The sequence below is a fragment of the Rosa rugosa genome, chromosome 4 (assembly GCF_958449725.1).
Source record: "Rosa rugosa chromosome 4, drRosRugo1.1, whole genome shotgun sequence".
NCBI classification, from domain to species: Eukaryota; Viridiplantae; Streptophyta; class Magnoliopsida; order Rosales; family Rosaceae; genus Rosa; species Rosa rugosa.
In genome coordinates this window covers 6,205,050-6,261,269 of record NC_084823.1, presented here as the reverse complement: position 1 = coordinate 6,261,269, position 56,220 = coordinate 6,205,050, and the positions used below count along the sequence as shown (strand labels likewise).

General features: G+C 39.2%; 1 protein-coding gene and 2 long non-coding RNA genes across 3 annotated transcripts; all 3 read right to left on the bottom strand.

Annotated features, from left to right (window-relative positions):
- Positions 1 to 11,654: 11,654 nt before the first annotated feature.
- Positions 11,655 to 14,213, bottom strand: LOC133742492 (uncharacterized). Its single transcript, XR_009862603.1, has 3 exons — positions 13,593 to 14,213; positions 13,018 to 13,099; positions 11,655 to 11,724 (listed from the first exon to the last, which is right to left on the bottom strand). It is a non-coding gene; the product is annotated as an uncharacterized LOC133742492 (long non-coding RNA).
- A 2,810-nt stretch (positions 14,214 to 17,023) lies between these two features.
- On the bottom strand, positions 17,024 to 19,552 carry LOC133742520 (uncharacterized). The gene is made up of 3 exons (XR_009862610.1): positions 18,962 to 19,552; positions 18,387 to 18,468; positions 17,024 to 17,093 (listed from the first exon to the last, which is right to left on the bottom strand). It is a non-coding gene; the product is annotated as an uncharacterized LOC133742520 (long non-coding RNA).
- A 4,461-nt stretch (positions 19,553 to 24,013) lies between these two features.
- Positions 24,014 to 26,304, bottom strand: LOC133706900 (uncharacterized). The gene is made up of 2 exons (XM_062132444.1): positions 25,913 to 26,304; positions 24,014 to 25,363 (listed from the first exon to the last, which is right to left on the bottom strand). The coding sequence occupies exon 2, from the start codon at positions 25,329 to 25,331 to the stop codon at positions 24,246 to 24,248; it is 1,086 nt and encodes a 361-aa protein (XP_061988428.1). The 5' UTR covers positions 25,332 to 25,363; positions 25,913 to 26,304; the 3' UTR covers positions 24,014 to 24,245.
- Between the last annotated feature and the right edge of the window lie 29,916 nt (positions 26,305 to 56,220).

Here is a 56,220-nt window from a genome sequence, read left to right as displayed (position 1 = left end):
CAATCCCAGCCATCCACTTCAAACCCTTGATCAATCGCATCCGTCCATTCAGTCGTCAGCCCAAACTTTTCAAACCCACAACCCGTCAAAAAAGGTATTAGGAAAACCCTCAGAAGCTCCCTTGAACTATCATGGAAATTAAGTAATATTTGTGACTCTAACTCTCTCTTCTCCTCGATCTATCTATATATATACCACACAAACAAACCCACATTTTGAACGCAGATTGCCCCAAATGGAAAATCTCAGAATCCGATCGAAGAAAATCCGACCCGACAGTGGTTTGTGCAAGAAGCACCCGAAACACCAGCAACCACCGGGCGTTTGCTCCATTTGTTTGAAAGAGAAACTTACGAAGCTCTCAAACAGTTCCGGCAGCTCACGTAGAACCTCTAAAACAATGGGGTCGGCCACTCCTTCCACGACGTCTTCGTTATCGTCGTACTATTCTTCTACAGACGCTTCATCTTGCTCGTCTCCTCCGGCGGAGGCACGTAATTTCCGGTTTGCTGATCATGAAAGGGAGAAGGGTAGTTCGGTTGCGAATTGGTTGCTGGGCGAAGGTGGGGAGAGTGATTATGTGCTTAAGAAGAGCAGGTCGCTGGCGAATTATTTTCCGAGAAGACAGAGAAGTACTAAAGAGACTGGGGAAGAGAAGAAGAGTCGTCGGTTTTGGTCAAGGTTACTTCGTCCGATAAGTAAGAGGAAGGAAGATACGGCAACTTTGGTGCATTCTAGGACTGTTAGAGAGGTCAGGGTGCCTAATAGGGTGCTCTGAACTTTGAAGGAAGCAAGATATTAATTTCTTAACTGGCTTCTTTCATTTTTCACTTTGTTCTTGATAGAATGTATATTAGAATGAATTAGACTTCTGATCACAATTTACATCAGAAAATGGAAAGCAAACAGGGAAAAGAAAATTGTAATTTTTGTGTATACATATTCATGTCTTTACCTTTGATGTACTACACACGGAATGGTGGGGATTTTAAGCAAGATCTAGTAATATAAGTTCAGCTGTTCAGACAACCATTTTTCCAGATTTAGTACATGTATCCAATATATGTCAAAGTCAATCAAATGAAAAGTAATTTAATCATTTGATTATTCTCATTACCAGCCTTTCAGTTTTCGATGATAATCTAATTGGTTTCCTACTTAATCATCGAAAACTGATAATAAGTAGGAAACCAATTATATAATCTAATTAGTTTTCTATGCCTTCCAGTTTTTGATTACTTTTCAGGCATTCTAAAACATTTGTAGGGAAATTAGAGGAAAATTTATTTTTTCATGCTCATGAAAAAGATCAAAAAACCCGTCAGCGAAAGGGGGAGGATTCAGTGCACCGACGTGCACTTGCACCGACATAAATGGATGGTTAGATTATATTAAATACACTTTTAGATTATTAATTATAAATATCAAGGGTTGAGATCATCTTATAAGTGTTGGGTCATTTGCACCGTCGGTGCATAGAATAATTTTCAACCAAATAAGGCCTAAAAGTGAAGATCTAAAATGTTGGCTGGGTATCACCTCACTCTCGATCCAAACTCTCACTAGCTAGTCTATATATGCTGCTGCCATTAGCTAGTGTTTTAGAAAATTTAGAAAATAGGGCTCATTTCAGATTTGATTCCCCATAATAATTTGTTGTTATGCAGTTCATATCGAAGTTGGTGACCCTATTGTCTCTGCATAGTGATAAGACAAAAGTTCTATATACAACACCAAAGAACCAAACTGGCATGACTTGGTTGTTAGTATGCACAGAATCACAATCTTTGCTAGCTTATGACCCTAGCTAGTTAATTATTCTCCATCCAAGAAAGTTCCTTGAGGTTACAAATTCAATAGGATTAGCCCACAGTCTTTACTCTATCTTTATGGTTGATTTCCATATTAGATTAAATCACAGTGGAAAAAGCTAGCAAAGTTCTATTGTGACAGGTAGTAAAATATGGCACGCGCGCGAGAACAAGTTCTGGGCAAGTTCCATATTCCAATGGGTTGTAAAGTTCAAACTGTTAAGCTGGCGATAGGAGAATATTAAAACTTGTATTCAATGGGTTTTGATGACTCTTACCAACTTCCCCAAGGGTTTCAAAGTGCACTACTAATTGCATATTAAAATTGAGACGTGTGTACCAGTAAAGAAGAGCCGTGATGATAAAGGTTCAAATGCCAGACAAATATTCTATGGAATTTGCGTAATGTTCCGCTTGCAGTACGTTCAAATGCAACACAACTTTAGTAATAATAATACGAAGGTTCATATCAGGCGATTATTTATAATCAAACTTAACAATACAAAGTAATAGTAAAATGCTTGAAATTTCATATTAGTTTACCAAATTTATTTCCCAAAATACAAAATATAATCACTCATTATTCAATTCATTTCAAATGGTCAGTTGATTCTTTATTCATTATTCAATAATGCTCAATTTCTCTTGAAATACTAAATATAATCACTTATTTTTCAATTCATTCAAGTAGTCAGTTGATTCTTTATTTAATAATGCTCAATTTCTGGATTTACATTTATGATGAAAAATAATGATCCAGTTGGATGTGTTAAATATGGGCCTGTTTGGGCCTAAAAAACTTTTGGATTAATAAAAGAATTTCATGAAATCTAACTGTCTAGGAGGCTCAAGGAACTTAATTTCTCTTCTTAAAAAAAAAAAAAAGGAACTTAATTTCTCAACGCCATACCTCAACAAAACATACTCGACTAAATTGCAAGCAGTCTCCAAACCCATTCCAATACCGATTACATTTTTGTCTACTGAGTGTATGTTTGTAATTTTTTAGTAGTGATTTTAAGTTTGTTTAAATTTTTTTTTTTTTAATCAATTAGTTAAAAGAGTTTATCAATGTACTGAAAGGTCTGAGGAAGTGAGGAGCTGTCAACCTACTTCGCTTTGGGCTCTTGATTTTTCAATACTAGCCCTACCACCATCAATTATGACAAGTTGCAGACATCCACCACCATTTTGAATGGTGACAATCCATATAAATATACGACTGTTGAACGGAATTAATTTATCACATAGTTTCGGCAACAAGTGATGACGGGTAATTGTTTTTTTGTCGAGATTTGGTTGAAATGCATATGGTGTCAAATTCTGAAATTTTATGTGGGTGACTAAATCTGATGTGCATATGCGACTAAATTTGAATGTCGAAACAAAGTTACTACATGTCACATGAAGATACTACAAATTTATCTGTCACCTGCTCATTCGCTCAACATGTCTGGCAATGGTTGGCAAGTTGTTTAGCTGCTCATTGCCGACTCATGTTACAATTGGTGATTTTTGGAATTAAATGTATAGTACATACGCTGTTCTCACTTCAATTGAAGAATCTTTGACTGGCTAGTTGTCTTTTTGCTCTCATGGCGATTTGGAAAACACGTAACAAGCTTCACTTTGATAATAAGCCTCTTTCCTTGATGCGTGTCTTCCGCTCTATCAAGACTTGGCTCCGATTTGCTGCCCCGCATATACCAGGTCACTCCATTGGCTTATTGGATTCCCAACTGCTTGTGATTTTAGGTATTCAACTGGTTACTCGTAGATACATTGCTCCACGTTTGGTTCTTTGGCATCCTCCAATTTCTCCATGAATTCAACTTAATACAGATAGTTTGTCTAAGGGCAACCCCAGAGGCCCAGACCTGCTGCTTGTGGAGCAGTGTTTCGGGATGAGCGTGGTCGCTATATTGGTGGGCGTTGTCAAGGGTTGGGTCATCATATGGCCTGGCTTTCTTCGCGGAAATAACACCCTCAAGTTCGGGAATTGAATTCGCATTTCAACTTGGATGGAATAATATTTGGCTTGAGAGTTACTCCACTAGTATTCTTGCTTGGATTGGTTATTCTTCTTTTGTTATACCGTGGCCTCTAAAGGATTGTTTGGTTAACTTGTTTAATGCGTATTCGCTCAATGACGTTTCATTGCTCTCATATTCTACGTGAGGGGAATACGGTTGCCGATACGTTGGCAAACCTGGGCTTGGCATCGTCTTCCTTGGTTTGGTATACCTTTCCTCCATCTGCTATCTCTCTATTTTTGCATATGGACAACATGGGGTTTCCTTATCAACGTGAGCATTAATTGATGATGTGCTACTATTTTAGTTAGCTGGTCTTAGTTGATATATATTTATAAGGAGGCTTTTCTATGAGTCTATTGTTGCTGCATCATGCAAATTTACACCACTTTATAAGCTGCGTCATGCATAATTTGCACCTTTTTACACGTTGCTGCTGTAACAGAGAAATAGCGGTCTTAGGATTGCTTTATTCTCTTTTGTATGGTTCTTTAATTACAATTTTTTGGGATGGGAGCTTAGTCTTTCCATCTTCTTTTTCCTCCTTTGTATTTTGGCGAAGGCTTTTACCAACTCAACCACTACACCAGTACTTACCAGATATTTAATCGACTGTTTTGACAAGAAGAAAGTGAAAGGACGCAAGGTTTTTTAACCAACGCATAGAATATGCATGAATCAAGAGACTTAAACCTAAGAGAACCAAATTTAAAGCTACAATCAACTCATATGTGTTGGAAGGGAAATTCTAGTGTATTTGTGGGTATCTCATACCCACATTTACAAAAGTGACAACAAATTTGTTGTCAGAGTGGTAATGTTGAGTCCTATTTTGTGTAATTTTAGTTCTAATAATAGTAATTACACCTCTTACGACATTGTTACAAGCTTTTGAACAAATTCGTTGTCAATGTTGTAATTTTTGTTTAACTATATGTAAATTGTGTAAATGAATATGATAACTTTTGTTCTCAATGTTGTAATTTTGGTTCAAATAATTGTAATTTTTTGTTCAAATAGTTGTAAATGAGTGTATGAGATACCCACAAGTACCATAGCTTGTCTCGTGTTGGAAACGTGAAAAACTCCCATATTATGCATGCGCCATTTAAATTTGCATCTCATGCATGCACCTAATTAAGGAACTTAACTCCAAAAAATTTAAGAATACAGCTATCGATCGGATTCCCCGCCAATGCTCCCTAAGTTCGCAACTAATTTGCATTAGAAGGGAGGAAAGAGGAAAACAAATCACAAAGTTCGAGAGAAAGCAAAACAAAATATGAGAGAACCAAACCAAGATGCAGTAGTTTCCGGCCGCAAAATTGGACCAATCATTGATGTTTGCAAGGTGGAAGGAATTAAAATTCCAGTCCCAACCAGAACTAGGGACTTCCCAGAGATTAGTAAGAAGATCAATGATAAGCTTACTTATAGCCTGTTGGAACTTCATTTGCTGCCTGCTCGTATTTCAACTGTTGACGAGGCCTTCGCCACTTTCATGCAAATTATGACGCTGACCAAAGAATCGCTCAGAAAAATTCTTGTGAGAGGGGAATTTGATGAGTTCCTAGATGATGAGATGCATGGCACTGGAAAGCTGGCTGAGATGCTCAAGCAGTTCTCGGATGAGCTTGACCAATTTCATCACGATTATGGTCTTCCTGACCTCAAAAATAACTTCTTAGAGACCGATCGAGATCAACTATATCCTTAATACTCGGGATGCTGTCAAACAAGATCATGTAGATGATGCAGGGAAGAACAAAGAGGAGCAATGCAGCCTTATGAACACGAGGTTTGTGAACATGGTCTGGACTTACATTGAGCAAGTGATGTTGGATGTGTTAATGAAACAAATAGGGAGATATACTCATCTTCATTTGGAGGTCAGCTCTCTTTCCTATATTCTTTTAGGCAGAATGAGGCACATGACGCAGCAGTGGATAAATGAGAGTATGGAAATGAAGGAAACGTTAGTGAAAGATAGGGGTTATAGGCCGGATTTTTTGTCTGAGCATAATAGTCTCATATCTAAATGCAGGGAATTCATATATGGAGTTCTTGATGATAAGAAAAAGCCCTCCACAATAGTTGTGGAGGGCATTGGGGAGATTGAAGTTGAGGGTCTGAGGAAGTACTCACGAGATGTATTATCCCGAGCCTTTTGTGTCAAAATGAATGAGATTGCACATTGGAAAATGTTCGCAAGAATATTTGTTGAACGTTTGGCTTCACATTTGAAGTTAAGTGTTGCAAACCTTGTGGACACATACATGGATGTGGAGATCTCTGATATGCAGATGTTGAAGGGGCCAGAATATGGTTTCGGATTAAAGGAGATGCTGGAGAAATATCCTTTGGCGCGCAAGGATCTTCAAAAAAGAATCGAAATGCTCAAGAAAGCCAAGGACATTTGTGATGGCATCCATCATGGGTGCTTTTAATGTGCAATGCTAGCTCTCTTTCTAGTTTTTTTTTATTTATTTATTTTTGGTATTTTATTTATCATGCATGCTTCAATGCGTGAGTTCAATCTTCTTCTTCTTCTTTTCGTTTTTTTACCTTAGCTATATTTATGTAAGGATGTTAATGGTGTTTGGATAAATTATGATCTGTTTCTAACTAAATTAATTAGGCATTCAATTTGTTAGCTTATCTAAAATAAATTTATCAGTATATATGCTACTGGCTAATAGGCTAAGTTCTAGCTAAATCTGGCCATTAATTTTTAGGATTAAATACTTGTTACTCCTCAAACTTTTGCCTGAAAAACAGTTTAGTCCCTCGCATTTCAAATTAAACTGGATAGTCCTTATTCTTTCTAATTCTCACACAACAGGTCTAAAATGACTATTCTACCCCCAATTTTCTATTATTATTTTTTTTTCTCTATTATTTTTAATTTTTTTTCCACTTTTTTATACTCTCTCTCTCTCCCTCCCCCCCTCCCTCTCTCCCTCTCTCCTAGCCGCACGATCTCTCTCTCTCCCTCGACCTCTCTTCTTCTTCTCTTCCTCTGCCATCACCGGAGACCACCACTTCCGGATTCGGATTCAGATCTGGTGTTGGGGTCCACGGACCGGTTGGGACCCGACCCGGAGACGGTGCAAAAGCAGATCAAGGTTGCAGAGTTCAAGGTGAGGGATGTGATCTACGATGGATCGGGGGCTCATTATGCTTCTCCGCCTCCGAGCTCCATTCCGTTGTCGGCTTTTTTGGCTAAGAACGGAGCAGCGACCAGCGATCTGCGAAGCCTGCTGCGTCTCGATTTGGTGTGAACACGTGGCCCTCCGACGATGATCGGAAGGCTGATCCTAGCTGAGTGTTTGATCAGACAGTGGAGACGCAGTGTGTGGATCCGAGCCGTGCGTCCGGCTGCTGGCGGAGACCGGAGCCGACCTCGATCACAGGGACAACGTCGGCGGGTTAGCTGCCCTGCACATGGCGGCCAGGTACGTGAGGCCAGGTGTCGTGAAGCTATTGGTGGAGCTGGGGGCGGACCTGGAGGTGGAGGACGACAGAGGACGGAAGCCGTTAGATTTGGCCAAAGAGGTACTGAGCACGACTCCCAAGGGGAACCCGGTTCAGTTTGCGAGGAGGTTGGGGTAGGAGAGCATGATTAGGGAGCTGGAGGGGGCGGTGTTCGAGTACGCGGAGGTGCACCAGTTGTTGGAGAAGAGAGGGAAGGGGGATGCCATCGAATATTTGGTCAAGTGGAAGGACGGTGGAGATAACGAGTGGGTCAACGCGCGGTTTATTGGGGAGGACTTGGTGAGGGACTTTGAGGCAGGGAGAGGTCGAGGGAGAGAGAGAGACCGTGCGGCCAAGAGAGAGGGAGAGAGGGAGGGAGGGAGAGGGGGAGAGAGAGAGAGAGAGAGTATAAAAAAAGGGGAGAAAAATTAAAAAAAATAGAGAAAAAAATAAAAATAATAATAAAAATAGAAAATGAGGGGCATAATAGTCATTTAGGATCATTTTGGACTTGTTATATGAGAATTAGAGAGAATAAGGACTATCCAGTTTAATTTGAAAGGCGAGGGACTAAACTGTTTTTCAGGCAAAAGTTTGAGGAGTAACAAATATTTAATCCTAATTTTGATTACTTATCTAAATCGATCTCATATAAAATGTATAGCTCATTCATTGTTTCTGGCATTATCACTGCTGATCAAAAAGGTCATGGTAATCCAACTTCACCTTCTCTTTTCGTGTTGGATGTTACGTACTGATCATAGAGTATTCCTGAAAGATAATACAAGTAACAGCAACTATTTTGAATGAGAGCTTCAACACCTCAATTGGTGACTGCGGTTGTTGTTAGATTATGATAGCTTCTAATAACAAATTGTTTGGAGTTTAAAGTCAATCTTAACCTCAGTTTTATGGCATGCATGTTCTGGTTGTATGATAGTTAATACATACATACATACAAATGGTATAGCACATGACATGGGATATATGCCTTGGTGGAAGTTGGGTTATACGTACATGCGCTTCATAGATTTAAAACTTTTATACATGCACATTTACTTGCTCTTATAGACACGTGAGATGCGTATCAAATATGTACTGCATATGTGTTGATAGAAGTAGTGATCTCAAACTAACTAGTTAGCTAGCTTCGTATTATAAAGTTGACAAAACTTTTACTTTTTTAGCTTCATCTAATGAAGTATACATGTGTGTGTCGTATAAACAAGAAAAATGTTGAAGACTATTCTATGATTTTAATCAAGCTAGCACTATTTCAATCCGAATGTTCTAACTTCCATCATGGCTAAACAATTGAATTGAACATGAGGCCCTCATTCGATTACTCAATTTGACGCAGTCGAAAGTAACCTGGGTTTACAAGCAATAAACCCTAAAAAGAAAAAAAAGAAAAAACTCTCATTTTATTAAATTTGATATCATAAACTGATCTTAATACATAATGCTATGTTGGTTATATAGGCATCCAAGTCATAATCGTAATCTAACAAGGAATCCTAATGAATTTAAATTAAAAAGGAAACTAAAAACCTAATAACAAAAGAATCCTAAAACAATTTCAAAACTAGCTTAAAATTATTAAATTCCGAATCGGATAATTAAATCGATATATTTTGGCCTAAATCTGTTAGAGCCGTCTTGAAGATCTCGTCGTTCCCATTTTGGAAATGTATCATGCGTCTCAAACGGACATTCTTGCCAAAATTTACTCCAATATGATTCACAATCAAAACTTGACTTTTCGCACGAGAAACCCGAAAAATCCAAAACCAAATCTACTTCAATATTCCAGCGGCTAGTAACCTCATTACGCATGAGTTACCTATTTTCCAATCACTCTTCTTGATTTTATGCCGCTTCTTTATTTTTCTAGTTTTCTGGCTCAACCATGCCCATTCTCGTCTTACATCATTCTCCTCCACTATGAAAGAACTCGCCCTCAAGTTCCTCTTGAATAAAAGATAAGAATAGGTAGACAAGAAACCCAATAAAAAAATTAGACACTTGAACTTGTGAGTCAATGACCTGATCTTTTGCAAATTCTGATGGCACAATCATGAAGCCAACGCCATAGATGAGTCTGTCATATGCACTTTGGCTGTCATAGGCAACCTTAGTAGATTCTTCTTGGCTCTTAAAGTTGCATTCTTGAATGACATCTGGTTCTAAATGGTTTATTTCAGGCTCCAAGACTTCTTCATTATTAATAACAATGTCTACATAAGTAATTTCATCTTTAAACTCTTCTTGGTCATCATGGATGATTTCTTGTGGAGCTTGTTCCATTAGAAATTCTTCTAGCTTTTCTTTAGATAAACTATTAATCTCAACTAGCAAAGAAAACTCTTTGGACTTTAACTTCTTCTCAAAAACCTTAAGAGGGTAATTCTTAGGCAGAAATTTTTCTCTAAGAAGACATTTCATCTTGCACCATGTCCGAACACGCTCTTTTCCTTGTCTCTGACGAGACCTCTGCAATTGATCCCACCAATAAGCAGCATCTTTCTTCAGCTTCCAAGAAACCATCTTATCGTGCTTGTGTTCTGGAACATTTATGATCTCAAAGAATCTATCTACTTCAACCTGCCAATCCAGAAAATCCTCCATGCTCATGTGACCAGAAAAGTAAGGAATATCAACCTTGGTTATGAGATCCTCGGAATCATAATTAATATCACCTCCACCACTACGTGAAACTCTAGCACGTTGTCCTTCCCAGCTTCTGTTACAGTTGTTGTTGTTGTTCCTTCCTTCCAACAACCCACGAAATTCCGCCATCTGAGCGTTCATGGCTGCCATCTGGTGGTAACAGCAGCTGAAGGTTTTGCAGTCTTGGAAGCTTTGACTCTTGCTTCCTCTCTCAATTTTTCATCAGTTTTAATTATATCTGGCAATCTCAATCTCATCTCTATGCTTTCGGGTCCTTCTGTAACAATATATTGGTTAGTTCATGTTAAGCCAAATAGCTACCCTCAAGTGCAAGAGGTACAAGTTATAGAATAGAAGATTAAGTAAGGATGTCGAACCCACGAGGATTGGTAAATCCTTTCCTAGCTAGGGAGAAACCTAAAGGAAAACTAGAAGAATATACAAATGTACAATCACAAACAAAGGCTCACAAGTGAGTACAAGTTCATGGTGAGTATGTGCAAGATGGTGTGTAGAGATTTGATTTGATGTTGGGAATGGTTTCGATTCAAATTCAAACAACATGAGCAAGAAAAGTAAACTAAGCTAATTAAACAAGTTGTTGTCAAATGGATGAGAGTTAGAGCTTAGATTGTCCACCAAAGCCTCCCTTGTATGCATTGATGCTTAAACTACAAGTGATGCAATCCCAAATACCCAATTACCCTCTTTGCATCCGGATAAGATTACAAAGGCTTAAACTCTTTTAATGTTATCAATTCTAACCGGATAAGTCTAGAATTAACTACCTAAGAACAATTCCTATTACCGGATAAGTCTCAATTCATTGTTCCTAGATGCATAAAGCTTTGAGTTTAGATAATCATGCAAGCAAACCAATCCTAGATCTAGGTGATTTTAACTCACAACCTTCATATGCACACATGGTGTGCTTTCATGCTCTTAATGTCTAGAGGTGACTAATCTCAAAACACTAATCATGAGATGACAAATGCATTATACTTGAACTAGTCAAATTCCAATATAAGCATTCACTTCTTGAATTAGCATGTGAAGGTGGTAATGGAAAATTGCATAAAACATAGGATTCACATCAATATCATACAAGATTGGCTAGGGCTTTCAACCCTAGCCCCAACAAATTCACTACTCACTCATAACTAGATAAACAAACTTCAACATTCTAAGATACATCAAGAATAAAGAGTTAAAGAGTAAAGAGTGATTATTGATGATGCCAAAAGTGGTGGTGGAGATGGGTCTCCAAGCTCATGAGGTGGTGGATGTCTCCTTCTCCTTGCTCCAAGCTCTTGATGATGTGGGAACGGTGAAAGTAAGAGTAGCTAGTGATGATTTGTGGTGATGGAGGGTTATGAATGTCACGCCCCTGATTTTTAACACAGTTAAAAATCGATATATAACCCCATAATTATACATGCGTGAACGTTCAGCCATCAATACCAAATACCTGGAAAACTTTTTCCCTTTATACAACATACATATTGATGCCCTGAACCCACTATGTCAATATTGACCCGCCCACAGAGTCATATATTACATAAGCTTACGAATTAAATTGTCCACAACAAGATAAGACGCAAAAGCTCCTCAGAGTATACTACATAGCGGAAGTCATAACATTGGCAAGGCCAATCAATTTTTGCTTCCTACCTGTTCTGTTGCCAACAAGCTACCTCGGCTTCAGCCCCGATTATCCTACCCTGCAGGATTAACCCCTACACCGTTGGAATGGTGCACCGGGTTGTCACACAACAAACCCGGTAAGCTTTTGCAAGCCCGTATGAGTAACTCGAAACAACTCACACCAAATCACAACCACAACCACACTTAAAAAAATCAAATTAAGTAAAATCAATAATCCCTGCATTGAAACTTAGTTCAGGAGATCACATCAAAACAACAATCCAAAAAGCAGTAATCCCTGCATATAACTTAGTTCAGGAGATTACATTAAAACAATTGATTCAAAAAGCAATAATCCCTGCATATAACTTAGTTCAGGAGATTACATTAAAACAATTGATAAAATCATAGTAATCCCTGCATATAACTTAGTTCAGGAGATTACATTAAAACAAACAATCTCAGTTTAAACATTATTCTCAAAACAACTCACACTTGAATTCTATCAAAATAACATAGAAAGCAACTCACACCTTGATTTCTATCAATCGTACCATGACGTACCATAGAAAGCAACTCACACTTGAATTCTATCAAAAATAACATAGAAAGCAACTCACACCTTGATTTCTATCAATCGTACCATAACGTACCATAGAAAGCAACTCACACTTGAATTCTATCAAAATAACATAGAAAGCAACTCACACCTTGATTTCTATCAATCGTACCATAACGTACCAAAACGTACCAATTCGTACCAAGTCGTTAATAAGGAAAACAACTTACACCTTGTCCCCTTAAAAACCGTTAATAAGGAAGCAACTCACACTTTAATCCCTAAAAACACGTAATGTCATGAGTTATCAATAACCAATTCCCGTTACCCCATGAATTACCTAGATGGCAGACAGACTAGAGCTCTAACTGAACGTAACCACTCGTCCGGCCAAAGACGTGATTACCTGATATTCTGCCCAAGGTCATAGACCTTCGATCCTCGGGCCGCACTGTCCCTTGGAGCAAATCATTAAAACAGTCGCACAAGACTCAAAAGCATTACACATATCTTACACTTTTCAAAACAATCGAAATCGACATTTCCAAAATCATTGTTTTCCGAAAAGCCACAAAACAATAAAAAGCATCATTTCATGCATATTGTTTTCATACACAAATCTCAACGCTTTTCAAAACAAATCGAATCAACAATTCCAAGTCATCTGTTTTCCAAAAGCCACAACCCAAAACAATAAAACGCATCATTCATGCCTATTGTTTTCATAAATCCACAACCCACTAAAACATATAATTTGCAGTTAAATCAATAACTCACAAAACGATAAGTTGTTCCGTTCCAAAATGAACCTTGTGAGATTACTCACCTCGAAACTCCCGCTGCGTCTTCTATACAGAACCGAACCAAAACTATCACCAACAACTCGTCCAATTCACCTTTAGAAGCACCTAATCACCAATGACCTCAAATCAGTAACGATTCACAAACGATTTAAGTCCGAAACCTCTGTTTTGAACTAAAATCCCCAAAGTGGTGCCAATCGAGGCAAAACAACATCCGAGACCTCCCAAGGTCACCGGAACACTTCCATGATCGATGTGTCCAAACCACAAGTCGATCGGATACTCAAATCCTCACGGATCGAATAAATTTATCGATATGAAACGATAAAAATCATAACAAATTCATTCGAACTCCAAAACTTGCATATTATATATCGAAACGCTCGTATCAACGAGTAGAAGACATATAATACCAGAAACTGTCTCATACATGGCCGGAACACCGCCGGAACGCCGCCACAGACGGAGGCGCACCGCCGCCGACCAAAACTCAATATTTCACAAAACTCCCAACATCAAAAAGCTTCATCTAAGCATGCTTGTGCCAACACATAACTAGCTCGAAGTCAGAAAACAACCATAAGGGATCGAAAACTACCTCACAAGCCGTGAACAGTAAACCCAACTGAGTTGATCGAAGTTTCACGTGAATCGATCCAAACAAACACCAAGGATCGATCGGCGAGGCTGCTCTGAGCTCAACCAAGAAAACTCGAAGCCTTTCCGACGTCGGAATAGGGATTTCCGGTCGGGTCCGAAAACTCCAATCTGCACCGCCTTCTATCGCCGTCACCACCGAGAATCGGCGCTAGAGAACACCACAGGGAGGAGCGCACGGAGGAGGCGAACTGATCTGGAAAGTCTCGTCGCCGGAGATGGCCGGAGCTCGCCGGAAAAGTCGGGTCGGATCGACCGGGTCCGGGTCGGGTCAGTCGAAGATTTTCGTTTCTGAAGGCGCGGACGAGAGAGAAGAGAGAGAGGAAAATTATTTCCGGAAATGGAAATGAGGAAAATGAAATAAAATTCTGATTTTCCATATTTATACTAAAACGGAAACTTCTTCCGATAGCCATAACTTCCTCATACGAACTCCGATTGACGCGTTCCACATGTCCACGAACTCGTATCGACGCGCTCTACAACTTTCGTGAAGGAAGTTTTCGGAGAATCCCAACGTATCAAAAGTCAACCTTAGCAACCCCCCCTAAAGTCATACTTTTCGAATAATTATTCGCCCGAAACACTTCCGCTCCATCCACGAGCCACGAAACCGTCCAATAACCACAATCTAAATTCCGGAAAATCCTCGAAAAATAAATACGAATTTCCGGGGCATCACATTCCACCCCCCTTAAAGAAATTTCGTCCCGAAATTTAAACGTACAAAACCAACAAGTACGAATAACTCATTCCAAGCCTCCATAGGGTATTGAACTAGTCAATTATCCCCGATCAAAGTTCACGAAACCGTCCATACAAAAACAATCCAAACACTAACCATGATCTCCACATCTTTTGTTTCAACAACACTACGATCAACCACACTGGACTCATCGTAAACTTCATCATCGGCATAAACAAAATAAAATATGCCGCACCACATAACATCTTGGAGATAAAGCTGACCTAAACATCGACTCTCCACACCCCAAGGTACAACATGCATCTCGCTCAACAATCGATATAGGTACCTTACCTAATATCGCAATTCAAATGCACCATACCATCCCACTTGGAGATAATCCAAACATCTCACCTGTTTCAATCACAAACCAATGCAACAACAATTCTGCACAACTACAGCACTATGCACAACCACCTAAGAGTCCAAAGTCCTGTCCTCACAATATCTGCATCGATATATCATCTATTGCAACACTCTCATTGCTAAATTTAAAATGACATTTCATTTCAAATCAATCGATAAACTCTAGGTCTTGCCATAGTCAACTATTTGCGAAATCACAATAAGCATTCCAACCATCTCCAAACACAACAAAATGAGATTCAGCCTCAGCCGAACTACTCATCAATTGTCACATAGTATTGCACATACAAACAAAGTTGTAAAAGACTTCTCTATTACAACAATGAAAAATGCATCATGCAACCTACCACATAAAACAGTACTTTACAAAAGGAAGCCACACACAAAAGTCTAACTATAGACATCAGGCAAAGCCTGTCACAGCACACAAAGGAATTAGGTTCTCCACTATCACACTTCGCCTTAGCAAGAAAAGTCTTAAGGCCGATAAGACACCTCCATTCCCTACACTTTGCTAAAATTAGCATCCAAAGGCTACTGTCCCCGCTAATTTCCCTGTCTCCTACCCTGCTGCTGGGTACAATCCCTTGAGAAATGCCCTGTCTGGCCACAAGTAAAACATGCCAAGTTCTTCGGTTTCGTACAAACCCTAGCAGTATGGCCAACCTCCTTACAGTTGTAACATCTCAGAGGTGCTTCTTGCCCAACAGGTGCAGCCGCTTCCCTAACAGGTGCAGCCCTAGCAGGTACAGCCCTAGCAGGTGCAGCCGCTTCCCTAGCTGGCGCCTGCTGATGAGTCCTGCGTCTCTTCCAGAACCCACCCTGAGCATCTGTCCCTTCACTGCCCTCAGCGGTTGCCTTTCCCTTCCTTCGGGAGTCCCTCTCAGCTGACTCCTGCTCCTGGAAAATCAGGTTTTCCTGCTCAATGGCCATAGCCTTAGCGAAAATGAGCTCCATCGTCTTCAGTTCCAAAACAGCGACATCACGCCGGATCGAAGCATTCAGTCCCCACTGAAACTTCATGGCTAAGCTCTCAGCATCCATTTGCCTCACAAAGCGATACAACCTTGAGAACTCAGCCTCATAATCCCTCACACTCTTAGTCCCTTGGACTAACGAGACAAATTCCCTTTCCAACTGCTCCCTCACTGAAGGCGGAAAGTACTTCTTCCTGAACAGTTCCACAAACTCATTCCAGGTCATGGTGGACACATCCATAACCCTCTGTGTGCCGCTCCACCACACCCGTGCATCGCCTTGGAGCATAAATGTGGCAATCTTCCTCTTCTCAACGTCGTCACAGACGACCATCTCGAAGTAGGTCCTCATGTTCTCGATCCATTGATCTGCCAACATGTGATCCGTTCCTCCCTGGAATGGAACTCCTCCCAACCTCGAAATCTCCTTTGCCAACTTCGACAAACGAGTGGGATCAGCAGCATTCACAACCTCCACAACAGGTGGAACAGGCAGCTCAACATTCGATGCCTCAATATCATTCTCAAACATCTCCTCAACAGGAGGAGGAATCCTGCCTCTACCTCGGGCTCTACCCCTGCCTCTGGGTCTACCTCGACCCCTAGCTCTGCCTCCTTGTGAATCCATCACCTAAAGAGCATAGCAACACGTCGTTAACACCTATATAACTCTCAACACAAGCACAAGTCAATGCTAAAAAAAAGCAACCACGACATGACGTCAGAGGATACAATTTTCACTCCCTACGTCAATCCCGAGTTAAATCTAAAGGTGCTCATTCCTCAAAAGACTATAACTCCTAGAAGCTACCTTAAGCTCCTACACTTACTCACTGAGCCAACACTACCCTGAAGACTCACATTCCAACGCCAACTGCATACCCAATGACTATATCAATACCGAAGAGCATCGGATGGGGATCCGCTGCAGACGGGCCATCACTCGAGAAGTATTGATTGTCACCAAATATGCACCTTACGCTCTGATACCAATCTGTCACGCCCCTGATTTTTAACACAGTTAAAAATCGATATATAACCCCATAATTATACATGCGTGAACGTTCAGCCATCAATACCAAATACCTGGAAAACTTTTTCCCTTTATACAACATACATATTGATGCCCTGAACCCACTATGTCAATATTGACCCGCCCACAGAGTCATATATTACATAAGCTTACGAATTAAATTGTCCACAACAAGATAAGACGCAAAAGCTCCTCAGAGTATACTACATAGCGGAAGTCATAACATTGGCAAGGCCAATCAATTTTTGCTTCCTACCTGTTCTGTTGCCAACAAGCTACCTCGGCTTCAGCCCCGATTATCCTACCCTGCAGGATTAACCCCTACACCGTTGGAATGGTGCACCGGGTTGTCACACAACAAACCCGGTAAGCTTTTGCAAGCCCGTATGAGTAACTCGAAACAACTCACACCAAATCACAACCACAACCACACTTAAAAAAATCAAATTAAGTAAAATCAATAATCCCTGCATTGAAACTTAGTTCAGGAGATCACATCAAAACAACAATCCAAAAAGCAGTAATCCCTGCATATAACTTAGTTCAGGAGATTACATTAAAACAATTGATTCAAAAAGCAATAATCCCTGCATATAACTTAGTTCAGGAGATTACATTAAAACAATTGATAAAATCATAGTAATCCCTGCATATAACTTAGTTCAGGAGATTACATTAAAACAAACAATCTCAGTTTAAACATTATTCTCAAAACAACTCACACTTGAATTCTATCAAAATAACATAGAAAGCAACTCACACCTTGATTTCTATCAATCGTACCATGACGTACCATAGAAAGCAACTCACACTTGAATTCTATCAAAAATAACATAGAAAGCAACTCACACCTTGATTTCTATCAATCGTACCATAACGTACCATAGAAAGCAACTCACACTTGAATTCTATCAAAATAACATAGAAAGCAACTCACACCTTGATTTCTATCAATCGTACCATAACGTACCAAAACGTACCAATTCGTACCAAGTCGTTAATAAGGAAAACAACTTACACCTTGTCCCCTTAAAAACCGTTAATAAGGAAGCAACTCACACTTTAATCCCTAAAAACACGTAATGTCATGAGTTATCAATAACCAATTCCCGTTACCCCATGAATTACCTAGATGGCAGACAGACTAGAGCTCTAACTGAACGTAACCACTCGTCCGGCCAAAGACGTGATTACCTGATATTCTGCCCAAGGTCATAGACCTTCGATCCTCGGGCCGCACTGTCCCTTGGAGCAAATCATTAAAACAGTCGCACAAGACTCAAAAGCATTACACATATCTTACACTTTTCAAAACAATCGAAATCGACATTTCCAAAATCATTGTTTTCCGAAAAGCCACAAAACAATAAAAAGCATCATTTCATGCATATTGTTTTCATACACAAATCTCAACGCTTTTCAAAACAAATCGAATCAACAATTCCAAGTCATCTGTTTTCCAAAAGCCACAACCCAAAACAATAAAACGCATCATTCATGCCTATTGTTTTCATAAATCCACAACCCACTAAAACATATAATTTGCAGTTAAATCAATAACTCACAAAACGATAAGTTGTTCCGTTCCAAAATGAACCTTGTGAGATTACTCACCTCGAAACTCCCGCTGCGTCTTCTATACAGAACCGAACCAAAACTATCACCAACAACTCGTCCAATTCACCTTTAGAAGCACCTAATCACCAATGACCTCAAATCAGTAACGATTCACAAACGATTTAAGTCCGAAACCTCTGTTTTGAACTAAAATCCCCAAAGTGGTGCCAATCGAGGCAAAACAACATCCGAGACCTCCCAAGGTCACCGGAACACTTCCATGATCGATGTGTCCAAACCACAAGTCGATCGGATACTCAAATCCTCACGGATCGAATAAATTTATCGATATGAAACGATAAAAATCATAACAAATTCATTCGAACTCCAAAACTTGCATATTATATATCGAAACGCTCGTATCAACGAGTAGAAGACATATAATACCAGAAACTGTCTCATACATGGCCGGAACACCGCCGGAACGCCGCCACAGACGGAGGCGCACCGCCGCCGACCAAAACTCAATATTTCACAAAACTCCCAACATCAAAAAGCTTCATCTAAGCATGCTTGTGCCAACACATAACTAGCTCGAAGTCAGAAAACAACCATAAGGGATCGAAAACTACCTCACAAGCCGTGAACAGTAAACCCAACTGAGTTGATCGAAGTTTCACGTGAATCGATCCAAACAAACACCAAGGATCGATCGGCGAGGCTGCTCTGAGCTCAACCAAGAAAACTCGAAGCCTTTCCGACGTCGGAATAGGGATTTCCGGTCGGGTCCGAAAACTCCAATCTGCACCGCCTTCTATCGCCGTCACCACCGAGAATCGGCGCTAGAGAACACCACAGGGAGGAGCGCACGGAGGAGGCGAACTGATCTGGAAAGTCTCGTCGCCGGAGATGGCCGGAGCTCGCCGGAAAAGTCGGGTCGGATCGACCGGGTCCGGGTCGGGTCAGTCGAAGATTTTCGTTTCTGAAGGCGCGGACGAGAGAGAAGAGAGAGAGGAAAATTATTTCCGGAAATGGAAATGAGGAAAATGAAATAAAATTCTGATTTTCCATATTTATACTAAAACGGAAACTTCTTCCGATAGCCATAACTTCCTCATACGAACTCCGATTGACGCGTTCCACATGTCCACGAACTCGTATCGACGCGCTCTACAACTTTCGTGAAGGAAGTTTTCGGAGAATCCCAACGTATCAAAAGTCAACCTTAGCAACCCCCCCTAAAGTCATACTTTTCGAATAATTATTCGCCCGAAACACTTCCGCTCCATCCACGAGCCACGAAACCGTCCAATAACCACAATCTAAATTCCGGAAAATCCTCGAAAAATAAATACTAATTTCCGGGGCATCACAATGAAAGTGTTGAGAAGATGAGTGTCGTGGTGGAAAAATGGAGGTTTTCTCCTGCTGCCAAAAATGGTGGCCTTCCTTGAGAGATAATGAGAGAGAGAATCCAGATTCCTTCCAGCCCCCTTCCGTGAGTGAGAGAGAGAGATTGCAGCTGGATGGAGTTGAGTGAGTGGACTCCCTCAATTCAGCCATCCATGTTCCCCTTGGTGTCAAAGTGTGCAAAAGTTGTCTACCACCTTGTCTCCCCACAAAGCTCCAAAGTGTGCAAGAGACAAAAGCACAATGTGTAGGGAAAATATCTGAATTTCAAGTGAGAGATTCACGCAACTATGCTCCTCCATTGCTGGAGAAATGATCCTCCATGAGTGGCGGCTCGAGGAAAAGTTCACCGGAAAAGTCGCCGGAAATGCCGATTTGTAATTTTCTTCCAATCTCCGTGTCTTCTTTTCCTTGCTTCAAATCTCCGCATTTCAAGCCTCAAATAGTCATTTTATTATTAAAGCATGGATTCCTACAAATAAAAGGAAATGGATTAAAAAAGAGTAAAATAGCCTGCAAGACAAATCAATTTCTAAGTTATGGGGCACAATTGCATAAGTAATTTATGACTCAACAAATACCCCCAAACTTAAACATTGCTTGTCCTCAAGTAAACTAACCCAAATCCGACACTACAACAACTACCTAATCCTTCCAACAATTTCCTCAAAGAACACAACATAGATAGGGCATGGAAATCAAGTTAAGTCTTGAAGCTTCATGGATCATGGATCAAATGCTTGCGTTTTGAAATGTGTAGCATGTCTTCAATTTGTCATTTCAACATACCGAAATTGAGAATGCATGTCAAACCATGTTAACCATAAACTCACAAGATATTCACTCTGTTTTTCACACAAGTGTTTATGAGTTATCTATTCTACACTCAAAACAATCTCATGCAATACCGCCATATGCTTGCTCTTTAATCTTATCTCCACTTATCAACAAAATCACACCTTGGATGAAAAAGGACTTTTATTGGATGTAATGAGGCTTAGGGGTGAGGGGTTAAAGAAATGAAATGGATTGGAATAACAATTTTCAAGCAACTTAATAAGCAACAATCCTTTTGAGATTAAGAACTTAAAAATTAAAGATGCTCAATTTTCACTTTCTCACCACTCCCCCAAACTTGAACAAAAACTAATTATTGAATTGAAATAACATTCTTTTGAGATTTTCTTTTGTTTCACTTCTTTTTTTTTTTTTTTTTTTTTTTTAACTAATAAAAAGTAAAATTGCAAAACAAAGAACACCCCCAAACTTATTCTTTTCCGAGTACCCCCAAACTTGTTTCTTTTAGCATCATAACACAAACAATCTCGTATTGCTCATTAAGAAAACTTGAAAGGGTAAGGCAAGTGTTTAAGTTAAGGGTAAACATTTATGGTGTGAAGAATTGAAAGGCTAATTACACAAAGGCTCAAAATGGCAATCTAAGGATATTCAATCTTTTGGGACATACTCATTTGGCCATGGTGGATTCCTAGTTGCCTAAATCATTTCCAAGATGTAACATTGAGACAAAGAGTTTCGAAAGATATGAAGCAAGTTCTAGAGATGCAAAGCAAATGAGATGTTCACTCATGAAGAAATCAGTGCTTATAAGGCATGTATGCACTCCAATTAAGCTCAAATCTCACTATATGGCATGTAATGGCTCCCACAAGTCTCACTATGCTTCTCTAGCTCAATATATTGACATGACAAATATGGATATAAATGAAAGCAAACACTTGATCCATAATGATTTATTTTGAAAAATAAAGCTCATAAGACCCAAACATGCTTTCTAGCCCACATTTATATTAAGCTCAAGTTCATCATTGGTGTTGGAAGGAACCTAAAAGAAACACACACAAAACTAGAAAAGAAAAGACTTTTTTTTTTTTAATTAATTTTTTTTTTTTAATTAATTTTTTTTTTAATTAATTTTTTTTTTTAATTAATTTTTTTTTTTTTTTATTTTTTATTTTTTATCTTAAGCTGACGCAATGTTTCTGCCTCTATTCCTGTACTATACGTATGCATACCGTACATACCGAAGCATATACAAAACCAAAAACTTTGTAGGAGGCAAGATTCGAACTCCAGACCCCAAACACAAGGGTTTTGCTTCCAACCACTGAAGCAAGAGCTGCTCTCATTAATATATGTACACATGTTATATTTATTATCTCATAAGCGAACATAATAAAAATAAACGAGAGGCAAGGTTCGAACCTCTGACCTCTTGTACAAGAGCCTTGCTCTTCAACCACTAGAGCACCAGCTGCTCTCATTACTATCCATGCAACTCCTTTTATTTATTCTATCATAAGCGATAGAATAAAAACAAACTGTCTGTACACTCCACGTGCCACGACACGTCTCTTCCGTGATTTACGGAAGTCAAATTTACTTTCGGCTAAAGCTGTCTGCCACAGCGCCTCGAGATTCTCTCAGTCCCCTCACACGCTCTCCACGCGCCAACAGCTTTTCCGTGTTTTCAGGCGACTTTAATCCAACGCGTAGAATGAATCTCAGAGATCGTCCATCCAACGGTGGAGATCTGCTCACCTTGTTCTATAAATAGGTGCATCCTGGAGAAAAACTGTTCACACCAAAGAAAAGAAATTTTCCCCAGCCATTCTCTCTCAAACTCTTCAGCCTTCCTCTCGAAACTCAAATCCTTTCTTCATCAATTTCAATCCTTCTCCTCCCGATCTTCTCTTCCATCTGGTAGCTTCAATCTCTTCTTTTCTCTGAACTTTCAGATCTCCAACACCCCTTCATCGACCTTAATCCTTCTAAGGTCAATCTCCCACAAACACTCAACAACTTTGTTCTTAAATTTACACTTCCTCTCAACTCATCACCATGGAACCACGAACTCTGCAACTAATGGAGCTACCAACCCAGCAACAAATCGAGGATGTAGGAAACAACCAAGCAGCCGGGAGTAGTGCCAACACGGATTTCTGGCGAAGCCGTACTAGGTGGATTCCTACTCCAGATCAAATAAGAATCCTCAAGGATCTTTACTACGACAAGGGAGTTAAGTGCCCAACTACAGAGCACATTCACGAGATCTGTCTCCAGCTGAACCAGTATGGACAGGTTGAGGGCAAGAACATTTATTTTTGGTTCCAGAACGTCAGGGCTCGAGAGAAGCAGATGAAGAGGTGTAATCAGGCTGCTCAAGTGCCCATGGGAACTAGTTCTCCTGGTACTGGTGGATCCATTGATCTCAATTTTGGGTCCACTGGTTCTACTGGTGCTGGTGGATCCATCGACATCAATTTTGGGCCAGCTGGTGGATCCATTGACATCAATTTTTTGTCCACTAGTTCTACTGGTGCTGGTGGATCCATTGATCTCTATTTTGGGCCAGGCAGTGTTGACCCGTATTTCTCCTCACCCTTCACTACTAGTACTAGTACTACTTTCTTTGGCAGGAATGAAGAACAAACTTCCATGGAACAACGAGGAGAAGATCACCAGGAGATTGAAACTCTTCCTTTGTTCCCAGTGCACGGTGAGGACGTCCTTGGAGACCCGAAGACTACTTCCGAGGGAGGTAGCGCATATGGCTACTATTCCAGTGGCTCGGGCGGTTACAACGGTGGCTCTCACGTTTCTCTTGAGCTCAGCCTCAATCCTTCCGGAGCTGCTGACTTGGCTTAGTATAGCGTAGTCCCTTTTTTTTTTTTTTTTTTTTTTTTTTTTTTTGTAAAATAACTGAATCAATAAGACTGTATGTAAGTAGTCTCTCTTTTTTTTTTTCTTTTTTTTTTTTTTTGTAAAACTGAATGAATGTTTTTTTTTTTTTAATTTATTTATTTAATCATAAAACAATAACACACAATTTTTTTTTTTTTTGTAAAACTGAATGAATGTTTTTTTTTTTAATTAATTTATTTAATCATAAAACAATAACACACAATCCCCCCACACTTGAACTTAACATTGTCCTCAATGTTACAAAGTATTTTCTTGAAAGCAATTTCAATGAAAAGTCCAAGTATGAAAGAAAAACACAAGTTATTTATAAAACAAAAAGAAACAAGTAAATAATCACAAATTGAAATTAGAGACAAGAGTAAATAATGACAAGAGTAAGTTAGAGATTTCTCCCCCTTGAAGTCCATGAATTCCAAGCAAGACACCAACATATAACCAACAAGGCAAGGGCCTTGCAGTCCAACTCCAATAGTGCCAAACATCGTCATTGAGCAAGAAATTCTCCATCAAAAATCAACATCAAACCCAACATTAGTCAAACAACAAAGTGAAGAAGAAAACAAAAGTACCAACATGCTTCAAGAATATGATCGTGAATGAACAAATGCTTAGCCATAAAATGTTGCAAAAATGGCTAAAAGCAATATGAAGCTATAACTAAAATGAAGTCCCCCCCCTAAAACATTAGGGGTTACAAAATAAAACAGAGAAATAAAAAGTGTACTAAACACAACTAACAATCAATGACTAAAAGAACTAAACAAACAACAAACAAAGTCTTCAAGCATCCTCCCCATCATCGTCATTGCCATTCTCATCATCATCAACATCCATGTCGCCAGAAGGTGGTACAAAGGAGGGACCCATAGGAGCCGGTGGAGCTCCCATCAAATCAAGCCGAGCCATGATAGTACCAATTCCTCTCATTATTTCCTCATTTTGACGGATTTGAAGGCGTGCCAATAATCTAGCATCCCGACCTTTCAAAGTTGAAATGTCAAAGGAACTCAAAGAAAAGCTAGTGGGAATGCTAGATGGAGTGGGAATGGAGGAAGAAGATGGGGTACCATGTCTAGCATTGGTAATTTGGGCCTCACTCCTAAGAATGGCTTCATCATCTAATAGAGAATAAGCCTTGAGCCACTTATCATCACGTGACATTTGTGGAACCTTTTTGGTCTTACAAATGCGTGAGATGAGACAAGGAAAGACTAATTGGCTCCTAGGCGAACCATAAGCACACGAAATGATGGCCTCATAGATAATAAGGGCAAATGGGATAGGAATCTCATTCGCTACCATAAGAACAAGAATGTTGCCACCAACCGTAGGGATCTCGGACTTTTGGGTGTGAGGACTAATATTTCTCCTAACAAATTGCCAAAAGGTTCGATAAGGTTGAGGAAAATCACCTTGATGAACTTTTTGGCCAACTCTACTCTTATATGCATCTTTACTCTCTAGCACATGCTCCGCAAGATAAGGTAGTGTTAACTCATTGTATTTGTCCTCAAATTTTTCTATTGCATCCTCCGAAATATGTGGCAAATCAAGAAAATCTTGAATGAATGCCGGACTGAGTGTGATTTGCTTCTTTCGAATCTTAACCACAACTTCCTTAATAGTAGGCTTAGCCGGAGGAAAACCCCTATAGAAGTCTCTAACACAACTTTCATCAAATGCATCATTTTTGGAAGCTAAGTTGGTCAACCCTCTAGATGAAAAATAAGCCCTAAGAGTGACAAGAGGAGGATAGGAGGTGGCTCTAACCAAGTCAACATTCCGTTCAGAATGAATTTTCCTCACGGGGCCGGAAGAGGATTCTTCCCTAGGCCTCTTGCTCGCTTCGGTTTGACGTCTTGACATCTTGGCTAGATGAGCGATGATGAGTATGATACCTAAAAACAAGAACAATTACACACAAACATTTTTAGAAAGCAACCTTCGAACAAGAGAACAACTCAAGTAACTATGACTATTGCTAACACAAAATTCACTATGGGTTACCAAATTCCTAACCACCACCATCAAATTCATCATGAAATTAAAGCAAATTGAGGTAAGAATCCAACAATCACATAAACAAATGGCAAGGAAACAATGGTAAAGTTAGGATTTAAAGAATCATGGCAATCATCACAATATCAAAATTCTTGAAGCTCATTGACTAGATTCCATTAACCCATAACTAAACAATCAAGAAACAAGAAACTAAAAGCAAAAACAACAACAATCAAAGCAAAAGAAAATCTGGAAATCTAGGATTCTAGAAAATCTGGAAATTTAGCTATGGTGCCCAACATCTAAATCATCAAGATTCAACAAAAGAACACCAAATTCCATCAATCCATAACTCTAACAACCTAGAATTAACCTACAATATGAACAAAATCGGAATGTACACCTTCAACACACAAGAAGTTCAAAGTTAAGAGATAGAGTTTTACCTCTTGGAGAAAGCTCAAAAGCTTCACCAAAGACTCAAGAACACCTAGAAATCTAGAGAGAAACCCGAAAATCCCACAAAAACCCAAGTTTTTGGCTTGAAGTTGAGTGAAAGATGAAGGAGAGTGGAGGAGGAAGATGATGAACAGTAAATCGTAAAGAGAGGGTCGAACTGGTTAGAAAGAAATAAGAAAGAAAGCAGGAAGAAAGAGAGAAGAAGAGAAGATGGTCCGAATTTTTTTTTTTTTTTTTTTTTTTTTTTAAGGTGAAGGCTTGAGATCGATCGTTCCAATTGGACGATCGATCGTTTTGAAATTGTGAACTCTCTGCCTCTTTCAGCGATCGATCGCACCAAATGGTGAGATCGATCGTTTATTCAATTTTTTTTTTTTTTTTTTTTAGAAACACTCACCAAATTTAAATTTTTAACACAATAAACAACTAAATAGACATGAAAATGAAATATGCAAGTAAAGGATTAAGAGAAACTCCCCCTTGAAGACCACGGTTTCCATTATAAACACCTCCAATCACCAAGCAAACAATACCGAAGTCTTGCCACCAAGCTTGTCATCTTTGGTGTTATTCCAAGAGTTTTCTTTCTCCTTCGTCTTGCATCAAGAGCATGGCTACCTCCAAGTAGGGCTTTGCTTTAAGGACATCTTGCCGGTCCGTTGACTCTCCAAATCAATGAAGAGGAACAAGAGGAGCATCCATGAAGTACATGACCTCCTCTTCAACTCCCAAGCTACCAAGCAAGTAAGGCTTCAATCGGTGGCCATTAACCTTGAATGTGCTCTCATTACTTGGGTTCTTGATCTCAATGGCACCATGGGGAAAGACTTTCACAACTTCAAAAGGGTCATACCACCTTGATCTAAGTTTTCCGGGAAAGAGTTTGAGCCTTGAGTTATAGAGAAGAACAAGTTGCCCTTCCTCAAATGTCTTCTTGATCAACTTCTTGTCATGATAGGCCTTGGTTCTCTCCTTGTATAGCTTGGCATTCTCATATGCCTCCATTCTAATTTCGTCAAGCTCACATAGATCAAGTTTCCTCTTCTCTCCCGCCTTAGCAAGATCAAAATTGAACTTCTTGATAGCCCAATATGCTTTATGCTCCAATTCCACAGGCAAATGACATGCTTTTCCATAAACTAACCGATAAGGTGACATGCCAAGTGGAGTCTTGTAGGCGGTCCGATATGCCCAAAGAGCATCTCCAAGTTTGGTGCTCCAATCTTTCCTTGTGATCCCCACAATCTTCTCTAGAATGCTCTTGATTTCTCGGTTTGAGATTTCAACTTGACCACTTGTTTGGGGATGGTAGGGAGTGCCAACCTTGTGCTTGATGTCATACTTCTTGCATAGAGCTTCAAAATGCTTGTTGAGAAAGTGGGATCCTCCGTCACTTATGATGGCTCTTGGAGTGCCATACCTTTGAAAAATGTTCTCTTTGAGGAACTTGAGCACAACATTGTGATCATTCTTGGCACTTGCAATTGCTTCTACCCACTTAGAAACATAGTCAACTCCAACAAGGATGAATTGGTTGCCATAAGAGCTTGGGAATGGTCCCATGAAGTCAATACCCCAACAATCAAAAATTTCTACTTCCATGATGTTGGTGAGGGGCATTTGATTCCTTGAAGCAATGTTACCACTTCTTTGGCATCTATCACAAGCACTAACATAGGCATGTGCATCTTTGAAAAGAGTAGGCCAATAAAAACCGCAACTTAGTACCTTGAATGCCGTCTTCTTCCCTCCAAAATGACCTCCACAAGCAAGTGTATGGCAATGAGAAAGGATACTAGGAACCTCCTCTTGAGCTATGCATCTTCTCAACATTTGATCCTTGCCAAACTTGAACAAATATGGGTCATCCCACAAATAATGGCGTGCTTCCTTGAGGAATCGCTTCCTTCCTTGATAATCAAGCTCACTTGGAATGTACTTCCCTTCACTTGCATGGTAGTTCACCAAATTAGCAAACCATGGGAGCTCTTTGACATTGATATTGAACAATTGCTCATCCGGAAAAGTGTCCTTCAAAGGAATGGAGGAGTCATCACCTCCTTCAACCAATCTTGACAAATGATCCGCCACTTGGTTTTCTTTTCCCGGTTTGTCTTTGATCTCAATATCAAACTCTTGCAACAACAAAATCCATCTTATCAATCTTGGCTTAGCCTCTTTTTTTTGACAAAAGATACTTCAAGGCACTATGATCCGTGTGCACAACAACTTTGGTACCAAGCAAATAGCTTCTAAACTTTTCAAGAGCAAAGATAATTGCAAGAAGTTCTTTCTCCGTTGTGGTGTAGTTAATTTGTGCATCATTCAAGGTACGACTAGCATAGTAAATAGCACGAAGTACCTTTTCCTTCTTTTGAGCCAAAACCGCTCCCATAGCATAATCCGAAGCATCACACATTAACTCAAAAGGAAGAGACCAATCCGGTGCAATCATGATAGGAGCTTGAGTGAGCATCACCTTGATTGTCTCAAATGCTTTCAAACAATGTTCATCAAACACAAAAGGAGCTTCTTTGGCTAGCAAATCACAAAGGGCTTAGAGATCTTGGAGAAATCCTTCATGTACCTTCTATAGAAACCGGCATGTCCAAGAAAACTTCTAATTGCTTTGACATTATGTGGAGGTGGTAACTTAGAAATGAGCTCCACCTTGGCCTTGTCAACTTCCATTCCTCTTGCACTCACCACATGCCCAAGAACAATCCCCTCATTCACCATGAAGTGGCACTTCTCCCAATTCAAGACTAAGTTGCAATCTTCACATCTTTGAAGCACAAGTGCCAAATGGTGTAGGCATTGATCAAATGAATCCCCAAAGACACTAAAGTCATCCATGAACACTTCAATGAATCTCTCCACCATATCACTAAAAATGGAAATCATGCACCTTTGAAAAGTTGCCGGTGCATTGCACAAACCGAATGGCATTCTTCTATAGGCAAAGGTACCATATGGACAAGTGAAGGTAGTGTTGTCTTGGTCTTCTGGAGCAATGGGGATTTGATTGTAGCCACTATACCCATCAAGAAAGCAATAATACTCATGGCCGGCAAGTCTTTCTAGCATTTGATCAATGAATGGCAATGGAAAGTGATCCTTTCTTGTGGCATTATTGAGCTTTCGGTAGTCTATGCACACTCTCCACCCATTTGCCACTCTTTGAGGGACAAGCTCTCCTTTATCATTGGCCACAACCGTTATGCCACTCTTCTTAGGAACCACTTGAACCGGTGACACCCACTTTGAATCGGAAATGGGGTAGATGACACCAACATCAAGTAGCTTCATTACTTCCTTCCTCACTACTTCTTGCATTGGGGGATTGAGCCTCCTTTGTGGATCCCTCCTAGGCTTCATATCATCTTCAAGGAGGATCTTATGCATGCACATACTTGGACTTATGCCTTTGATATCAACAATAGTCCAACCAATGGCCTCCTTGTGTTCATCCAACATTCTAAGTAGCTTTTGTTCTTGCAAAGCACTCAAACATGAAGAGATAATTACGGGCAACTTGTGGTTTTCACCAATAAAAGCATACTTTAAATGAGAAGGAAGTGGTTTCATGTCAAGAGTAGGAGGATATTTAATTGATGGAAGTAAAGGAGTAGAGTTAGCAAGAGGTACCTCAACCTTTGGTTGCAAATGTGGAGTGCAAGGCCTTAAGGCTTCAAGTGTAAGCTCGGCTTCTCTGGTTGCCTCCTCAATGAACTCTATGCCATTATGATGCAAACATGTCTCCAATGGATCTTGAGATGCATTTTCAATAAAAGTTTTCTCCACCATCTTGTCAATACCATCCAAAACGTCAATCCGGAAACAATCATAGGCATTTGATGGCTTACTCATTGCATCAAAGATTCTAAAAGCAATGGTAGTATCATGAACGGTCATGGTCATCAACCCCTCCTTGACATCAATCTTAGTACCGGCGGTTGCCATAAATGCTCTCCCAAGGATGATAGGCAACTCCTTCTCATGGAGAGGAGCCTCTTCCATGCCTAAAATGATGAAATCGGCCGGTAGGATCAAGTCTTGTACCTTCACAAGAACATTTTCCACAACCCCTCTTGGGTAAACAACACTCCTATCCGCCATTTGAAAAGAGATAGCAATGGGCCGGATTTCACCAATTCCAAGAGACTCATAGATACTATAAGGCATTAAGTTGATACTAGCACCCAAAACCATCAAAGCTTTATCAAAGAAAGTTTTACCTATCTTGCATGGAACGGTGAATGAACCCGGATCTTTCAACTTTGGTGGAAGCTTCCTTTGCAAAACCGCACTAACTTCTTCACTTAGACACACTTTCTCATCCTTCTCAAACTTCCTCTTGTGGGTACATAGCTCCTTGAGAAACTTGGCATATGTAGGAATGGTTTTGATTGCATTCAAAAGAGGGATGTTAATCTCCACCTTCCTAAATAAATCAAGGAACTCTTTCTTCACCTTCTCATTCTTTTGCTTCAATACCTCTTTCCTTTGAAATTGAGGATAAGGAAGGGAAATTTCTTTCTCTTGAACTATCTTCATAGGAGGATTGAAGGTGATACCTCTTTTGAATGACCTTTCTGTTGGAGTAGATGTAGAGCCTTCTTTGTCATGAGTTCCGACCTTGACATTAAATTCGTTCTTCAAGGCTTCCTCTTGCATTTCTTCTTCTAAGGCTACTCTCAAACCCAAAGGCTTGTCAAAGGCATTCATCTTGTCATTCAAAGCTTCTTCTTCACCATCATTAAACCCCAAGATGACTTCTCCATGTGACAATTCTCTTGCCTTACCCTTTTCTCTCTTTTCAAAACCAGGTGGCTCCCTTGGAGTTACAACTTCCTCATTTTTAGGCATGTACACATTGTTCTCAACTTGCCTCCCACTTCTCAAAGTAGTAATGGCTTTGGCTTCATGCCTTGGGTTGTTCTCCACTTGGCTTGGGAACACACCTTGCTTGCTTTGGCTTAACTCTTGGGCTAGTTGTCCCATTTGTATCTCAAGCTTGCTCATGCTTTGGTGAAGGACATTAATCTTCTCATCTTGTTTTGCTTGAGTACCCTTGTTCTCCACAAAGAAATTCATCAACATGTCTTCAACACTAGGCTTCTTCAATGACTCTTGAGGTGGTACTATAGGTTGTGGTTGAGGTGGAGGTTGATAAGGTGCCTTTGGAATTGATTGTTGGCTCCTTGATTGTTGTAGTTGGAGGAGCTTGCACCTTGATAGCCACCACTAGACCTTTGAAAACCTTGGCCTTGCTCACGATTGCCAAACCCTTGATCTCGGTTTTGGTTGCCTCCCCACCCAAAGTTGGGGTGGTTTCTCCATCCGGGATTGTAGGTGTTACTATATGGAACATTTCTTGGCCTTGGTTGGAAACCAACTTGGTTGCATTGCTCCATATCAACTTGAAGTGCACCTCCTCTTGGACAAAGCATTGTCTCATGTTGATCACTCTCACAAATTAAGCACACTTGCTCAACCATCTTGCTCGACATAGGTTGGAGTTGCTCCCGGTTTCCTTGAGCATTAAGAATCAAGTCTAGCTTCTTATTCATGTTGGCCTCAATCCTCTTCAACTCAATTTGCATTTGAGTATTTGGTGAATCCATCTCATACATACCTCCTCTTCTGTGTTGATCCTTCAAAATGACATTGGCTTCTTTCACCGGTCTTCTATCACTTTGATTATCATAGAGTTGGGATGACTCGGCTAACGAGTCAAGAACACTTTCCGCTTCGATCTCATTCTTCTCCATGAAGCTCCCTTGACAAGCATTGTCAATTCTTCTCTTGGTATCTTGGCTTGACCCATTGTAGAAAGTGCTCAATAACAACCATTTCTTGACACCATGATTAGGGCAATTTTGCTCCATGTCTTTGAATCTCTCCCAAGACTCGTGAAACAATTCAGATGGAAACTCTTGGAAAGTCATGAGTAAGTTCCTTAATGCATTGCTCTTTGATGGTGGAAAGTACTTCTTGAGGAATGCGGCTTTCATGTTATCCCATGAATTGATACTTGCCGCCGGAATCTTGTACAACCAATCTTTGGCCTTGTCCTTCAATGAGAAAGGAAAAAGCCTTAGCCTAAGGTTGTCTTCATCAATACCATTGAGTTGGACCGTTGAGCAAACTTCATTGAATAGCTTGATGTGCCTAAATGGATCACCGGTGAAGCCACCATCAAAAGCCGGTAGAAGTTGCAAGGTACTTGGCATAATAGAAAAGGCATGAGCACATGGTGGCAAGACAATGAAACTTGGATGATTTGTGAAAGTAGGAACGGTGTAGTCCTTCAATGGCCTTGGTTCATCACCCATTTTTAGTTTAGGACACTCCTCCCTTAGTTCCCTTAACAACTCCTGTGCTCTTTGATCAATGTATTGAAATAGAGTGGGTGGACCGATGGGACAAGGTTCTTCTTCACCACTATTCTCTTGAATGATATAGTCTTGATCGTCACTTGGTGTGCTTGGAGGAGATGGATGCTCTTCACTTGATTGAGCAATAAGATTCATGCACACCTATAAGAATTCAAAGCAAAGGTAAGTACACAAGTTGCAACACAAAAGAAAACAAAAAAAAATGCTGAAACAGGGTAAACGATCGATCGTTTATACCCTGAGATCGATCGTTTTCTTAAAAAAATTGGAACGTCCAGTTGAGATCGATCGTTTTTTTCCAAACGATCGATCGTTTTTGGTATTTTTCCTCTCTGACACTTGAAAAGATCGATCGTTTCAAAGCTGAGATCGATCGTTTTCTGGGAAATTTCAACAACAACAAAAATTCAAAGAAAAAGTAAAGTTTCTAGCTTCCCCGAAGGCAAACCGAGCTAGGAATCGGATTTCACTCCAATCCCCGGCAACGGCGCCAAAAACTTGTTAAGCCAAATAGCTACCCTCAAGTGCAAGAGGTACAAGTTATAGAATAGAGGATTAAGTAAGGATGTCGAACCCACGAGGATTGGTAAATCCTTTCCTAGCTAGGGAGAAACCTAAAGGAAAACTAGAAGAATATACAAATGTACAATCACAAACAAAGGCTCACAAGTGAGTACAAGTTCATGGTGAGTATGTGCAAGATGGTGTGTAGAGATTTGATTTGATGTTGGGAATGGTTTCGATTCAAATTCAAACAACATGAGCAAGAAAAGTAAACTAAGCTAATTAAACAAGTTGTTGTCAAATGGATGAGAGTTAGAGCTTAGATTGTCCACCAAAGCCTCCCTTGTATGCATTGATGCTTAAACTACAAGTGATGCAATCCCAAATACCCAATTACCCTCTTTGCATCCGGATAAGATTACAAAGGCTTAAACTCTTTTAATGTTATCAATTCTAACCGGATAAGTCTAGAATTAACTACCTAAGAACAATTCCTATTACCGGATAAGTCTCAATTCATTGTTCCTAGATGCATAAAGCTTTGAGTTTAGATAATCATGCAAGCAAACCAATCCTAGATCTAGGTGATTTTAACTCACAACCTTCATATGCACACATGGTGTGCTTTCATGCTCTTAATGTCTAGAGGTGACTAATCTCAAAACACTAATCATGAGATGACAAATGCATTATACTTGAACTAGTCAAATTCCAATATAAGCATTCACTTCTTGAATTAGCATGTGAAGGTGGTAATGGAAAATTGCATAAAACATAGGATTCACATCAATATCATACAAGATTGGCTAGGGCTTTCAATCCTAGCCCCAACAAATTCACTACTCACTCATAACTAGATAAACAAACTTCAACATTCTAAGATACATCAAGAATAAAGAGTTAAGGAGTAAAGAGTGATTATTGATGATGCCAAAAGTGGTGGTGGAGATGGGTCTCCAAGCTCATGAGGTGGTGGATGTCTCCTTCTCCTTGCTCCAAGCTCTTGATGATGTGGGAACGGTGAAAGTAAGAGTAGCTAGTGATGATTTGTGGTGATGGAGGGTTATGAAAGTGTTGAGAAGATGAGTGTCGTGGTGGAAAAATGGAGGTTTTCTCCTGCTGCCAAAAATGGTGGCCTTCCTTGAGAGATAATGAGAGAGAGAATCCAGATTCCTTCCAACCCCCTTCCGTGAGTGAGAGAGAGAGATTGCAGCTGGATGGAGTTGAGTGAGTGGACTCCCTCAATTCAGCCATCCATGTTCCCCTTGGTGTCAAAGTGTGCAAAAGTTGTCTACCACCTTGTCTCCCCACAAAGCTCCAAAGTGTGCAAGAGACAAAAGCACAATGTGTAGGGAAAATATCTGAATTTCAAGTGAGAGATTCACGCAACTATGCTCCTCCATTGCTGGAGAAATGATCCTCCATGAGTGGCGGCTCGAGGAAAAGTTCACCGGAAAAGTCGCCGGAAATGCCGATTTGTAATTTTCTTCCAATCTCCGTGTCTTCTTTTCCTTGCTTCAAATCTCCGCATTTCAAGCCTCAAATAGTCATTTTATTATTAAAGCATGGATTCCTACAAATAGAAGGAAATGGATTAAAAAAGAGTAAAATAGCCTGCAAGACAAATCAATTTCTAAGTTATGGGGCACAATTGCATAAGTAATTTATGACTCAACAGTTCATCATTTAGTTCGGGCCATTTTGGTTTTTTCTCGTTATTTTGTTTCTGTTAGCTGGACTTGGTCCAGTAGAAGAGCAAATTCAGCAGCTCATTGTGTTGCCACTCTTGCTCATAGGAAGGTGTGTCCTCCAGATTGGGTTGTCAATCCTTCTCTTGTCTTGTCTCATATTTTGTTGTATGATGCTGCTCCTATTCCCCCTTAAGGTCTGTGTGTTTAGGATGGTTCTGGCCTTTGGCCCTTGTGCTCTCTAATTTGGTTTAATAGATTGCTCATTTGCCCAAAAAAAAAATTTTAACTTTTTGGTAAAGTATATGTAAGGTCCTCATTAGTAAATTAATTTCTTGTTGGAGTGACCGATTGAGATGTCATATAATAATTGTATGTATTATAAAACTATCACTATAGAACTCCACCACAAATGTGTGTTAATCAGAGTAGTTAGAAAAACATCTCCAAAATAGTAGAGGTTGCATCATCATAGCCACCGAGAACAAGTCGTTGAATCACCCGAAGTAGCCTCTGATTAACAAATCTCATATCCACTAGGTTCACCATTGCTTTCACTATGGTACTCAATAAACATAAACCCCAACGAGAACCACCAAAAAAGACAAGGAGACGAGATCTATGTGTTGGCTCCACCCAAAAATCACGAGAATTAACAGACCATCGAAAACCATGATGGAAGTTGTCGTCTATGCTTGCGATACTAAGGCTTAGTTTGAGATTGTGTGCTGTAAGCGGAAGCACTTTTAAAGTTGCTGTGAGAGGAAGCACTTCTGATTTTGCTGTGACAAGAAGCAGCTGAGTGTTTGGTAAACTGTTTTTGAAAGTGTTGTGAGAACGAAAAGCAATTTCAGAGTGTTTGGTAAACTGTGAGTAAAAAGTGCTGTGACGGTTTATAATTACTAAAAAGGACATAAATGTTGAAAATACCAAAATAAATAATACTAAATAAAAAAAATTATGTTCATCTAATTCTTCTTATATTTTCTATTGATTTTTCCTTTTGTTTTTTTTTGAATGCATTTCTCATTAAGGGACCAGCCCAAAGAAACAACGAATGAATTACCAAAAAAAAAAAAAAAAAACAACAACAACAAATAAGCTTAGAAATAAGACCCGAACAGTAAAACAAGACCATTCCCATCCTAATCCACAATGATTAGGGCAAAAGGAAGAAAAGCCAAATAGCCAATTTCATCTTCATCTTGTTGATTTTTCCTCCTGATCTACCTTTTTCTTCACATTTCCACTCCGTTTCTCGCTCAATTTCATTTACCCACATTCGTTTCCCCTCTTTTTTTCACACACACTCTCTCTCTCTCTTCACTCTCATGAATTCTGGATCTATGCTTTGTTTTGGGTTCTAAAATTTAACCATGGTGAGATGCTGTGATGATTATGTTGAGTTTGTTCCCTGATGGGAAGGGGATTTTGAGTAGGCTTTTAATCTTGCAAGTGTCATTCTGAGTTTCTTTTCTGGGAATTTTGAGATGGTTTTTCTGGGTTTCAATTCGATGCTGATGAGCTCTTGAGATATGGAGATGGGTCTGAGTCTACTTTGCTGATTGATTTTGAGAGTTTGGGATTATGGGTCAGATGTTTTACCTCTTCAAAATTGTTGGATGTTGCTCTCTTGAATTTTAGTGAAGAGGAAGAGGAAGAGGCGGAGGTGTTGTAGATGAGGCTGTCGAGATCTTCGTAGAGGGAAGAGTGCAAGAGAGAAGAATGTAAAATTGAGAAAAGCATGAGGACAATTCGGATATTCATCAAAATTTCATTTAATCTTTCGCGTCCAGTGTTGATTCCCGCAGAAGCTGAAATTAAAAGCTACAAATTGTAGCTTCTTCAATTCGGTGGTTGAGGGAAGCGCTTCGGTTCAGAAGCTGAATATTCTCCATGGTTTACCAAACACCACCAAACAATTTCAAAAGTAATTTGAAGTCAAAAGCAGTCCCAAACTGGGCCTAACAAAGTAAGGGAGAGAGTAGTCACTTATAAAAAATACTTCGTAGTTGTAATTGGCTCAACGACTGGCAAACAGTAATTGGATTCTTTGATTAGTCTTCTAGAAAATTACTCTTAAGTGTCATTTTAAAACTCTAATTATCTATAAAGCCACATAGTATTTCATGTTCTCATAAAACCACTTGCATCCTCAATTTGTTTCACCCCTGACGATTTTGCCCTTCCACCTAAGAAAACCAATTGCTTAGATTAATCTCTCTCTCTAAATCCTATACCAGAATCTGACCTTGCACAACCATCGTCACCTTTGATTTCCAATTCGGCTTCAATTTTCACTGAAGCCATCCCCAATTTCAACGTGGAAGCACCCCTCCCTATTTCTCTGCTGCTCCAATTTGAGCACCACCACCTCCACGTCTTGGTCTCCACCTCCGATTCCAGCGACCACTGGCACGGCGCAATCGAACCTTGCACCACCATCTTCACCTTCAATTTCCAATTCGGCTTCAATTTTCACCGAAGCCCTCCCCAATTTCAACGTGAAAGCTCCTCTCCATGTTTCTCTGTTGCTCTAATTTGAGCAAAACAGCCTCCACATCTTTATCTTCCCCTCTGATTTCGGCGACCACCAGCATGGCGTTGGTTGTTGTGAGGTGGGGGACGAGGTATAGGAAGCAGTACGCGGGAGAGAGCAAAGGCATCACTGAAGAGATGAGAAAACTTGCATGGCTACGGTGATAGTGAGAAGAAGACCCTGCAGCCTAGTACGGAGGAGTTTCTCAAGTACTTGGAGTTGGTGGACAGTAAGCTCGTGTTTGAAACCGTGAGAAGGTGAAATCTGTTTATCTGAGGCCATGGCCTCTTTTTTTTACTAGTGAGAGTGAGAGTAAATGGAGGAAAAGTTATGCAATTTTGTTTGTTTTTTGGGGTAGAGAAAAAGAATGAGAAAGAGAGTAAGTGAAACAGCTTTCAGTGTTAGTGAGAATTGTTTTTATTGTTGGTCATAGTAGCTTTTGGTGAGAGCAGTTTTTGGTGTTTGTGAGAGTAGTTTTTGTTGTTGGTGAAAGTCGCTTTAGTTGTTGTTCAGAGTAGTTTTTGGCGTTGATGATAGTAACTTTTGTTGTTGGTGAAAAGTATCTTTTATTATTAATCAAAGTAGCATTTGGTGTTAGTCAGAGTAACTTTTGTGATATTGCCATACAAAATATATTGTTTTGTTATGGGCCTGCAGGTTTGGTGTTTCTTGGCCCAAAATATCGTATTGGTGTGGCCTGTTCTTGTTTTGGACTTCTACCTAAAAATGCTAAAAACATTTGGAAGTGATTTTGAAGTGTCGGTGAAAAATACAACCAACGTATCGTTATCGAATGTGTCCATCATTTCATAGACAATTGCAAGAAATGATAAGGATGTGATTTCGCTGCAAAACATCACTTAAATTGAGACTAGTTCTAGCTAGCTGCCTAATTATATATTCTAGAATGAATGATGTGTGAAAGCTCGGCAACACCAATTTCAATTATTCTCAAGTGGTTTGGCTGTCACTTGCGGTCATTAAGCTTGTGCTGAGTGTGTTCATGTTTATTTCAATGCTTGGATCTACACAGGTTATTTTAAATGAATTATACAGGTTAAGGGTTATTATGCGGATTTAGAGTGGATGTCATCAAATGTAAAAATTATTAACGGTTCTGATTATTGAGTTACATGATTAATAGACTAATGTCAACCTGGTAAGCTTATCTCATGACTGTTTAGTGGTAGGTGAGCTTAACTTACGGGTTCTACCACTCAGAAACAGCCAGTGATGATTCCAAAGAAAACCCAGACGTTTTGTCGCAATATCACATTGGTATTGGTTTGTACATTTGTCATGATAAACTTGTTTAATGCATCAGTTCGCCACTTCTAACTGGACTCATTACCTTGTTGTTATTCTTAATACTCTTCCTCAAATTTCAATAGTAGCTGAAGATTCATTTCTGAGAGGACCATCATGCAGCTCCAACAATTTATTGGAAAACCTTAATAAATAATAATATCACTAGTCACCCTGCTCTCATATCCTCGCGAAATTTTATCTTAACATAGTTAATTAATTATTAAAAGGGGCCTCAGTGCTCGATCATGTAAGTTATATGCATGAATTAATTAAAAATAGTGTGTTACCATGCTTAGATTGCAAATGGGCATGGATTGTAGCATTGTTGGAGTGGAAGGTCTAATTTGACCGTATCAGATCATCGTATACGTTTAATATATTTTCAATTTAGTATCTTAGACGAGTTAAGTTTTTTTTCTCATTCTTCGAGAGTAAATGTTTATTTTCCTTTCAGAAGAATATAAATGTCTCTTTGAACTCCTTTTGAAGTGAGAGGATATCGAAGAATGGGATAAACATTAGTTTCACGCTTACATAATTTCTATATATAAATCGCAAAAGCATCGATAAGATCTAATAAGATTTTTTTTTCCGACTAGGTGTCACACCCCCAAACTTGAGACCAATATTGTACTGAAATATGGTACCCGAATTTGGGATGTGAGCCAAACTAAATAAAACTTCCTTTTTGAAAGAAAGTAAAAGACTATATATAGATATACCTGAATTGTACTTTTATTAGAAAACGAAATTGTTAAAATATTTACGTAACCAAAGTTAAGCAAAATTCAAATCAGTACAGGTATTCACTTGAAATATATAGTAGTAGAAAAATATTCTTTTATCTAGTAGGTTCTTCCCTTTTTCCCCATGCATCTACTCGTTACCTGAAAACATGAAGGTGTAGCATCATGAGTAACACAGACCCAGTAAGTACATCTTACATTCTTATATTAATGTGTCTTATAAGAAATCAAAACTGAACAACCAAGTAAAAATGTACCGAGAACCATTTATATGTTCACACCAAATCTTAAGTATGTATTTGTATACACACAACAGACACATATATCAATATTTGTAAAACTCATAATAATATCACATAGTCACATCTCTTTTATCGAATCAACAAATACTGCAGCAATAATAGGTGCAAATAACCTCAAAACAATGCATGCTCGATTCTCTTTTCACTTAACACCATAACATATTAACAATATATCACATATAGATATTTGATCAAAACAATATAAGTACACTTTTCATTTTAGTGAATTCTCGGATTAACTGGTAACAAATCATAAATCCACGTGTTAGGGTCCATAATACCAAAACACGGGAAAGCCAGATTGACTGGTAACAATTCATAAATCCACGTGCTAGGGTCCATAATACCAAAGCACGGGAAACCACATGCTAGGGTCCATAATACCAAAGCATGGGTAAGCCGCAGCATACCAGGGTCCAACGTACTATACCCAAGTATGTATACTCAAAGTAAGCAACCTTCCTAAGAGTATAATAGTGCACTATCTGAAGGGACTAGGGCCCAGGCTTAACGTCTCATAACACCAAAACACATTTACCAGTAATTCACTTAAGCACGGGGATGTAGATAACACCCGGCTTCACAATTGTACTTCTCAGACATAATCAAATTCACAAAATACAATCTTTATAAATTATAGATCATAATATATGTATATGTACACACACATATAGAGACATACATATATTCAGGAATAACCTCATATGAAAACATATGTAGCATAATTATATAACACAAATAAGTAAATTCACTAGCAAACAACATAATTAAAAATAAGCTAATTAAAAATAAGCTTATACATAACTGAAATCAAGTAAAATATGTAATAATAAAGTACAAGCATATAAACAAGCTTACATAAGTAAATATAACTGAAATTGTGTGGACAAATTAATATACATACATATATATATCTATAATTAAACTTGAAAGTAATTGTGCAATAAAGGTACTGCAAATTAAACTTGAAAGTAAATGTGCAATAAAATAAAGGTACTACAAATTAAACTTGAAAGTAAATGTGCAATAAAATAAAGGTACTGCAAATTAAACTTGAAAGTAAATGTGCAATAAAATAAAGGTACTGTAAATTAGAAGTAGTAAAAGAATATTAGTTAGTAGTCAAAGAGTTAGTAGTCCTCTTTTCATAGTATTAGAAATCTTAGTCCGAAGTGTCCATTCGTCAATCAAAATAATAGTACCAAGTACTGTCAACTTTCTGTTTTTATAACTTGTTCAATTCATGTCCGAAATAGTCAAGTGAAGACACCAAGTCATAGGATTTTTCATAAGGAATTCAATGGAATAAGTCATGTAGTCCAGATCAGAGTGATATAGTCCATAAATGGTAAAAGAACCATAACAGTGCTGAAACCGATATTTTTGAAACTGACCTTTGATGTTTAAGTCTTTAAGTACTGTGTATTTTACCATTACTTCTCAAACTTTTCAGAATAAAAGTAGAGGTCCTAAGCTTCAAATTGATATAAAGTTTGTAGAAAATGGATAAGAAATGAGGGAGATATGAATTTTTGAAGTTGTAATGGCGGTATGAGATTTCCAGCGAGTTTAAAAGTTGAAAACTTTGATTAGCCATAACTTCTTCATTTCTTAACCTTTTTTAGTGATTCAAAAGCCTAAACTGAAGGATTTTTCATGAAGAAACTGAAAATATAATTATTTTTGACAAGATTAACTTTTATCAAACACGAAAATATATGACTGCAGCAAAACAGATTCTTTTCCATTTTATCATCGGTTATGCACTTTGATAAATCTTAAAGGCAAAAGAATATAGGAATGTAATCATGTACTTACTTAAGAAACTCAGAAGTGAAGTGAAGATTTTGGTCTTGGATCCAAGCTTGGACTTCTTTGAGAAAAACAAAGGGAGTTTCTTGAAAGAAAAGGATGAAGGATTTGTGAGGTGAGTTTTCTCTACAACTAAGACTTCCAAATCAGTTTTGCACTTGATCTTAAGGCTTGAAGGAAAAATGATTCAGCTTCATGTTTATAAAGACTAGAAAGATGCATTAAAAATTAATCTTTAGCATCTTACTTGTAAGTCAAAAGTGAGTTGAAAGTCTACAAAGCATTTACAAGGAAATTTCCAAGAAATTTCCAAGGAATGTTATGGTTGTTAGAAAGAAAAATCAGATTAGTTCTTCTAGATGTATTGGCATTTGAATCATGTATACATATATACACATAGATATACACATAGATACACATTTTCTCAAACTAATACGAAGATTGATATGTCATTTCGTAATATTCAAAATATGTGTTAGCAATAACTAGTACTAAAATGACATGCATCACAAAAATAATATAGGTAATAGTATTGGGCTCAATAACAAATATCGAGTATACACAAGAAATACGAACTAAGGTATTTTAGTAAGTTCCTAGAACTCTATTATAACTTGTAAGTATAGCATGTGGTATCATCGGTTTCTAATCGAGAAAATAAATGCTTAGAAGATACTTGGATTATTTCTAAGTTTAAGGTATCTTAGAGTGCTCTACAGTGATACTAAGTTTCGGGTTATTACACTAGGTATGATCTAATACGTACGATTGCTAATTGATCGATGAACAACTAATTGAATATATGGATTTAAACAGCGGGGCCGGATGGTTCTCTAATCCGAGTAAGTACCTCGTATGCATAATGTTAGAAAACCAATAACAGAATAACTCAAAAAATTTAGTTCGGAAGGCGCTTTCTATTATACAGTAATTGTTTCATCCTTTTCACTTCGTCGTCGATCTTGATTTGTGGTTTTTGTTTTTATAGGACATGATGATTGTGATGGAAATGAACTCGATCGAATTGACAACCATGAACTTAAGTTGATGACTTGTGGAGACTTAAGAGTTCCAAGTCTTGTTGACACAAAGCGGGTTCGGGACCCATAATTCATGGTCTTTGTAAGAAAGGAAACATAAATATTTCAAAAAAAAAAAAAAAGGAAACATAAAACCGTAGAAAAAGACTACGAAAGTAAATGGAGAGACAAGACTACGAAAGTAAATGGAGAGACTCTTGCATCCTATACGTTAGACCACGTAAGTGGTGACATAAACACGTACAAATGCATGCAGCTCTTATATGAAACAACATATTTTTCTCTCAATATGATCTTGTGTTACATTTAATACTTTTAAGTTTACACCTATAATTAAAGTGTATAAACTGTACATTAATCTTGTGTGTATCCATTAAACCATGTCATGACAGACATAAACCAGATACACAAAACTGTATTAATATCATGCGTACATGCTTTTTTTTACTTACAATTATGATAGCAGAACATACACTCAAGAGAAAATATATTATATTAGGAAAATGATTTGTGGCCTCAATGAGGCCTAAGATTTATGGCCTCAATGTTAGGTGTCATGTCATGTCACCTACACACGTCACTTATTTGTTAGATCATGTTATGTAATTCTTGAGAAAAAGACCATTTTATCCTTCCAGAATCTAATGACCCTAAATTAGCTAGTTTGGATTTTTTCTAAAAAATTATTTTGGTTTTTTTTTTTTTTTTTTCATTTTCCCTTTTTGTTACACTCAGTCACTCATGCTTCGATTTAAACAACAATTTTTTTTCTTCAATCAAGAACAGAAAAAATTACATGTAATTCAGTCAATAGATTTGCACATATATTCGAACAAAAGATTTGCATAACACATGTATATAAATTCAACCTTTATTGGGTTCCTGCAAATTTTAAAAATATAATGTGAAAAATACATATTCATATGATTATTATATATTCTTTTGTTCATTTTTTTTCTCTTTATGTAGCTAGGGTTTAAACATTGAAATTGAGTTTATAATATTAGATTGTATTCTTTATCTAGTGACCTAGCACTCTGCTAAGGGAGAGAGCGGCCGCCCTCGCGGTCTGCTTCTGAATCTTCCTCCATGAATATGGAGGATTTGGGTGACTCCGATGGCGCGGTGGGGATCTGGCACGGTTTACACCCGATGCGTCCCCAGACGCATTTTTGCATCCAATCGTATCTTTGCTAGGTTTTATGTTCATTGTTTTATTTTTGTATTTTTCATTTATGATGTAGTTTTATTAATTGAGTTGACATTTATTCTAAAAATAATTATAATTTGAAATAGAGTTTATTATTTTTTGTTTGTTTTTTTCCCTAATATTTACATTGTAGATGATAACTAATGACTGCTACTAACATGAAATTTTTTCTTACCTCTTAATTTAGACATACGTATTTTTCAAATTCAATTTATTAATGCTATTTTTTTTATATGAAATTAATCAATATTTGGAAAGAAAATTTAATGCCTATTTCTTGACACCTAATTCAATATATTAATGCTATTTGGAAAGAAAAATTATAGGAAACGAATTTAATTAAATGAAGAAAAATATTGGTCAAATAATTTGTAGACATATCTCTTAAATTAGTACATAATTAATAGCCGATATTTTTTTCATCACCTAATTAAATTCATTAATGTAATTTATTCACCCCCTAACATCTAAAAAGAAATATAAAAGGGTAAAGTTGGTGTTGCAATAGTATGATGTGGCAAGATATATTATGTGGAATTAAAAAAAAATTTGTATTTGCTTACATGGCATGACACCTAAGATTTGAGGCCACAAATCTTAGGCCTCATTGAGGCCCCATATCATTGCCCATTATATTATCAAATTTAGTCGTCTTAATGAGTCGTGAGAAATGTAGTTCGACAAGCATATTATATAATGGTAATGGTACACTTGGAGGATGTGTTTTTTTAATGCATCGTGCTAAACCTTATAAAATACGATATGATCTTGCTAATGCGAATTAACAAGTCATAGGTTAGGACTAAATCAATGGATATGCTTATGAACTGATTAAAAAACCTCTAGGAGAGTTTTCCTCTCACCCTAGTTTTTTCTCTCTACGGCGCCCTAGCCTCCATCCCTAGCCTTGCTATCTCTTCCTTGCCTCTCCATCCCTTCATGGCCTCCATTGATGCTGTCACAGCAAGTTTTGCTGCTTCTCTCGCTCTTGCTTCGGGTGGTAGCGCCCCAGATCTGGGTAAGATTGGTGGTGGTCCGGTGCGCAAGTCATCTCAGTCTTTTCTACTTGGCAAGCCTCTGACCCGCAAGCCGGTGGATCCCAAAGCTTTCAAGGCTCACTTCCACCGTACTTGGATGGTGGATAAGGATTTTAGGGTCCAGGAAAAGGCGGGCGATGTCTTCTTGTTCTCCTTTGAATCGCTTCGTGATCGGAACAAGATCCTACGGGGAGGAGTTTGGTCTTTTGATAGAGCTCCTGTGTGTTTTGAAATTTATGATGGGGTGAAGCCCCTGCATGAAGCCCAATTCAAGCATCTACGTGTTTGGGTTAGGGTTTTGGGGATTCCTCCTTTGTATGAAGAACATGAGAATTTTACTCTTATCGGTAATCTCTTGGGTGGTTTCTTAGACTATGATAAGAAGGAATTCAAGAAGGGTGGGATTCGGATCTTCTTCACCCATGATATCTCTAAACCATTCTTGCTTGAGCGGAAGATTTTTTTGGATGTCGGCGTCGAACCGGTGCTTCAATTTCAATTTGAACATCTGAAAGGGAGATGTTCACAGTGTGGACTGGTCACGCATGCTGGGATTGCATGTGAGGAGCCGCATACTCCACTTCCGTCATCTAGGGTTTTGAACTTTCCAGGGCCGTCCGTCTCAGGAGGGTCTTTTTCTTTTTCGGCTCAGAATAAGCATGAATTCTTCACTGCTTCCTCATCTATCCCCAAAAAGAAGAACCCAACTTTTCGTCGTGTTGACCGCCCTAACCCTCCCTCTACTTCTCCTTCCGGATCGTCTCCCGTTTCGGATCCGGCTGATGGTAATAGCGAGCATATCACTTCGGGGACGGAGCATGCTTTGGAGCAGCCCTTGAGTTCTTTTTTGGCCCATAATGGGGCGAATAGTTCTGGTACCAGTGAAGCTGCAACATTGGTGCAGGATATGCAACAAGATGTTGTGGCTTCAAAGAAAAGGGATAGGATTGGAGGTTGTGATCCCTCTCCGAAGAAGTTCAAGACCATTATGGGTGGTAAAATTCCAACTTTGCAGGCTGATGCTTTGGTTCTGGTTGGCGACGACCATGATTTTCCTCTTGTCACTCTCAAGAAGAAGATGGGTAGGCCACTGGGCAGCAGGAATAAGAGCCAACGCTCTGGGAAGAAGGCCGGAGCAGCCCCTCTGAGACTCACCTACCCTACAGCCGGTGCTTCAGGCTCTAGCCCTAGAGATAAGGGCAAAGGAAAGCTTTAGGCTTTCCTGGTTCCTTTGCCTACTATTGGAAATTGGGTTCATCATTACTTTCTTCTCAGTCTACTTAGTTGTACACCAATTGAGGTCTCTAGGCGACTAGGTTTTCTTTTCAAAGGGGGTTAGTAGTGAGAATTTGATTTTCTGTATTCTAGGCTCCACAAGTGAGCATATGTGTTAACAGTGAAGGTACTTGTCTTTTGCTTGGCGGCTTGTGCCATCTAGATTTTAGGTATGAGACAGCATCTGATGTATGTGCCTTCTGGCCTTTAGTTAATGAAGCTATCCTTTTATCAAAAAAAAAAAAACTGATTAAAAAACCTCATTTTTATCGTCTGCAATACTTGTCGAGGGGGCTACATTCACATGTGATCATTACACTAATCTGGTTGAGTTGTTTAAATCTCAAATCAAATCAAAATCATGGTAGGTGCTCGTCATAATCGCCCTACTCCATCCAATCTCCACCGTCCAATGTGGTCGGTAATATCAAATGAGAATGCAAGTTTATGTGCCCGTGCCCTAGTTTCCTTGCACCTCGACAAGTACCTTGCAATTCAAATGGACAGTTCTTAAGTTTTTTTTTTTTTTTTTTTGAGGAGGACAATTCTTAAGTTCACCCTAAGAGCAAGTCCACCGGAGGTCATAGTCATAGTCATAGTCAAGAAAAACCTGACTACATGACCTTGAGATGGATTTTGCATCTTCCACCGGTTGTTTTTTGACTGGGCAAAACCCACTCTTTCTTGACTACAGCCAAGAAATAAGTCAAGTTCATGACTTTTTCCTTGCCCAGCCAAGGCTTGTGCCAGCTCGACCCACACCCAAACGTGGGTGACAGGAGGAGGAGAGAGAAGAGGTCAGGCGACCTCGGGGGCAGCAGCAGCAGAAACTGAAAGCAACAACAGCAAGCATACCCGCCTGGGGTTGCTTCGATCTCCACCTGGGGGCAGCGTCTGGGCGGGCTGAGGCGACGAAGCGGCCGGACGAGGTGAGGCGACCTCGGGGGGGGGGGGGGGGGGGCCGGGTCCTTGGCCGGAGGACGGAGAAAAATCCGGGTCGGGTCGGACCTTCGTCTGGTGCAGCTGCGAGAGAGAGAACCGGAGGGGGGGAAATGAAAAACTGAAAATTTAAGATCCTTTTAAACAAAATATAATTTTTTTTTTTTTTGCTATTTATGGAAAATTTTCAGATTTCAAAAATTCATAATAAATTCATACGAACTCCGAATATTGCGTTCCACGTATGCATGAGATCGTATCAACGATCTCTATAACTTTCATGAAGGAAGTTTTCCCAAATTATGTATGTGTAAAAAGTCGATTTTCGAGACCCCCTAAAATTATATAATAATGAACAGTGTTGACCGGGCAAGAAAAACAACGGGTGTAAACCCATGTCCAGTGGCAGTGAATAGTAACTTGACTGGTCGAATTCTTGACTTCTCGACTTTGCATTTTCTTGACTACGGGTGCACTTGCTCTAAGAGAAAATCACATGTTCCCATTTTCTCTATCCCCATTATGTCCCATGCATACAATTTTGACACCTGTCTTCTCACTCACAGAATGCTAACTCTGTTATCTTAAATAATTATTAATTAAAAAAGAAAACATTGAAAAAGAAAAAACTAGCAACAGCAGCCGTGAATTTCGAATGAGCCGATCAAACACATGTGAAGTCCATCCAAATCCGATGCACAAGAAATCTTATGGCGCCCAATCTTCGAATAATCGGAGGTTTTATCTGAACTTTGAAAAGATAATTTAAACTTTGAGCAGATTGAATAAAGGGGAAGTTATTGAATTGCAGCTTCGATTTGGATCTAATATATTTTTTAGGACAAGTAATTTTCGAATCCACTTCCTATAGTCATTGAAACCCATCCAAAGCTCTCCAACTAAACCCAAAAGATAGAATACACACTGCAAAATCAAATTTGTGGATTTCTTAGTCAGAGGAGTCTGGGACATCTAACATGGGTTTGCTTAAGAAATCCAAAAATTTGATTTCTTTCTCAAAATCAATTCTGCCATCATGTTTATTCTCAAGCTATGATGGCACAATTCTGCCATCAATTTTCAATCAGAGGACGTTGGAAGATCAACTCTGGAAGGATCTGGGTTTCTATGGCACACCCATGATGGCAACTTCATCAAGACGCAGAAAGAGAGAGAGTGGGCGCAACAGAGAAAAAAAATCTAAGTTTTAACCAAAATATTCTTAATTATATAACTAGCCTCTTAACACGCGTCAATTGGCCTTTTTTATTTTTTATTTTTATCCTTTATTTGTGTCTATAATATTTTGTTTGAGTTATTTAAAAAATAATAATAATAATATTTTGTTTGAGTTTTTATTAGAATTTCTAAAAAAAGAGTTTGTTTTAGTAATTTATCTAAAAAATGTTTATTTTTTTATGAAATTATGAATAACTTTTTTTTTTCAAAAAAAAAAAAAAAAAATTGTTTAATAAGTAATTTTTTTATAAAAACTGCCAACTCCAAAAAAAAAATATATAGAAACTGCCATTGCAGTTAACAAAACGTCTAAGATCTTTTTTTTTTTTTTTGTAATTTCTTCAATTCAGTTTGCTGTTATATTTACTATTTTATCCTTCATGTGTTAAATTATAGATTTTTAGACTATAATCAAAGAAGGGTAAATTGTGGGTTTTTGAAAATTTAACCATATAAGCCTTATTGGCTTAATTAATACTGATAGTAGATGTGGTGGACGGCGTTAGCTTGCTGTTAGTAAAGAAATATGTGGCCTAATATGATTGGTGGGACAGAATAGGGATAGAGAAAATTGGGACAAGTGATTTCAACCCGTTCACCCCTTGAGTGAATGAACATATTTACCCTCTCTTGCGATTAACACATAATAACTTTATAATTTTCTAATCCAACCATTCATGTTATATAACATAATGAAAAGATTAACTCTATAAAAAAATCAATCAAATTGAAGACTTTTTAGTTATTCATTTCTATAAAATACATGGACGATTCATCATAATAGTAGTAAGTATTGTTAGAACCATCCATTTATTTGATTCAATTACATATTTAAATGATGTCTAATTCGATTGATTTTTTACAGAAATGATCTTTAAAGGCTAATTTATGATATGAACCGTTGTATTATAAATTTATTAAGTAAAATATATTAATCAACAATTGAGTGAGTTCACCCCTGAACCTCCTCAGAATTGTCCCAATTCAAATTCTTCAATATCTGTGTCTCGTACATACATCAGCCTTAGTTTCCACGGAAGATCTTCTGCCACGTGTGGTACGATTATTCCCCAGCTTTTAATTTTTAAACCTAAGCTGTCACTTTAGCATTAACAAAGTTGATGACAATCATTGGACCATACTATATATACACGACACGTAGCTTTTGTATCAGATGGCGATCGATGCCTTGCCCAGTAATCACGTCAAAAGTGGTGGTTCTTGAAAGGTTCCCAGAAAATTAAAGGCCAAAAATATAAAACAAGAGTTATAAAGAAAAGAAGAATCCAAAGAACCCGAAAAATACAAAGGAATAATAAAGGAAGAAACAAAGGCTGCGAAAGTGTTGTTATCATGTGTTAGATCTTTAATGTAAGGCTTAGCATGCATGGAGTATCATTTTTTTTTTTTAAATTAACTTATAGACGATCGAATCGGTTTTGATTTAATGTAAGCGAAAGTTTTGTATTCACTGTATGTCTTTTTAAGTGAATATGAATATATGTTTCAATTGAAGCCTTACTTTGTCAGTGTATTTGAATTTCTATGCACCTTGTGACTTGTGTTAGGTTGAAAAGATCTTTGATTTTGCTTTGATCGTAAAAGCTTGAAGGAAATAGGAACTATGTATTTTGACACGAGAAAATTTTACAAACAGTACCCGAATTAAGACTCACTCTTAACTTCAGTACCCGACTATGCAAAACTATCACTTTGATACCCCAAGTTTGAAGCTCGACCCAAAAATGGTACACGCCGTCAATAACGGTATTAAGTCTCAAGCCACGTGGCAAACCATGAAGGGTATTTTGGTCACTCAATGTGTTAACCTATATATATATATATATTTTTTTTTTTTATTCATACCAACTTGATATCTCTCTCTCTCTCTCTCTCTCTCTCTCTCTCTCTCTCTCTCTCTCTCTCTCTCTCTCTCTCTCTCTCTCTCTCTCGTGTGTGCAACAGGTGAGATATCCTCTCCCCCATAATTGCTCCTTGTTTGTGTGATCATACGGAAGGAAGGAGGGAGAGGAAGATTGAATGTTGAATTGGTTAATAGGTATTGGATTAGCTCGAGATGCATCAAATTGCAAACCCAGACCGACTCTGACATCGACCCGTTTTCGTTCCGACGGGGAACCGACGATTTCTTCACTCTCTGATCACCGCCGAAGTCGCACTGGCGCCGTTAGCTTCCTCGAGGCGGAGCTCGGTCCTTCCTTCTCCGAACTAGTTGCGACGATGGCAGGACGAAGCCCGAAAGCTTCTCGGATTTTCCGGCATATTTTCCGACACCAGCCATTGCTGCAAGCGAGACCGGTGGTGGTGGCTTCGTCTTGGCAAGGCGAAGAAGCCTATGGTACCTTCTTGTCCATCTGTCAAATTGGGAGAGAGAATCAAAGAGGATAAGATGTTTGGTTTTGCGGCGAATTTCCATGTTTTCCGGCGACGGTTTGGTTTCAACTCACCGTGGTTAGCAGAAATTGGAATTTTGGAGTTACTGAACCACCGTGGTTCACTGTTCAAGTTCAAGTAGAGCAAAGCCTCTTCAATCCAAACTGTTACAAATTAATCGGAGGTGAAGAAATTGGAGGAGAGGTGAGTGAGTGAGTAGTGCGGCGTGGAAACACAATAGCAAGAGGTGATTGTGGTGGTGGAGAGGCGGCGAACAAGCGACGAGGAAGAGAAGCAGGCAGCCAGAGACGACAGAGATTAGCGGGAAGATGTGGTGGCGGTAGCGGGTAGCGGGCAGCGCAAACTTCCTCATGAACTTGTAGGGCTGTCAAGAGCATCCAGACCCATGATTCTGAAATCCATTCTTCTCTTCTTGGTTAATGGAATGTTTGCTTGATTGGTTTTGAGAGCTCTTGTATGTTCGAGTGCTTTGGAATTTTCCAATCACAAGCTAACAAAACTCAGATGAAGGAGACGAGGAAGAGAAGGAGGGATATGCAGAAGAGAAAGTTTGGGTAACGAAATGACCAAAATGCCCCTCTAAATATAGCACGTGGATTGTTAGTTAACGCCGTCCTTATTGGGTCGGGCTTCAAACTTGAGGTACCAGAGTGATAGTTTTGCATAGTCGGGTACTGAAGTTAAGAGTGAGCCTTAGTTCGGGTACTGTTTGTATATTTTTCTCTTTTGACACGAACCCGTTTAGAAGTTTATCATATGTTCGGTTTGGTTTCATATAATATCTAGAATGAAAGTCTAGCAAAAAATGTATACAAAGTAGATTTTGTAAAATAAATTTTGTCAACCCTCTTTTCATGTACATTATGCAATGTATTTCAATAAAACGTTGTTTGTATACATTTTCTACAATAATCATTCTGCAATTTTTTTTTCTTCATATTGTACTTCAGTGATGTCGATTCTTCACATTGTACATCCTCGTGAAGGTAATAAGACTACCCATGCGGTTGCTCATCAGTATGTAACCAAGCAGGGCCGTCCCAATGGTAAGTGAGGCCTAAGGCGAAAATCATAACCTGTTTTTTATTTTTCTGTATTTTTAGCATATTCTTGCTACTTTACAAACAAAGTATTTGGTACAAGAATTTTGGGTCTCTACTATGAAAATAAGAATAACGTAACCTATAAATGGAGCCTAATTTCAATTAGTTAACTACTTAAGTTCAAACAAATCAAGTATGCATTAGCTGCATTAGCTAAAGATAGACAAGTACAAAATATACAAGAAAGTTTGTAGTAGAAAGAGAGAAAAAAATTACGCAAAGGTACGAGGCCTAGTTCTACAAGATCTAAATAAGTTCAAATGACTTGGTAATATGTTGGGTAATTTAGAAGTTGTATTCAATTTTTGTTGGGCTTTAAATAGTATAAATTACAAAAACTTGTTTCAAAGTGAGGCCTTCACCCAAATGAGGCCTAAGGCAGTTGCCTTGTCTGCCTTGGGCTAGGACCGGCCCTGTAACCAAGGAACAAGGGGCGTGTTTCAATTCTTAGTTAAAGATTTGACCTTCTTACTTCAACTTTCACAAATCTGTAAGATCAATCTCGTACCGAAAAAAAAACTAGAGAGAGCGAGCGAGAGCCTCCTACCCTGTCCGGCGGCGAGCCTTTTCGCCGTTGTCGGACGGGCTTTTGTCGATCCCATCTGGGATTAGAGTGAGTTGCGCCTCTGCCGGTGTTTCTAGTTCGGCTCGGGGAGTTTGCGGTGGAGGGAGATCTAGGCGGCAGTCAGGTTTTGGCTTGATCCTCGCTGGCTTGGTCGGCGGAGTGGTTTGGTTGCGAAAGTGTGGAGGCTGCTGGGTGGCGTCGTGGGCATGGCGGTGTGGCGTGGTCCGGATAGGCGGCAGTTTCATCCTCCTTCAGAGGTGTCCAATCTGGGGTGGTCGGTGGAGCGATCCGGGTTGGATCTCTGGATCCAATCTGGGAAGGGATCAGATCTGAGCAGGTTTGGGTGCTTTCTGGTTTGGATTTGCTGTGGTCGTGGTGGCATGAACTGGTATGGTCGTCATGGGTGGCGGATCTGGCAGGGCAAGGTAGTCGGTGGTCCGGCGGCAGTGGGGGGTATGGGCCAAGCTCGGCCTCTGGTGGAGCTTCTCTTGCTTGGGCCTCGGCATGCGGTGTTTGGGCAGGGGCTTGTTGCTGGGGCTAGATGGAGTTTGAGCCTGGGTCTGTGCTTGGGCTCAGGTCCCAAAATGTGTTATTTTATGTTATTCGCATGTTAAGTTTAGGTTTTGGTTTCTTTGTTTTGTTTTTCAGCAATAAGTTACTTTCAAGGTCTTGTTTTAAGTTTAGATGTTGGGTCGGGTGCACTGCAATTTTGGCTTAGACAATCTTCTATTCGGGGGTCTAGCGGTCGTTCCTGTTCTGGAGTTAGGTCAGCAGTGGTGGCGAAATTGTCTGGCGGTGGCATACTTGTCACGCCCCGGATTTTGAATGATAAATTCAAATCCGAAACCTGAATAATTACAATTACAAAAAAACCAAATCTCGAAACTTCGAGTTCATTATTACAATTCACTCTCACAATATATTATAAAGCTCAAATGAGCATAACACACCTCACAACTTACAATTGTTGTAAAACTCTAACAATTGCTCTAACCGCACGATCACCGTCCTGGTTCTCCTGTCCTGTAGGATTACCCGCTACACAATTTGAATAGTGTACCGGGAGTTGCAACAACACAAAACCCGGTAAGCTTTTTACAGCCAGTATGAGTAAACAAGAAAGAACTGTTGATTTATTAGATTTCAAGACTACCACAAACCCACGTTACTTTCTCACTCTCATATATATATATAGACACTTATGAGTTACTCTCAATTTAGCTCATAAGATCACTCACTCTCATATATATATGTAGACACTTATGAGTTACTCTCAATTTAGCTCATAAGATCCCTCACTCTCATATATATATATAGACACTTATGAGTTACTCTCAAATTCGCTCATAAGATTTCCCAACATTTGGTAGACAGACTCATATATATATATAGACCCTTATGAGTTACTCTCAATTTCCCTCATAAGGTTACCATATATATATTGACACTTATGAGTTACTCTCAATTTCACTCATAAGGTCACTCCACATTTGGCAGACAGACTAGAGCTCTAACTGAACGTAACCACTCGTCCGGCCACAGACGTGATTACGATTTAATACTATTAATAACCACCAGCCCGGTACGAGAGCGTGATTCACTAATAGATGCCATGGTCACCTCGTGACCTAGTGATCTCCACAGATCACAACAATTTATTGTTCCTCAACAATAAAACTCAACACCTCTCACAATATATTGTTTCTCAACAATAAACTCAATATCTCTCACAATATATTGTTTCTCAACAATAACTCAACACAACTCCAACAATACATATTATTTCACGTAATAATATATATACAGACATTCACACAGGAATGTCTAGTAACACCAACAATAGTTCATATGATTGCAACAAAATAAAGCAATTAATTGTATTGGGTTCGTAATATGAACCACGTGAGGTTTACTCACCTCGATAATCCCGCTGCGTCTTCAATTCAGCTCAAAATACGATCCACAATCGTCCACCAACTCAAACCGTCAATCACCTAGTCCAATAATGATCTTGACTTAGCCAACAACTCAAATATGTAATTAAACGACGATCCAACGCTCAGATTCAAATTAAACGATGATCCAACGGTCGGATCTGAATTTAATGATGATCCAACGGTCGGATCCTCACGGATCGCCTTTAGGATCATCCTCCAAAATTATCACGAAGATCCAACGGTCAGATCTTCCTGAATCGCCTTTACTAACATCTCCACAAAATTATATGAAAATCCGACGGTCAGATTCTCACGAATCGCCTTCCGAATCACTATTTCTCAATTATACGAAGATCCAACGGTCGGATCTTCGCCCGTGACCTCACAAGGTCACCGGGACAGTCATACGATCAACATATCCAAAATTGAAGCAAAACCGATGGTCAGATCTTCACAGATCGTAAACCGAAGATAAACGTAAAAACGTTAAATAGTAACGTCAAAACGTAAATCCACTATTTATCAACTTTTTCTAACATGACCATGTTATATATCAAAACGCTCGTATGGATGCATAGATCATCGCCTAGATAATGAAAACTCGAAATATGGTCTGATGCGCCGCCACAAGCGGTGGTCAGTGGGCGGTCAACGCGGCGGTCAACGCCGGTCAACCACCTCAGATGGCAAAGTGACCAACTACAAACTGGTTCAAAATGAAAGGGTGATCGACTTCCATACCTGGAGCTAAGTCTGGTTTGGCCTAGATCGTCCTAGATCAAGCGTTGAAGTTGGATTAATCTCGTGCGTCTGATCAGATTCAGATTAAATCAGGGACGTCGAAAAAGTCAAACCATGATCTAGCGTTCTATACACAAAATCGTGATGAAAGGCTTACATGGGGATAATCAGGGGGAGGAGGAGATCACGAAAATGGGGAGGATCGGCCCGTGCAACGCCGGAAAAGTGGTTTTCCGGTCGGGTCGGGTTCTAGCTTCGGGGGGGGCTTCGATCTCCATCTGGGGGCAGCGGCGGGGCAAGGCGGTGGCAGGGAGCGGCTGGGCGGCTCGAGGCGACCTCGGGGAGGGCCGGGTCGTGGCCGGAGGACGAGCGACGGCGCCGCTGGCGTCGGGTCGGGTCGGCGGGTCGGCAAGCGTGGGGAGGGTTTTGCGCGAGAGAGAGAGAGAGAGGGGGGGGACTATTCCGCAAAAAAAGGAATTTTTTGTCCTTGAATGAAAAATAAAATCAGAATTTTCCTATTTATAGAAAATTCCCAATTTTCAAAAATTCATAACTTAATCATACGAACTCCGAATATTGCGTTCCACATGTCCACGAACTCGTATCGACGAGCTCTACAACTTTCATGAAGGAAGTTTTCCCAAATTTTGAACGTATAAAAAGTCAACTTTGTTGACCCCCTAAAAACGTTCGTTTTCGAAAATAAAATCGTTCGAACTAATTCCACAACTTCTCCGAGCCTCGTACTCGCTCCCACTATCGTGAAATCATTTCTAAAAATCCACGGAATTTAATTTGGATTTTCCGGGGTATTACAGTCTACCCTCCTTAAAGAAATTTCGTCCCGAAATTTGAGCGTAAGTCAATTCCTCTCGATTAAGGTTGACCTAACCATAGAATCTCCATCTCTTCCAAATCTGTAGTAATCTACAGAGCCCAATCCTTTGTATAAAAATACATTCCTATGGCCACTAAATCCCTTCATCACAAACGTAAACTCACACAACAACTGCTCAACAACACTCCACATCACATACACAAAATCGTCACATGGATCATCTCATAGATCCTCACATAGATCTTCACATAGATCATCACATAGATTATCACTCTGTACTGGCATACAAGCACAGTAAACACTCCCACAAAGTGTTTCGCTACTCAATTAGCATCACGGTAAATCTCCATAGTAAAACTTAAGCATGCACCACTCTTCACAACCATAGAGATGCATCACTCAAAACAAATCATCCCCAAAAGCACGCCAATAAATTATGTCATCCAATGATGATGACTTGGGCTTGCTCAATCCTTGGGCTAAGCACTAGGGCTGGCCAATTGGGCCTGAAGAAATCGGACCATCCACATTTCGAACCGGCCCAAACCACTTTGGGTTTAACATTTGGGCCTACTATTCGGGCCGAACAATTGGGCTTACCATTTGGGCCTACCATTTGAGCTTACTATTTGGGCTTACTATTTGGGCCTACCAAT

Coding starts and splice junctions, on each gene's coding strand:
- LOC133706900 (XM_062132444.1), bottom strand. CDS start 25,331: ATGTCAAGACGTCAAACCGAAGCGAGCAAGAGGCCTAGGGAAGAATCC.